Below are 63,615 nucleotides of genomic sequence, written 5' to 3'. Positions count from 1 at the left end.
CGTCCACAGTCTGCACCCTCCGCAAGAAACTATCAGGTGGCTGGTAGTCCTGCGTCGTCTAGTTTTGGACGTTATTCCAGCCATGAAGACCCTTTGGCGTTAACTCCGTCTAAGACAAATATTCCTGGGCCTCCTGTGACAGTGGCAGTGTTTCGCTCCACAAGTATCCCGACTTACACAGCCAGCAGTCACTCCGTGCAAAGTTTCGGTGGTGTCCATGCGGTAAGTCAACAGTGTTTGCCTGTAAACTGCCAAAGTAAACAGAGACACAGTAAACAACAGACGCATGCGCATTCAGCTCCGCGCAGCAGACACAGCCGACAGGGTTCTACTCACAGTACCGAGGGTGAGGAACGCAAAACGCGGCATCTGTCTCTCTATGACTTTGACCCTTCGACAAACGCTGAGGGCGTTTACAGGATCAGTTCACCAACCTCAAAATCACAGAGGACGGCTGGGTACAGTAACGGCAGCGGTTCAGTGAGTTCAACTTACTCGATTTCTTCAGGACATACAACCCCTGTTGTCATACCATCGACTCCAATTGTGCCAGGAACTGAGGAGAGCCCTGCGTTGGCCTTTGACTTCAGTGGTCAGTTGGCTTCCAAGGAAGAAGACCTCCTAAACATGTAAGTATTCTGACTTTGACTTTGAAGAAACGAATAGTAAATCTCTTTTTTAGGTGCGCAACGATGTGATTTGAAGCAGTCCAACCTTATCTGATAGGCAGAGCTGAATAACATATGCGCTACGCTAGGTTTTGGCGCAGTAAAACAGATTTTGAGTCGTCTGCTTCGTCGATTTTCTATTCTGTTGCTTTCGAGGCGTTGTTTTCCTTGCCACTTTTTTTTTTTTTTTTTTTTTGCAGAACAACTTCCAAAAATGTTGTACACCCCCCTAAATGGTTTCAAAGATTAATGTTCTCCTTAAAAGCTTTGGAAAGAGCGAAAAAGACCCTCGACGACAACAAAATACCTCGGTTTTAAAAGCCTGCTCCTTATAACTGTCGCAATTTTCGCGAAAATTTAAACCTTGCACGCTTGAGCCCCCGTTGTAGAACGCATACCTTTGACGTAACATTTCTTCATTCAGCTCTGTCGATGTGATTTGAAGCAATCACTCTTTACCTGATTGATGTGTGTAACACAGCGGTCAAACTTTGGCCATGCGCGATTGGATCACTTTTGGCCAACTGCGCACCAATTTCCGCGCTGAAATTTTTAAAGAATAGCATGAGAAACAACCGCTTTTTTGCAAAATAGGCGAAAAGGATTGAAGCTTTCATAGTAATCTGTAAAAAGGAAACAAAAGCAAGGAAAAGGAAACTGGAGACTTGCTCTAAAGCACAATTCTTTGTGTGTTAGTTTTGAGAGTTTAATGCTCTATCAAACATTGTCTGGTAGTTGTTGTTCTTGGTACCAGAGCAGTTGAGCAAATCGTCAGATAAAATATTTTTACTTCGAGCTCAAAACCAAGATGGCCGCTCCAGGAAAAGAAAGAATACCGAAGCCCTCGGTCCTCAACGGCAAAACCACAAAAGGGAGGGAAAACGAGTGATATTCGAACAAATCCTTCTTTAACAATTGTCACAAGATCTTTTACAACTTAAAAAATTGGAAGGTTTATTTTCTCGCTTATAAGGCTATTTGTCTTTTCCTAATAAATTGTTGATGTTATTTCTGGTATTTTGCAGAGATTATGAGCCTCGACGAGTGTTCATAGAAAAGAAGGACACACTTGGAATTTCCATCGCGGCTGGCTGTCAGGGGGGAGTGTTTGTATGTTCCGTTAATGAAGGAAGTGTGGCGGCCAGAGCAGGACTCAAATATGGTGATCAACTGCTGGAGGTTTGTGGCGTTTAGAAGCTCTATGTTGAGTATTTTTTTTTATAAATGAAAACACATTCCTAAGATCTCTTTTAAGTAGTAATTCTCCTTACATACAATTTTTATGATGTTATTTTGGAGAATTTGGTATTGGGTCAACTGAAAATCCCGAAATTGATATTTCTCTTTATTCTTATTATGAGTCCCCTTGATATGGTATTGATATTATAAGGAGAAATTCTGTCTTGGTCACTAAGGGGAGTAGAAGGATCAAACAGCTCAGTAACAACAAATCACGAGAATTGTCAAACTCAAGGGATTCATCTTCAGAGAAGTGTTTATAATATTCGAATTTTCTGTTTTGTCATCGTAGTACAATGGCGTAAATCTGAGGTGTGCAACTTACGAGCAAGCCGCCATGATTCTCAAACAATCCGGAAACAGTGTGACCATTCTGGCGCAGTTCAACCCTGAGAAATTCAAAGAAACTACAGAATCGTTATCCAGCCAATCAGAAGCGAGCACTACCTGTGGCACGCCCGTCAACAAAAAGAAACATTCTCGTGAAGGAAGCAGTAACACTCCACCAATCAGAAGAAACGGAGGAATTCTGCCAATAATTGACAACGAACCTCCTGGGGACCTTCGTTATGTATTCTTCACCAAGAGTCCCAGCTCACTTGGATTTAACATTGCCGGTGGCAACGCAATGGGGATCTTTGTATCTGAAATTCAAGCTGATGATGAAGCTATCAGTTCTTCAGGACTCAGTGTCGGAGATCATATTTTGGAAGTAAGAAAATCGATTTTGTATGATTTATTGAGTTTCCATCGGGCAAGGAAAAAAAAGGAGAAAAGGGGAAAATGGAACAGGTACTAACACGAAACATTGTTGTTTTTAAATTAAAACTTACTGGGTAAAAATGTACTGAATCAAGCTTGGGCGAATCAGAATAGGGCAGGGGTCATCTTAGCGAAAATGTAGAATCATAACTGTCACGCAACGGCTTTACGTGACAAGACTTATCAACGTCTGCCAAGAAGAGCACAGTGGTCAAACGTCAGGCATGCGCGCGGGGATTAATTCTGGCCGGCTGCGCGTCAATTTTTTGAGCAAAATGTCAAAGGAAATCATGGAGGACCAACACTGTTTCGTAAAACTAGCGGAAGAATATAGAAACTTTCATAGAAATCTGTGAAAGGAAACATCATTTGTATGTAGAGTGTGATTTTCTCTTTATGGTGTTTCGTTTTATCGTTTCCAATTATTTGTAATTTGATGTTTCTGTTTCAGTTTAATAACGTGGATTTAACTTCAGTAACGGCAGAACAAGCCATGCTAGAGCTGTGTAAACCATCTGAGACTGTTCAGATACTGGCCCAATATAACCCAGCGAGTGAGTAGTCAGTGTTATAGTGTCGTAGGAAAATAGAGCAATTTTTAAGGGAAGAAAGTAAGAGTGAAGAAAATAATCCGGGATTGCAATGGTTTTTATTTACTCTGCTCTCTGATTGGTTCATAAAACTTGCGCCAACCTTTCAACCAATCAGAAAGCGACTTGGTTACCCGCGTTTTCCCGCCCTTCAAGTAGTTGACGTGTAGTATATCTAAATTCCCATTGGTTCCTTCTGATAATTCCTTTTACTTCGCCCTGTGATTGGTTAACCTTCCCTTGTCAGTGACGCCCGGTGTTTTCTAACTGGATTTTATCGATGAATTTTTTTTCAGAATTCAATTCCCTTCGAGACCAACCAGGAGATTCTTTTTACGTCAGGTGAACTTTTAAATAATTGCTCTTTGACACTTCGGAGAACCAGAAATTTTTGCGATGAGCTTGATCTAACTTTACAAAGCAAAAAGTTGGAACTAGTGTAACGATCGTACAAGAGTTTCGTTCCAAGGCTTGAGCGCTAATCCACCAGACTTCAAGTTAGTCGCCTACTTGTGGTCGCCAACTGTCAATTCCCAGTCGCAATTTTGGACCCTGCTTGTAAATTTCGAAAGCGCAGCGATTGAGTAAGAAAGATAGACAAGATTCCTCAACGAGAAAGAAGAATTCTCTAAATTTGCCCCGCTCCCAAGGCATGGCTTCTTAGTTCAGTTGGTAGTATCGCCCAACTAGTATCTGGACGGCACGGGTTCAAATCCCGTCGATGCCTGAATTCGGGTTCTTCTCTGCAACTGCTGAAATTGCAGCTAACCCTACAAGGAGTGTAGCTTTTATTTTATTTTCATCCGCAGGTCAAATGAAATTTATTTCATTAAAAAAGAAATGATGAAAGATAGAAGAGTAGGTCAGCCAGTAAAAAGAATTAATCTTTTGATCGTGTCTTGTTAGGGCTCTGTTTGATCGTGCAACGAACACCAAAGGTGACCTGAACTTTAAGAAAGGAGACATTCTTTACGTCACCGATACAATGTACAATGGCCATATGGGGTGTTGGAGAGCTTGTCTTGTTAATGAAGAGGACGCTCAGAGAAGGGAGATTGGAATGGTTCCGAGCCGGATGAAGTAAGTTACACAGTAGCTAGAACATTTTTTTATTCATTATTAACAGCAAAGAAAATAACGTAAAATGAACCACTTAAGTAGCGTGGAAGTGGGGCAGGAAAACAAGTCATGGTCTCAAGGGAATGTTAACGTTAGGGCGCGCCTGCTAAGCGTTGGTCTCGCTTCGCACTTCGTTCTCCGTTATTTTTGCGCGCTTTGCAATTCATACTGCGCGCATCATTTAACGTTTGAAACTTCACCCTCTACACGTCAGGCTGTAGAGGGGTGAAGAGTGATTCTATTTTATTCTTGGTTTAAATTATTTATTTTTATTTTTTTTAGCATTGTGTGACTTCGAGTTTAACTCAGGGAAAATAAGTTTGAACTGCTTGATTCAGTGTCCCGTACGTTAATCGTTGCATCGTTACGTCTCCCACTATGTGGTAGGCCGTGAGAAAATTTATTTCCTATTTTATTTCAGAGCCGAGCAGGAGATTTTGTTGCGTAGGAGCCTGGCACTAGCTCATGGAGACGAGTATAAACTGAGTGGAAGAAGGAGCTTTTTCCGGCGAAGTAAGAAAGGAACTCATGGTTCATCTGTCAATCACTCCCGTGAGGGAAGTGACTCTGCTACAAGCATCACGACCAGTTGTACGGGTGAATAAAATTTTTATCTAATGCAACTTTTAGCATGAAAATCTTGAAATAAGCTGACACCACAGAAAGCGCAGAGCTATGTTATTGATAGCTCTCGTTTGACTGAGGAAGTTAGAGCTATTTTGCATGAAGTGTCGAAAGTAATCTGGGACTTTATTGGAGGTGGTTGAATTTGCCCTGTGATTGGCTCAGATAACTCGTGCCGCCCTCTCAACCAATCAGAATTAGCACTAAAACCAATCGCTAGTTGGTCACCAGCGTTTCCCCGCGCTTTAAGCAGTACATGTGTTTTCATTTTGAGCCCTCATTGGCTCCTTGTGATCATATCCTTTGTTCTGATTGGTTTTGGGAATTAATTTGCCATCGGTATTGGTTTTGGGTTTACAATACGCAAGCGAATAACGCTCTTCTAAATGGGGGTAATTTTTTTCCTTGTAATTTGTTTTTTTCAGATCTTGGTATAGCGTCTTACCAGACAGTGGAAAAACTAGACAGTAAGTGCAAACCAGTTTATAACATAACCAAAGTAAAGCGCGCGCTCTGATTGGTCAATTTAGCGTCCCCCATTTGCCCATGGGTGTACGCTGCTGACGTGAGCAAATCCAAAGACAATTTTTCCGCGCGCGCTTGTTTTTTCTGGTCGCGTAAGATTTGTTAAATAAAAGGATAATCTTTAGCTACAATGTATCAATGTTATGTTATAAAACAAATGGTAAACACCACAGCGTACACTATTGAGTTATGGATGCACTTGGGAGGTTTGCTAAGCACTCAAGAAGCTAGAGTCGCTCGAGCGACTCTTACGCTTCTTTCGTGCTTAGCAACCTCCCGCGTGCATCCATAACTCAATAGTGTACGCTGTGGTGTTTACCATTTGTTAAGTAGAACAGCAGCAAAGATTTTGCTATCCTGTAGAGTATTGAAGGGTGATGTTAGAGTTGTGTTTCAATGAAAATTTTGGGCGTGACAGCCACAGGAAAACTAACAACATAACCGGCAACACAGGACAGCCAGCTCGAGTTAAAAAACACAGATATTACACGATACGAAGACTCAAACGGGAATGGATAAGCCACGAAACCATAAAAAGGATGCGGCAAACGTAAAGTTCAGGTGTACACCTACTAAACTAGCTGCTCTTGATTCAGTTTATCGTGTTTTAACTACTGGAGAGCGTGTATCATTGTTATGAACTAAGTACTTTAAAAGGCCGCGTTTTACCGTTTTTCCGTTCGAATTACAGGTCATATCCCAAGAGCTGTGATTTTGTTCGGTCCGTTGGTTGATGCGTTGTACGAGAAACTCTGCGAAGAAGTCCCCTACAAGTTTGTCCAGTGCAAACCAGGTGAGGTTATTTTCCTTATAGAGTCAATATCTTATTTCTCCTCACTTGCTCTAATACATGAGTAAGTTAAAGTGCTACTGAAACGTAATTTTCATATCCGAGATTTTTGCAATATAATAGAGTTTGAACGTTATTTGCAAACGCTGTGTACTTTTTTTGGGCCAACGCATACCGGAAAGTACATTTTTAAGCATTCGAAGTTGACCGGCTGAGATCAAAATTGGCGGCCATCTTGGCGCGGCCAAAACAGCCCTGTGACGTCACTGGTTGTGTACCTCTGTGAAAGAAGGGTAAAAGCATGGAGTGTGGCTTGCATGTTGGGAGGCCGAAAAAGAGGATTTCGGGCAAAATGCCATCCTCGTCTTATTCATCGGCGGCCACATCGACATCTTGGCTATCTGCGAGAGGTTTGCCTGGATAGGGAGCAAAATTCCCGACTGATACCGAGAACGAATCTCTACCGGTTTATTTAGTTAATCGGCAACTGACGAGATCCACAAGATTAGGATCGAAACCGCGGTCTTGCCTGACCATCTACAGAAAATTTCGAAAGACATTATAACGGCAGATGGGCTACTAAACGCCCCGGGCCAAAGCAATGCCATTCAGAGAATGAAGAAAACATGGAAGCCTCATACGACACCGCCACTGAAGATGATCTACTCGGCAAGTCCGAGGATAACGAACAAATCCCTCTGTACCAAATGCCTAGCAGAACATGCCCAGAATCCCTACAATATAGGGCGAGGGCCAAAATAACAGCAGACGAGGATTTAAAAAATGAGATAAAGCAAATCCTTAACAACGCGGAGCAAGAAACAATAAAGGCGATCATGTGCCTCTATGAACGTGAAATCGGTCGTTTTAATACCGAAATAAAGAAAAGAAAACGAGCCAAAACGGCTGGAACACTGAACACTAAGAACTGTAGTACGATCGAATCAGCGCCAGGGGTTTCATTAATGTTTTCTGGAGGAGGGAAACTGGTTTCCACAGGCGGGCAAAACTCTTTGAACTGAACTTCTTTATAAGATAAACTTTCCTCAAGATGGTCAAATCAGGTGGGCAAAGCCGTCCTCACAACCGGAAAATTTGCCCGGTGCCTGGCCCTTAATGAAACCCCTGCAGCGCGCGTGGCGCAAGCTGAAAGCAATCCAGACAACTTAACGATCGAGACAGTAAAAAAAATAGCTGTACATCTACAAAGGCAAACGATTCGAAAAAGACGCAATCCCCGATGTGCGTGCTCAGTGCCACGCATAAAGCAAATTCTCATGAAAAACTGGCATTTAATAGAAACACAACCACTACTGAGCGAACTATACAAAAATCCGCCGCTCGTATCTTACAAAAGAGGGCGGTCGCTCAAAAGACATACTCGTGAGGGCTAAACTTTGAATAGGCTACTCTAAACTCACGCTCGGGAGTCGTGTAGGCCTGTCAACCCCATTTTACGGCACCATCTTCCTCTTCGCTACTGGAAACAACTTCGCTTCGTTCAGAAGAAGATTCACTTGACAAAATTTCAATGTCTGCCATCTCTTTCGCCCCCGAATACAAACCAACAGTGAGTGAAATAAACCAAGCTATCGGAGTGAACACAACCAGTGACGTCATCAATCCATTTCACTCGGTACCAGGGCCCGGACATGGTTTTGTGTAAAATTTTTGATTTGAACGGTTAAAAAAGATATCTTTCGCTTCTTTTTGGCCAAAGCAAATTATCTCATGATGATCAGCATATTCAAAACTACAGGTTAGAGCAAATATTTCAGATACGAAAATTTCGTTTCAGTAGCACTTTAAAAGCTTACAAGAATGCTAGACCTATCGCAGAAAGGATATGCTAACCACTCAGCCAATCAGGTGCAAAGGTAAAACTGCCTGCGTACGGTTGCACGCGTTTTCCCGCGCTTCACTCCGAGTTCCCTTTGGCTCATAATGATATTTTCCTTCCCTCTGATTAGCTGTTGTAATTAATTTGGTTTTCGTGTCACGGCACTCGACCAAAATGCGCTCAGGCCGTTTTGACCTGTGTTTGTAACTATTTTATTTTCTTCAGAAATCGTCAACTTGCCGGAGGAGAAAGTAGAAAAAGGAATAGCAGACGGCACGTTTGTTGATTACTCTTGGAAAGGTCATCAGTTGTCCTGTACCACAATGGCTTCCATCAAACAAGTCACCGACAAGGTAACAGAAAGTCAAATTGCTTAGTTTACCCGGGGTGGGTGGGCAAGTTATTCCATGGGTGGGGTGCAGCGGGTGCGGGGGTCTTAGACCAGCGTCCTGTTCAAATTTAGCAGCATACGAGGATGTATTTTTGTGCTAAAGTAGCATGATTATTTTTCAAACTAGAGGGGAGGGGTGTAATACGTCTCAATAGCTACACCCTCGCTTTTTGTTGTTGAATCTCTAACTTTAAACTTCCCCTTCCAACATTTTGTGGATAATCAAGCAGATGAGGAACGAGTGTAAGAACTAAGCAACGGTGTATCGATTTTTCTTTAATGTAGCGTCGCGGGTACTGCAATTTTCGCAAGAGGATTTCCACGCTATATTTCACCATATCCTCGGCTTGGCAAACCAAATCGAGTAAAAAGCGAGACATAATTTTTCAGCGGCGGTTTTTCAGATGTCACGCTGTGTTACGTAACGAAGACGATGGTGGCTACGAGCACGACGCAGGTCGTTGCGTGACATCCTAACTGTTACTCGCAGCCGTTCGTCAGATGTCACGAAACGTCTTACAATGACAAAGTTGGTCCTTGTGTGACATCTCCAATACGTCTGGCTAGGAGATTGATTGGCTGAGGCATCTCACTGACTTGTGATGAACCTGACTTTATTTCCCTTTTTTACCTCTCAGCACTGTTTATTAGATGTCAGTCCGTCAGCAGTAGAACGGCTTCATGCCTTACAAGTCTATCCCATCATTCTGTTCGTCAAATTCAAATCACACAAACATATCAGGTAATCTATGCTTCTTGCGCAGGTTTCCTCTAAATTCTACGACACTTCATCGAAATGCGCTCTAGTCTATTTTAAAGGCTGATAGTTTCTAAAGAAACTGTTTGGGGCTGCGTCGGTGGGGTAACGAAATAATTTGAATATATCAACAAAGTTGAAATGGTAAATTGGCCACCGTTACGATTATAAAAGCTGACGTTTCAAGCGTTAGCCCTTCGTCGGAGCGAATAGGGGAATTGTGGATTGTGTGTGCTTTTAAAGGCAGAAAAAGGAGCTTTTCTGCCTTTAAAAGCACACACAACCCACAACTCCCCTATTCGCTCCGACGAAAGGCTAACGCTCGAAACGTCAGCTTTTATAATCGTAACGCTAGTCTATTTTAACCGGATAGTATCGCTTTTTCGTCGCAAAAACGCGGCTTAAAATTTCGTGAGCTTTTAAAGGTTGGTACCTGTCATTTATAATAGGGGGTGGACTGATCCAATTATTTTTTCCCCTTGCATTTTTCTTTCTGTCCTCTAGCAGAAAAACTTTAGCCCCCAGGCATAGAATTGATATTGATCCCATTGCGATAAACATTTCTCTCTCTCTTTATAAACAGAGATCAGAAAGACGGTCGATACGTCAGAGAAAAGATGAGTCCTCGACACGCCAAGGAACTGTTCGAATCTTCTAACAAAATGGAACGAGAGTTGAAGCACTTATTTAATGGTGAGTACAGTAGGAGGCACATTTAATTTCGTTCCTTATAGGATAATAATTTTTGGACAGTGGCGAGGCGTGGCCGTTTTGAAAGCGAGTGTAACAGTCGATTGGGTTCGGTGTGAGCGTAAATAAGGACACACGTATTTCTTTTTAATAAAACATTTTCATTTTTCCAGGCATGTTGCATGTATCTTATTTTTTTTGTGTTGATTTTCCAGGTGTCGTACATGGAAGCAACCTTAGCAATGTTTGTTCCCAGATTCAAGAGATGGTGGATGAGCAACAGAAGAAGACAGTCTGGGTACCACTTTCCAGCGTCTAGTGTATCACATGATCTAGTTGTAACCATGGTTACAATTCCGTTTAAAAAAAAGAAAGGAAAAAAAAAGAAAAAAAGCGGACCAGTCTTCTTTCATTTTTTTTAGATCTAACTGCCTTGGTTTTTAAGATTTTTTAGTTTCCCTAGCATTGAGAATTAAAATTTGATCAGTTATTGGTCTGATAAGATTTTTAAAGTAACATGATAAAAGTATTAAAAATCATTTTTTGCTCATTAACTGAATTTGCGCCAACGATGCGAATTTGATTTCTCTGCTTGGATTTTCTTTACAAGTTGCTATCATTTTTGATCTCCCAGCAGGCTGGGAAGGAATCGTTGTAAATAAGCTTCCTGTAAATGCACTCAACAGTCCACTGATTGGCTCCAGCTTTTAATTCCTTCTTAATGGAAATGAGATATGCATGCTCTGCAAATTAGTTTTAAAAAGTTTGGGTGCCCAGTCAAAGGTTTTTTTTAATGTTTGAAGTTTAAATAGTAATTTATGATGTAAGCTTTGCTTGGTAGATCCCTAATTAAAAATATTTTTCATATTCCTGTCTATTTCTTATTGTCTTTTTGAGCTTAAGGAGAGTCCAAGACTGATTTCACGATACAGTCAAGTTGGTTTTGTCTAAATTTTCATGTACAACACAGGCATATCGGACCTTTGCCAAAGTCCTTTTGGGTAATTGGTTTTTGCACAGCTTTTAAATAAGTGGCCCCTTTGACAAGCCATTTTGTGAATACTTTTTCAATCCATTTAATGTACCCGCAACTCTCACGTATTATGCGTGAGTCTCACGCCCGCAGACCAAAGAGTTCGATCTCACGCATTGAGGGCAATTCCTCATGCCTGACTTGAAAATCCGGTTGACTTGTTCTTTAGCACACTAAAAACAAAAATTCAATCCAATATTTCCCTCAAATGTTCCAACAAACTGGGCTTAATGTCGCCTCAAATAGTTTTGGACGTATTCGAAAGGCATCGGAACATCTTCGGACATATTCGGTACTGTTCGGATATCTTCGGTAAATCGACGGAAGTTGCCGGAACATCTTCGGAAATTCCGGTCATGAGGAAACGAATATATCACGCATTTGACTCGCAAAAAGTTGGCAGGTATAATTTAAGTGCAGCCTTTTGTTTGCAATAACATAAAATGTATATGTGCACGATCCTTCGCAGTAAAGCACTATTTAAGCAATAGTAAAAATCAGACCTGAAAAAAATTCAGGCCTGTACGGGATTCGAACCACTGACCTCTGCGATACTAGTGCAGCGCTCTACCAATTGAGCTAACAAGCCAACTGGGAGCAGGCCATCAAATTAATTCGACATAAACCCGTAGATGATAAATCAAACAACAAATATATATGAAATACATATATATGAACTGCGGTTATGAAACGTAAATGTGCATGATCCTTCGCAGTAAAGCACTATTTAAGCAATAGTGAAAATCAGACCTGAAAAAAATTCAGGCCTGTACGGGATTCGAACCACTGACCTCTGCGATACTAGTGCAGCGCTCTACCAATTGAGCTAACAAGCCAACTGGGAGCAGGCCATCAAATTAATTCGACATAAACCCGTAGATGATAAATCAAACAACAAATATATATGAACTGCATATATATGAACTGCATATATATGAACTACATATATATGAAATACATATATATGAAATACATATATATGAAATACATATATATGAACTTTTTTTTTTTTTTTTTTCAGGTCTGATTTTCACTATTGCTTAAATAGTGCTTTACTGCGAAGGATCGTGCACATATACGTTTCATAACCGCAGTTCATATATATGTATTTCATATATATTTGTTGTTTGATTTATCATCTACGGGTTTATGTCGAATTAATTTGATGGCCTGCTCCCAGTTGGCTTGTTAGCTCAATTGGTAGAGCGCTGCACTAGTATCGCAGAGGTCAGTGGTTTGAATCCCGTACAGGCCTGAATTTTTTTCAGGTCTGATTTTCACTATTGCTTAAATAGTGCTTTACTGCGAAGGATCGTGCACATATACGTTTCATAACCGCAGTTCATATATATGTATTTCATATATATTTGTTGTTTAACATAAAATGTGATAGTATTCAGTCTAGAATTGCTGGTACACTACAAAAAAAGTTTCAACCACAAGTTCTATGATGTATTCCTTTTATTTATTGCTTTGACTCATACTCAGCCTTGGAATGAAAAGTTGAATTTACAGATTGCAAATTCCGATGGAGGAAAGTCACACCGTCTTAAGACTCATGGATTCAACTGATACTAATAAACAATTCACCTATTTGCCACGATGGATGCAAAAGCAGTCGAACAGCCCTTCACCTTCAACCAATTAAACCATTTTAAATTGAGACTCCCCCCTTGTCCAACTAACAACTCCCATAGACTTAGTGCTTACTGTCCAATTCATTGGAACACAAAACTACCGTATTTCTTCACCTATAAGCCGATCTCGGCTATAAGCCGAGACCCTGACTTTCAGGGTCTTTACGCTACACTCAAGCTGCCCAAAAAAAAAGGTAAAACCATCGGCTATAAGCCGAGAGCGAAATTATTGATTGTAACTGGCCATTTGAGCAAGCGAACCTCACGGAAAACATAAGAAATTGACTCACTAAACACAAAACCTAATGAATTACAATAAACACAAAAGAAAAAAAGCGAACCAATCAAGAGATATGAATATCAATTGATCCAACGAACTGTATAAATACTACCACGCGACAACAGATTAACCACAACAACAATAATAATCTCAGTTAAACGTTTCAAAGTATCAATCTATCGAGTATACCTTTCGTCGCTGTCACTTTTTATCATCATGCCTAAAGCACGCCGTTCCTCGTATAGTATGGCTTTCAAGATAAAAGTTATCGCGGAAGCTGAAGCGGTAGAAAACAACTCGGAAATCGCTCGAGAATATGGACTAAGCGAGTCCATGGTACGACGCTGGAGAAGAGACCAGGCGACTATTCTTTCCGGAGAGCTGAAGATGTCTGCAAAACGTGCGACGATGGGCCGTTTCACTCCGAAATATCCCGAACTAGACCAGCAAGTGATGGAGTGGTTTTCACAGCAAAGAGAACAAGGTTGGTATTTACTTTTCTGTCTAAAATTTTAAGAGTTTTTGAAGAGTTGAATGATATCGTCTTTCAGTGCGTGGGAAACAGAGACTTTGATTGGTCAGAAATATGTTGTTGTCATGACAATTTCATAACATGTCACGAAAAGAGTGCTGCAGTCACGAATCTACGGTTATCTCGCAGCAAAATAAGATTGTTATTTTATTTTTCGTAGGTATTGCGGTGAGTGGATTGATCCTTCGCCTTAAAGCTAAAGAGCTCTCCGATGATCCTGCTTTCAAAGCTTCCCGTGGATGGTACGAGAAATGGAAACGACGCCACTCGGTCAGCATGCGAACCAAAACAACTCTGGCCCAGCGATTGCCCGCCGATCTCGAAGAGAACATTGTGTGCTTTCATCGCTTCGTCATTGCAGCAAGAAGACGCGCCGACTACCCTTTATCCCGCATCTACAACATGGATGAGACACCCATGCGTTTTGAGCTGCCATCGAACCGAACACTGGAATTCAGTGGAAGCCGAACAGTGCCAGTAAAATCTTGCGGAGCGGAAAAGCGGAGCTTCACCGTCGTTCTTGCTGTTGCTGCCGATGGAGCAAAGGTGCCACCGAAAGTCATCTTCAAAGGCGTCCGTACACCGAGAGATCTGGTTGTGCCGCATCCTCTTCGTGTTTCCTTCCATAAGAAAGGGTGGATGGATGAACAGGGCATCCGAGAATGGATTCGACAGAGTTTGCCCCGTGCCGAGCGTTCCCTTTTGGTGTGGGACTCATTCCGAGCTCACTTGACCGATTCCGTGAAAGATGACCTGAAGCAGCGAAACATTGACGTCGCAGTTATCCCTGGTGGCCTAACCCCGGTTGTACAGCCCTTGGATAAGTGCCTAAACAAGCCATTTAAAGATAATGTGCGCCGAAAGTACTTGGCGTGGATGACATCTGGGCCATTTGAGTTTACCCCAGCTGGGAAGAAGAAGGCGCCAAGCAGAAATCTTGTCCTCAGGTGGATCAAGGAAGCATGGGCAGAGATACCCGAAGAGATGGTTGTCAAATCCTTCAAGACCTGCGGTATTTCCAATGCCTTGGACGGAACAGAGGACGACGTGGTCTACTCTGAGGAAACCCCAGAAGTAGATGATGAATACATAGAAGAGAACGAGTTCGACACAGACAGCGAAAACGAAACGGATGGCGAGTAAACCATTGGGTTGAAAGCCCTTGCACGTATCCGTCAAACGGCTCCTTTAGGAGCCACCAATTTCATAAAAGTGAATAACCAATATTCAGAAGTTATTTTTGTTGTGTTTTATTACTTCTGCTTCATTGCTAACTTGACTACAAGCCGGGGGGGTAAAGTTATTCAGCAACTGTATATTTTTAAAATGTAAAACCCTCGGCTATAAGCCGAACCCCGTTCTCCGTGAAAAATCTCCCAAAATTTTGGGTCGAAAACTGAAAAAATCGCTCGGCTTATAGGTGAAGAAATACGGTATGTCAAAAATAACCTTTATCTATGGCTGGCATTGTTATTTATATTTCACTCGACTATGGTACTTCTTCATTCTTATTTTGAATTAAATATCTTCAGTGCGGCTGTGTACATTGAGAACAGCTGAGGTGGAGGGGCCCCCAGGAACGTTGGGGTTCTCTTTTAAAATTGGTGGTCCAATCACACCAGCTTCTCTAGCTTGATGAACCTGGTTGAAAAAATAAAAGGTCAGTGTGTACAACAATAACCATAAAAACTTAATTGAAAGAAGGTGTGTGACCAATTCACCTCTTAGCTGGATTATTTGAAAGCAATCACCAGCCCTAACATTACGAATTAAATATCCCTTTCCAAAAAGTACGTTTTACTAACAATTTTCTGTAGAGTTTGGTGTATTTAGGTAATTGTAATTTCTATCATGAAATTGAAACCGCGCCCCTCTCCTTCCCCTGAGCCCTTTGGTACATAAATTGTGAAATTTGTAAATTTGATCCCTGAGTTGATGTCTCGGATATTTTCAATCTGGAAACTGCAGGGAGCTCATCTATTGAATTCCTATGCCTCACATGAGAGGAGATTTTACTGCCCTGCCCCCAATCACTGAAAAGTAGAAAAAAGCAAACCAACAGAAAAAAAAAAAAAAAAAGAAAGTTATTTACCAGTCCAGGTTGATCCATATCTGTGCCCCAGGTCTTGAGTATGGCTCTTGGTCTGTACCCCTGGGCCATACTCAAGACTGGGGCACAGTTTTTCCCCATAGGGATCTCCTGCCTAGTAAATAACATCCTTGCATTCTGCACACTTCTAGGATCTGTCGTCAGCAAAGTGGAAAGTCAAAAGCATCATGGGAGCAAATCACCATCTTTACAGGCTAAGGTAAAAGACCTGCCAAGTCCTGAGCAAAATCATTTTTTTTCATCTGTGTCCCTAAATGTGGGTTAATTTCCTAACTCTTATTTAAAAGTACTTCAACTAAGAAACAAGAATATATTAGGCAATTGTCCTCAAGCAAGTACCTCACATAAAAATCTTGCAATTCCATCAAAATACCCATAGCATTGCCACGTTTCATTGTGTGTTCCACGATCAAAGCATTCCATTTTCTTAAGACAGGATCCTGATGCCTGAAAAAGTACAAAAAAAAAAAATGAGTTAACTTTTTGTAATCTGTTCCACAAATGTATGAAAGTGATCCCTGCAGTAATAAACCCTTGTGTAGTGATGGAAATAAGGCCTGAAAAAAATCCAGACCTGTCTGGGATTTGAACCCATGACCTATGCAATACCAGTGCAGTGCTCTACCAACTGAGCTAACAAGCCAACTGGGAGCTGGTCATTATGTTGGTTCACATCAAACCCATCAAGGTGATATAAACCAATGAATTTTAAATATAAGAAAATCCTATACCTGTACTGCAGTTTTGTGAAATGTATGAAAGCGATCCTTGCAGTAATAAACCTTACTTATGTAGTAGTGGAAACAAAGTAGAAACATTTTGAAACTTTTTTCGGCTGCCTGCACCTCTTGAAATTTATTACATATTACATATTATTACATATTTACATTTATATAGCGCAGACTTCTATGTGGATATATTCAGTTGCGCTTAACAATATAGTAAGGTTGAGATCGGATGTCAGCATTTTTATCAGGCGCCTCTGGCAGCCGCTTCAGTCCATGTAGCGATCTCACCTCCCCACCCATCCCACCCCGGGGACGACATCCACTACACAGTAATCTCGTGCATGGGAAATTTACGTCTTCTACCCCTAACCCTTCAGGAGATGGGACCTACGGCTTTATGTCTTACACGAGAAGACAAAGCAATGTGAGTGAAGCGTCTTGCTTAAGGACAACATCATGCCCCAGCCAGGACTTGAGCCCAGGCCAATGGACTCAGAGTCCAGCGCACTGACCACTGGACTACTCACACCTCTGATAGAGACTGTTAAAGTGAGAGGAAGATCATGGTTGATCAAAACGAACCTTATAGAGGCTAGTCATCATTCTTGGAGGGATCAGTTGATCAGCCAATCCAGACAGAAAAAGGGTTGGAACTCTTGACTTGCGGATCTTCTTCAAAGAATCAAACTGCAAGACATAAGTATCAAACAGAGTAAATAAATATTAACTAAAGGTGGCAAATTTCTAAAAAAAAAAAAACTCTGGTGCCAAAGTAGTGGGGGTATTGTGAGAGAATTACTAGCTTTACCAATTAAGTTGACTCTTTAAGTGTTAGCCCTTGGCCTGAGCAAAAGACCCTGCACAAAGTATGTAGGCCATAAATTCAAGGGGGGGAAAGTAAGTTATGGACTGAGAAAACAAGGTTGGTTCTATTTTTATTTTATCTCTGGATTCAAATTGAAGGGGAAATTTCAATTCAAACAAACAAACTTTTGAATTTAGCAGGCACACAGTGAAATACAGCCTGCTAAATTGACCAGTCATAGCACACGTTTTAACTGCAAAAATTTACTACAGGCTGTTACTACTGGGTTAGAACCACTCATTGAATTACCTTGTTTCTAAAGCAGAAGTAAGGCAGTTTACCAAGCCCATTAACAAGCTGATTGGCCATGCTTGGAATACTCGTAAATGTGTTCTCCACAATCAAAGCAAATGCTTTATCCAGATAAAGTTCATTTGATGCCAGAGCAATTGCCACTGCCCCACCCAAGGAACGTCCAAATATAACAATTTTATTTGTGTCTATATCAGTCCGCGATAACAGATAAGAAAAAGCAGCTTCTGAGTCCAACTCAAACCCTGCAATAAAAAAAAAAAATTAATCCAACATTTACCTGTTAACTCTTTAACTCCTGTGAATGACCAAACCAGAATTTCTCCTGACAATATCAATGCAATACCAGGCAGACAAGTGATGAGAATAAAGATGAATATCACTTAAGGGATTACAAGTTGATTCAATATTCTCTGAGATAGCATGATAAAAATTATGTGGAAGAATAAGGAGAATTACTAATGAGATGTGGGAGTAAGGGGATAAAATAATTTTTGTGCTTGTAGAACAGCTACCAGTTAGGATCAATAATAATATACAAAAGAAGCCCACTAAAAAACTTTTTAAAAGAGTACTTTTCTTACATTACCTTTCTTAGCACTGATTAATGTCTTCATCTGACCATGTTTTATTTACACATTTGTTGTTTGAGGTGTGATTTCTATTCCCTTTCTTATATTTGTATCTTATGTTTGTATCGCCTCTTTTACTATATGAAAAAATGTAATTTAACATAAAGGGTATTGAATTAGCTTGCTATATTATGCCCTTCTCCATCCTCTTATCTTTCTTGTAAATTATTCAATTGGATTCTAATTTGTTAAAATGGGGGAAAAATAAGATACAAAAAAATCAAAAAAAAAATCAGTAATATTAAAGACTGTTGTAGAAAATCAACCCATGAAAGGAAATGACATACACATGTATCTTATAAAACTAAAACCTAAAAAGAATCAATTCTCCTTGTTACTGCAGAGGAAATGAATAACGAAAATTATGGATACTATGGATATTGATGTTATGGTGTAAAAGGCTAAACCTTTTCATTCCCACGATCTCAGTAGGAATTCTCCTTACTGTCTGTCATACAGTTCTTATGATGTAAGTTTGGAGAATTTGGTATTTGATTAACTAATCATCCCCTGCTTAACATCGTTCTTTATTCTCATCACTTGACTGCTTGATATTGTATTGATAATGTAAGGAGAAATTCTGTGTTGATCACTCAAAAGAGTTAAAGAGTTAAAGTGGGTAAGATTCTATAGCAAATGTAGTGTTGTGTCAGAGGGGGGTACAATGGGATAATTTGGTTTTCTACACTTGAGTGATAATTAACAATTATTCAGCGAGCACGCATTGGATATGAGATGATAGATAGCTGACGAGGCACATAGTGCCAAGTTGCTATAATCATCTAATATCCAACAAGCGTGAGTGGAATAATCGTTTTATTAAAAACATTAAATTAAATTGACTGTTGATCAGCGAAAGCTCAGATTTGTGAAACATTTTACTTTTTACAGCAGTGTAAGACTTCATTCAATTAATTTGTATATATTTCAACAATGCTGCTGAAGGACAACATGAAAAGATTAGTAAATATTCAATTTTATTAAATTTTTTAGCTCCTGTTTAATTTTAAGCTGACACATATGCTTACCATATTTTTAGATTACGGTATATTGGCTCATATACCATAATGGCTAAGCCAATAAAAAGTCTTGAATTGCATTATCCAATGATCCAGTTTTTAATTATGTGTATTGGCCACCATAAAGAGTTTCTAAAGATGACATTTCCAGCATTAGCCCTATATCAGATAATGCTCCAAACTTCACCTTTAGAAACTCTTTATGGTGGCCAAAATACATTATCAACTACCTTACCATGTTCACTGGGAGAGCCCTCACTCTTTCCATATCCTCTGTACTCCACCAATAATATATTGCAACCACAGTAGTTATGCCAGCTCCTTGCATTAATTAGTCTGTGGCCGACATTTCCTGCATTTCCATGAAAAAACAACACGGTGGGAACAGAGCTCTGAAACTGAGGTGTTTGTTTTATAAATATAGCGTTAATATTCACGCCATCTTGTGTCTTGATGAACAAATTTTCGAATGGCAAACCCAGGACAGCAGGGTTCTGGACATACACTCTTGATGTGACAGGTTGTTCCGGGAAGTAAAGCAAAGTGTCTTGATAATGGTACAGGGCGCCAAACACTGCTGCTGTTAACAACAAAAAGCTGACAACTCCTCCGTATAACCAATAAAGAAGAAGAAGCGTTAGCATGGCCGCACTGCATGCTCTCCAGAACCGAAGAATAAGGTGCAAAACAAGTTTGCCAATGTTCTCGATCGTTTTAAATCCAGTGTGTTCAATAGATTGCTTAGTTCTTGGCATCGTTGAATCAGCTTCAGACATCAGGAATAACCTTTCAATTGTGAAACGTAGGCTTCTTAATTCCAATCAACATACAAAGGAAATTATAAACTTCACACAAATCCGAGCGACACGAATTAATTTTTATACGGAAAACAGGTGAGTTTTAGGGAAGATAATATGTAGGATTTCCTCAGCCATACACATGGAACACCTGATCATTATGAATCTTGATATTCCCGGATTAGTCGAGACAAGAAAAAGAAAAACTTCTGACACTCCGAAACCGTAGAACTCGTCAAAGTCGCCATGTTCTTCTTCACTCATCTATGGAACCCAGGACATGTCGTGTACTACGAGAAAGATTGGAGACTAAGCGAGATCACCAGGTTACCAAGGTAACAACGAATAAATACAGTCAGCCGAACAGTTGTGAGTTGAACATTTCATGGACAATTTTCTTGTAGAAATTTGATTGGAAAACGAACGATATGAATTCCCATGAAGACGAAGAGGAGGAAGGACCATCTGTGGATTCTGAAAATGCAGAAGAACGGATAGCTGCGCGGAGAATCCGAATACAAAGACGTCTTGAAGCAGCAAGAAGGTATAAAAGCTGCTTTATGTCTGCAAAGGGTTGGGAATGTTTTGAACTTGCAGAACTTTTTGTTCTTTCTCTGAATATTAGGGAAGCAAGTGGAGAGGATGCTGCGAAGAAGAAGCCAGTTGATTCAGAGAAAGATGCACTTAAAAGTCGAAAACAAATGGAAGACAGCAGACAGGTTTACACTTTATAGCTAGTACTAGTGTAGTGTATTGAGAACAATTTGTTCTAAGTAAAAGTACTTGTTTTAATGTTAGTGATATTACTGTAAGATTACTGAATGATGTGAAAGTACTGTTATCAAGTAAGATTACTGTACCAGCTTATAAGATACTTGATCAATGAATAAAGACAGAATATAGTAAGCAATTGCATGAAGAGTGTGTCTCCACTAAATGAATACACAACAGCCAGACGTACTCTTACGCTTTTAAGATTGATTCGAAAGATTAACTGCACCAGTATTAAACAGAACCCCTTTTTCTGCTCATAGGTAACGAACTTAATGTCGATGTCGCTTTGATTGCAGAGGAGCAAATTATATTGTCTTTTTTTCAACTGTTCTTGTTGTTTTTATACAGCGCTTGGTCAAACTGAAATCTGATGGCACAGAACTGGTCACCAATGTTCATGTTGCAGCTGATGCGAGAGAGTCCACAAGGAGGCTTGAGGAAGAAGAACAACGAAGGCAAAGGTAAAAAATTTAAATAAATATTTTTCCATGAGTATTCTTTGCATGTATGTACATTCTCGTATCAGTATTCCCAAGTGTGTGGAGAAGTACATGTATTAATTATAAGTAATAGATTGTACTGAAGGACATTTTCTGTTTTAAGACGCGCTATTTATTTCTTTTTTCGTAGAAATGAGAAGCTTGAAGCAGAAGCCAAATCTGCTACTGAAAAATTTGATGAGGTAGAGTTGGCATTTTTTAATAATATCCAGATCACTAGAGCATTGAATACAATACAATACATATATCTTATTAACCAAGTGTGAGGGCCGTACTGGGAGAATATCAGCCTGAGGTCTTGACAGTACGGACCGAGTGCAGCTCGGTCCGTACAAAAAAGACAGAGGGCCGATATTCTTCCAGTACGGTCCCGAGCAAGCTTGGTTAATAAGAGATTTATTACACGACTGAAGTTCAAAGGGACACAAGTGCGCTATCATTCAGGACCATTCGGGACAGTGCCCGGTCCAATACTGAGAGAATATTGACCGGCAAGAGAGCATTTTGATTGGTTGATTTTAGTTATTGGCCCTCTGACTTCCCGAGTCGTGTAATAAAATACAATACAATGTTCTTTATTTCAAGAGGGTAAATACATGATTAACCCAGTCAAGAGTTTTCTAACACATGGCCCTCTGTAAACCCACCCATCCCACCCAGGGGAGGACATCCATCACACAGTAATCTCGTATGTAGGAAATTAACGTCTCCTACCCCAACCCTGCAGGAGACAGGACCTCCATTTATTCGTCCCTATCTGAGAAGACTAGAATATCTAACCATTTCTTGAATTGTATGTCTTACTTTTTGGAGTTGTCCCTCCTTAGATCACCAAGAAATGGGAGTATGCTCTTTCCAAAGAAATTCCTCAAGATTTGAATGCAGTGAGTGTTTTTTCATTTTTTTAATAAATAATATCGATTAACCTTTTTCCTACACAAGTGACTAGCATCTAATGTCTTCTGATACTAGTACCATTACCCCTGAATCACACATTAAGGGCACAAGAATAGGGAAAATGATCAGTAACTGAATAAAAGCAGATTGTGAAACAAATTCTCCTTGTCAGCACCTTAAGAAATGTAAAGAGAACAGTATGGAGAATATGCAGACTGATGTTAGGGTGGAAAGGGTTTGGAATTATCTCTATTTAACAATTGGTTCATGCTTTAGCGTGCACTATCGAGTTATGGAGCACACGGGAAGTTTGGAGAGCACGAAAGAAGCGTAAGAGTTGCCCGAGGCAATAGCCGAGGGCAACCCTAGCTTCTTGAGTGCCCTCCAAACTTCCCACGTGCTTCATAACTCGATAGTGCACAGCTGAAAGCATGAACCAATTGTTTTAGAACATAGCCGGTGGAATTGTGCATCAAATCCGACGCGAAAAACAGACAACAATATCAGTTGAAGCGAATCGTGACGGCACTGATGCCAAGTCTCCTTTTCCTCTGTTTTTCTCTTTCTCTGCCTCATTTAAGAACTCTAACCCAAGGGAAAAGGTCGAAACATTGTCTTCATTTTTGGACTAGTAGGCCGAGTTTCTGTTTGTATCCATTATTGTCACGAAATATATTATTTTTCCCCGCGCTAACAATGGCTGCTCGTGCGAAAAGAAAAATTTCTGGTGAGATCGGATTTGCTGACGTTATCAGCGTGCACTATCAGGATTTTGAGCACGCTCACATATAATGAATTTAATTGCGCGACCCTGCTAGCTATGTTCTGATGATTTGTATATGATGCATATAATAATTTTTCATATTATTTTCAATTCTAGATGTTGACAGAGCAAAAAGGTGCATGTGACAGTATGATAGATGAGAAGAATAAGCTCATCCATGACTTTCAACAGGTAGAATAAGTTTCTCTTTTGCTACTTTTCAAGGTGTTTCTTTTTTTATCATGTAACAACTGAAGATAACTGTATAGCAATCTGATAATGTTGATAACTTGATATACTTTCCAATAGGAGCTCAAAGCCAAAGATGACCAGTATGTAAAAGACTTGAAAAAAGCAGTGAGTTGCAATTTTTTTTTTAATTCATTTGAGGGCTAAATGATACAAAATTGAAGATGGCTGGTGAGCAGCCCCTCATTATAAGCACTCCAGGAGCCCATTTCTTGAAGGTCCTGATAATTTAACAGACCTGTAAAGCTGTCTTATTTCCATTCAAGATGGAGGTTACAAATATAGAACTATCTTCTAAAGAAACAAAATGGACTGGGTAGGGCACCAGAACCCGCTTCTCCATTCGCAAACTTTTGCTTTTAAAAGATGGCTTCGGGCCCATTTAGTTACCTGAACTTTTGAGAGATGGGCCTAGAACACAGGTTTCTCCACCTGCAGGAAGATTTGAGACAAGTTGGGGAGAGCTTTGTGGGGGTCTGGTACTAATTATAAGCACCAGGCCCCTTTGGGGACCTCTTGCTGCTCCACATTGCTCAAGGTTTCAGACTTTCCTGCGAGCAAAGAAATGATTGTGCTAAAGCGCTGATGATCAGGGCTTGTAGGCTAGAGATATTTTCTAGAGGTTTTCTCTGAGTGCTTTGTAAGTATTAACCTAATTTTATGTTGTGTGTTTTAAGGCTGAAGATGTTGATCTCATGGTGGATAGAATGGAAGAGCAGATGAAACAGTTAACAAAAGCGTACAGAGAAGAACTCACTCAGATTGAGGTTAGTTATATTTGCTCTCTGATTTTCCTCAACCCTTTATTCTCAATAATGACCAAAAAGGAATTTCCCCCAACGATGTCAATATCTTTTCATGTAGTAAGTTTATAAGAAGAAATAAAAATATCAGGTAAAGAGTGCTGGTTGATATAACATCTCAGTGCTGATATCAAAAGAATGTGTGGTAAACAGAGCAGAGAGTTGGCTCGACACTAACTTTTCAACTTACTAGCCATGTGGCTGGTGACATCTTAGATGTTACAACAATTTCAGTTTGTTTACTAGCCAAACTGGCCAGTGGAAATTGAAAACTGCCAGCAAAAACTGAATTTCTACTAGTTTGTGGTTAGTGGGCTATGGTTGGTGTTAAGCCCAGGGAATCATAGGGGTTAGCTTAAGAACGCATTGAACTCAGTGCTTTCAATAAAACCCGGCACCTGCCAGAGCTCCGGTGGGTATTCTGTTGTGAGTCGCCCGGTATATTTCACTGCACTCAAGTTGTGGTCACCACATTCAAGTCACACTCAAGTCGCTCTCTGGCGGGTGCTGTACAGAGTGAGGTATAGCCACCTATTTCAAATCTTATTGAGAGCACTGATTGAACCATGCATTTGTCATTTTTTTAGTTGGAAAAAGAATAGGAAAGAAAGGGAATTGAGTAATTCAAGATTACTGTTCAACATTTTAACATACTGTGATTTGGAGTATAATTGAATTAGGGTACTGGATCAATTACAGTGAATATATGAAAATCATACAGTCAAGTGAACTGCAGGTTAAGAAATGAAAAGTGATCTTTGCAGTAACGAACACTACTTGAGCAGTAGGGAAAATGGAAAAAGTTTAGGCCTGTACAGGATTTGAACCCACGACCTCTGCAAGGATAATTAAAAAAAAACTTTTCTCAGAGGAAGAATTTGAGTCCAAAAGGAAAACTATAGTATCTGGAAATGAAATTTTCATAGAACATTTTTCAGTAGCACGATGTCAACACTCAGATATATGATTAATACATGGTTATGAATTCATTTTCTATTTTTATTATTTTTTCTTGTGGCAGAAAGCTTTTGTGACTGAACGGGGTGAATTGATTGAGAGCAACAGAAAGAAATGGGAGTCATCCATGCAGCAGAGACACGACAAAGAGGTAGAATATCTCAACTTATTCAGGATTTTATGAAAATAAATTTACCCACTTCATGTAAAACCATTTGGACTGAAAAAATACAAAAGTCATTTTTAGTTGTAATTTTATGATTTTCAGTAAAGAGAGGTGCATCAGAAGTTTGGTGATCACACTTCGACGTTCACATTTTGATGTTAACATCGTGTTGTCATGGACAATTCGTTCCTTTTCTAGTGGTAATGTGTTGTTTGACTTCTTTTGGCAGGCTTTCGCATTTGACAGTTGGTGACACACAGCTCTTGAGATTCGGTTACCACTGGAAATGAGGAAGGTTGCCCATGACAACACAATTATTTTTTAGTCGAAAAACCCATCAGCAAACTTTTTGTGCACCTCACTCAAATGTTAATTGTAGTAACTTGACCTGATTGAATTATAGGTCGAGTACATGGATTCTCGACGAAAGAGAGTTGAAGACCATGAAAATCAGTTACAAACCTTGAGAGTCCAAGATGCAGAGGAATACAACATGGTGAAAATAAAACTGGAGACAGATGTACAAGTGGGTAGTCTAATTCATAGAAGGGCTTTTTTTTTTTTTACCAATTGGTTTGGTCAAGTTTACTCCCACACACCTGGGAAACAATTTTTTTTACTGAGTTCAGCTGATTTGATCAATTTTGGATAAGGTCTTGTTTAGTTTGTTACATAGAGGTAGTTTGTCTCTCTGGTGGTCAAGTCAGACCCTTTTTTATTTTTTAACACTTTTCAAATTAAGCTAGATTAGGTCAGAGCTTTTTGTAACTTTCAAAGTGCATGGAAGTCCAGTGCCCTACAGTTTGAGCTAGCTTGATAAAAGTTTATTCAGGCTACTGAAGGATAAGTTTGACAAGGTGATGGTTCATCAATCTGGTTTACAAATTTCTTCAAATGTAGATATTGGAGCAGCAGTTACAACAGATGAAGGCCACATACCAGTTAAACCAAGAGAAGCTGGAGTACAACTTTCAAGTGAGTCATTACTACACATAGGTAATCACATGATTTTGAGTGCAATTTGGAATAAATAAGCACGAGTAAATTTTTTTAAAGACTCACAAAATTGCATGAGCCCATAGGGCAAGTGCAATTTGTGGTCTTTGAAAAAATTTACAATTGCTTATATATTCCAAATTGCACAAGAAAATCACGTGATTATTTATTAATAATAAACGTGAAAAAATACAAGGTAGCTTCTCATAACTATGCAGAAGAAAAGCATGCACATCACGTGCAAAAATAATGTATTCAAACCCTGCAAGTGACATTGACCTTGACATTGACCTTGACATTGACATTGACACTGACCAATCATTCTGACCAAGCAGAATGTCTGGTTTGTTACTTTCTTTGCACTGAATGAACCTTCTTCTGCCCTGAATTACCTGAAAACTGCATTCATCTTAACCAATCAGAACTGAGTATTTTTTTCAATGTCTATTATTATGACAGAAATGATACTTGCGCTGTTAACCCTTGAGTCCCCTGAGTGACCGAGGCATATTCTCACCTTACAGTATCGCTGCAACATCAGGAGATGCTAAAATTAATCAATTACTTAATATTTTAAATAGGTGCTGAAGAAGCGCGACGAGGAGAACACTATCACAAAATCTCAACAGAAACGTAAAATCACCAGGTTTGTATTGTATCCAGGAACAGTGTAAACTTCACTTGCAAACTATAATATAATTTACTTACACTTTTATCTTGCTATTTCAGACTTCAAGATGTCCTTAACAATCTTAAACAGAAGCTAGCCAAGCAAGAAAAACAGTATAGGTGACAATTTAGCATAATCATTTTGAACGTGCTTCATTTGACTTACCATGTGGTGTTGCTCTAATTTTTACGCTTTGGTAATTACTGTTGGTTTAACAGAGAGGATAATCAAAGTTTAATAGATGATTACAAAAGAATTACAGAACAGTTTAGAGAACTACAAAAAAAGTCAAGGTAAGGAATCATGACAGAAGATCTTTTCTTTCAATCTGTTGCATTGAAAGGATTACCTTAAAAATCTGCGGATAAGCTGCACCTATTAATTTTCCAAAAATCGTCACTAGAAATTGGGGGTGCAGCTTATCTGCGGGAACATTTGAAAAAGGTGTCGTGAATGTCGACACCAGTATTTGTTAACGCGTCCGATCTATTGCCTGGTTACTAAGCTTCAAATGTTCTGCTCTTGTTGTAATGCAATATGAAAAAACTGTATCGAATGAAGAAATTCCTCTCAACAAATACCTGAAAATACAATACAATACAAACTTTATTGACACTCCCTAAAGAGGGTTTTTTGTTGACAATGATCTAAAAATTACAAAATTACAATACTAAAATGTATAATTATAGGAGAATTAAGGAAGCTAAAATGTTAATAAATGTTCACCAAAATTACAACTAAGAGCGATATCGATGAGAAAGGAAAGCAGCAAGTGGGTAGAAATGATGTTCATTATATTAAAGTGCTAAAACTGTGGGTAAGACTTTGAAGTATTTTCCGTTGCAATGTTAATAGTGAGTTTACATTCAATGAGCAGTGAAAGAAGAAGACTTCTCAAGACTCGACTTTGGATTTCTTTTGATTTCTTTCTAAAACTTTTTTTTTCCAAACTGTGAGCTGCTAAATTCAGGGTGTAGATTATTTGCGGCTGCGGCTTATCTCCGGGTTTTTACCGTATTTATCTTAGACCATGTACTTTACAACTTTTTTATGTAGCAAAATATCATTTTTTTCTCTAGGCATTTTCAAACAACAGATCAGAAGAAGTTCCAGGATGTGTGGGCAATGAATGAGGAGCAAGTTAGGGAACTGGTGCATAGCGTGCTGGAGGCAGATAGAATTATTCATGAACATCAACTGGGTCTGCCATGGGAGCCACCTAATCTGTAAGTACAGTCGCATGACTGTGACTGTCATGTCATCAATGCAAATGTCAAACCAGTTAGTCTGCATATGATTTGAGTTTTTGATCATTTGTCTGTTTGGGAGTGAGTGATCAAGACTTCCATTAGGTTGTCAAAACAGATGGACTACTATCTGGCAGGGAGTCACCTGTTGCTCATGGGTTCAAACCATTTATTGTCAATGCTATGCAAACACATCATACATAGGACTTAATCAAAAAATTCACACAACGAACAAAGGGAACAGAACAACCTAACATTACCAAAGGATTGAAACTGACCATTTAGGACCAACGTACACCACTTAAGTCTCATGGTCAAGAACATCATGGCTATAAAACTTACCAATCAGGTTACACAAATTGGACTTTGAATACTCGACTGACGACAACCCCTCACTGAACTCTGACCAGTCAGACTTCCACTCAAGTTGTAAAAACTTCAATCACCACTACTGTCAACAGTCCTTCGCAGGACCTAACTCTCACCCACATGATCAAAGTGGAATGTAACTATAATTTTTTTTTCTGTTTTAGAGATTTCATGGAGGCTGCTAAGACTGCAGAACAAACTAATGGAAGTAAAGAACACAAAATGTCTGCAACACAGATGGCTCATGAGATCATGTCTGGAGGTTAGCACTCGAAAGCAAAGATTACACTGAACACTTTGGCAGATCTCGATTTTAGTCTAGTCTCAGGAGTTATTTAGTTGCCGTTGGATTATTCAAAACTTTGAGTCATAAACTGAAAGGTTCAAAATCAGAGCCTCTCTAGCTATCTTGCCAACTTACTCTAAATGAATTACTTTAAACACCGGCGTATAAGCTGTACATGCAGATACACCGCAGACTGAGTTGGCAACTCAAAGTTTGGGAAAAAAGTTTTAGAAAAAGAAAACAAAAGAAATGGTGAGTGGAGTCTTGAGAAGTTAATTTATTTTGGTTGCTTCCTCAAACTTGCACCTGCATAAACTCACTGAATTTGAGATGAATAGTGATACCCTTTATGCAAACTTTTAGCACTTTTTCTAGATGTTTTCCAAGTTTGGAAGAAGAGGTGCAGCTTAGATGCCAGTGTTTGCAGTGTCTCCTAATTTCCTATAGATCATTACTCACATTACAACTAAATTTAAATTTAATACCTTAGAGAATTCAAAAATTTGATATAAATAGTTATGATTAGCTTTCCATAATTGTTGTTTTGTGCAATCAATTGTGTTTCAGTTGGGACAGATGATGGAGAGGATGATATTGAAAAGAATTCAGTTGGTGGCAAGCAAGATGGACAAACAGGAGGGAGAAAATTGTCTGCAAAAACCATCAAAGCTGTCTTGGAACTCATCTGTGATGAGGCTGTAAGTCAAGCACTTGGTTTTACAAACATATTTAACAATATTGTTTTTATTAGTGTAATTGGACATGTGCTTGCCAATTCAGTTGGAAATTCGTTTTGTTGAAGAAAACCATTCCCTAACGATTGTTTTGATTATTTGAATGTATAGAGATTAAAGCAGCTAGTCTCCACTAAAATTTCACAGGTCAATTTAATTCCATCAGCAAAAATGTCTTATCCTTCTTTTGAAAAGTGTTAGCCCAAACTTAGTACTTAGCATCTCTTGGAAATTGAATTTACTTCTATCGTGTTTGTCAATTCCTCAGTGACATTTACAAAGGCAGCCAGTTTAAAATTTATTATTCCTTCTTTAGTCACCTCAGATGAGGTGATTATGGCCGGCGGGATGATGCAATCCTCGAACGATCTGAGCGTGCGCTTCTCCTTTAATCTCCGGAATGATTAGGCTAATTACTTTTCAAATATAAATTTTATCATACTTGATGATATTTTTTAATATTTGATAATATATTTAAATTATTTATCTTTTGCTATTTTTGACACATCTTAGGGATTTCTTGTGGAGTCCAAACTTACCAAACTACTTGCTCCTCTTGAAAAAGATGAACAATCTTTGATGAAGCTGGATGCCATCTTTGCAGTAAGTGTTTGTCGGTGCTTAAAAAACAATTTGGAATTATATTGGTGTAGCTCAATTGCACTTTGTGACAAGCCTTTAAAAGTTACTCCACTCAGTTAAATGCAAAGCTAAAATCAACCACATATTGTGGTCACACACTTGCTGTGTAGTATGTTTCTTTGCAATTACTTTCATCAGAACATGAATTATTACTACCCATCAGTTATTCACATTTTATTGGGTTAGAACGACTTGTCACTTACTGCATTGGGCAAGGTGCACACTGTAATCAACAGTTTTGGGAGCTAAGGAATCGTGTGAATCGCGAACGAAAAGCGTGTCGGGCTAAGTACTTTTCAAGCGAAGGTGAAGTACTTGAAGGAGTGTAAGCCGTCCGTGTGGTGGGATGAAATCAAAAAGCTTAGCGGCTGTTCTCCGGCTTTCACGGAGAGATCTTACGTCACAAAGTCCCTGCAACGCCTGTATGGGCCCTCAGATGATATCTCTCTTGCCAACACCATCAATAACGCCTTTCTCTCGCCTATGCAGTGTTTCTCTCCGCTCCCTGCTGATTTTGTCATAATACCCTCTAACAGTGCAACCTAACAACCTGCGCTTGTTGTATCAAACGAGTCGGTTTATAAGAAATTGACGAAACTGAACAGAAGCAAAGCGCATGGTCCTGATGGCATCCCAGGGTGGGTGTTGAAAGAAAATGCAGATTTACTGGCAGCACCGACAGCAGATATTCTCAATTTATCTTATCGCGAAGGTCGTCTCCCTCATTCATGGAAAGAAGCGGATGTCGTGCCTGTGCCTTAAAGCAAAGACCTGTGCAGGACATAAACAAACACCTTCGACCCATCTCCTTGACTCCAATCTTGTCAAATATAGCGGAGGAGTACGTTGTCGACACTTATGTTAAGCCCGCTGTCCTCTCAAAGATCGACCCCCAGCAATTTGGTACGGTGCCTAAATCCAGCGCCACGCATGCATTAATTAGTATGATTCACTCTTGGGCGAAGTCAACGGATGGAAATGGATCGACTACGAGAGTTGTACTTTTTGACTTCCATTTGATCTGATTGACCATCATGTTCTGGCGCGGAAGCTTTCCTCCTACGATATTCCAAGGCCGATTTTGTGCTGGATCATGGACTTTTCAACGAACCGTAAGCAAAGGATAAAACTGAGCCGCGATTGCTTCTCGGAGTGGGAAGCTGTTCCTGCAGGGGTACCACAGGGGACGAAATTGGGCCCCTGGCTGTTCCTTATGATAAATAATCTTTCTGTAGCAGACACAATTATTTGGAAATACGTTGATGACACCACTCTTGTCGAATCAGTATTGAAGAATGAGTCTAGCTACATGCAATTACGTGTAAATGAACTCGTAAGACAGTCAGAAGTTGATGGTTTCCAATTCAGTGAGTCTAAATGTAAAGAACTGAGAATATCATTCTCCAGATCAGGTAGTCTGTTTGATCATATTACTATCAATGACAAGCAAATCGAAGTTGTTTCATCCGCAAGGTTGTTAGGAGTGATAGTCTCGGACAACCTCAGGTGGAACGCACATGTAGAATCTATATGCAAAAAGGCTGCGAAGCGTCTGTACTTCCTAAAACAGCTAAAGCGCGCTAAAGTTTCATCTGAGGATATGCTACTTTTCTATACAACATGTATACGCCCTGTATTTGAATATGCGTGCCCAGTTTTTCATCATTCTTTGCCGCAATATCTGTCCAATGAAATGGAAAGGTTGCAAAAACGCGCGTTGCGGATGATTCAACCTGACTTATCCTACGCTGAGGCTCTAGTAGCTCTTGACATTGCGTCACTATACGAGAGGAGGGAGATCTTGTGTGATGCTCTATTTGATCAGATTGTAAGGGACGAAAACCACAAGCTCCATGATCTGCTGCCTCCACGCAACGAGTCCACCTATCGCACCCGCAGCCAGAGATACTTCAAGCTACCGATTTGTAAGACAACTAGGTTCAAAAACACATTTATCATGGCGAACAGTTTTAATTATTAGTAGCTATCTTAATTATTTGTATTTTGGTTTTTGATACTTCTCTTATTGTATTTTATTGTAGATTACACTTTGCGGCTTTTATTTTAGTTATCTTAGAGTAAGAGATAATTTATTCCCATTGTAAAGTAAGTCGTATTTCAGCCGGCCCGGGGGCTGCAATGATTTTACTTCCTAATAAAGCTATCTATTTATCTAAAGCTATCTATCTATCCAACTATAATGTTTTTTTATCCTGTAAATTCATTTAAAGATAGGAAGCTTCTAGTCATGAAAAAGAGCAATTGCACAAGAATTCCTTTTTTCTCCCGTCTTGAAACTTGACTTGAAAGAATCAAAACTTGACTTGAGAGTCTGGAAACTCAACTTGAGCTTCGATCCTCAAAGTTTTCGAGAATCAAGGTTCAAGAATTAAGGACTGAGTTTTGAGGCACTATCAAATTACTTTGAGTGGTACTTAATGTCGGTGTTGATGTAACAGTTACTTCAGACCTGTTACCGGTAATTATCACTACCAATTTTTAACTATGTTCACTTGATTAATCTTTCTTTTTATTTTGTTTTGAAGGCACTGGGTGTAGATACAGAAGATGACATCTATCTGCTGTCAAACTACTTTCTTGGTCATGGAGAGGATGAACAAGCAACAGAAGGGAGTGAGAAAGGAATGAAGGATGGTGAAATGGCAAGAGAAAAAGCAACCATAGAAGAAACAGCTGGTGAAATGGATGAAAGGGGAAAGGAAGATGAGGACGGATCTGTAGTGTTGAGTGTGGACGAGAAGGCAAGCAATTCACCATCTGTCAAAGCGCATTTGTTAGGTAAGAGTTGTTTTGATCATCTCCTTTATCAGGGGCACATCAGTATACATAATTTCTCCATACTGGTCTCCACTTATTTCAGGAGAATTTGCTCAACAGTCAAGAGCTTTTTTAGATAGTGATCGTTTCCTTCATTCTCATGATCCTAGTGTGTGATTCAGGGGTGTTATTGAAAGGAGAAATTAGATGCTGGTCACTCTACACCTAGGGATCAAAGGGCTAACCAGGCATTTTGTGTCAAGTATTTATCTGTTTATCTCAAGTACAATCCTTGGCACAACATCTGAAATAGTCCTAGCTAAAATTCATTTTCCTTCATCCTGTAAAAATGAAATGATATTTGGTAAAAAAAAAAAAAAGTATTTGTTCCAACAGAAATGAAGAACCTTATTCACCCAAATGAAGTTGTGAAAGCTTTGAGACAATTTGTGCAAGACAACCGTAAACCACAGAAGTAAGTTAATCCAAGGAAAACTTTAAAGTAATGATAGAAGGCAATTAAACCTTAAATCCCTAGGAACTTAAGACTAGTCCTCCAAACAAATTGCCATCAATATCTTTTTGTTGGTGAGAATTTGCAGTTATCACTTTCAAAAATCCTCTTAATGATTATTTCCCTAATTCTCAGGCCAGTTGACTGATTACAAGGAGTTTACTTTTACATTATTATTTGGAGTACAAGAGGAGAGATATTTCATTATAAATCACATTTCAACCATGAATGATGATTGTATATTCTTTTAGGGAGGCGAAGCGACAAAGTCTTAAGCTGGGAACTGGAGTTGGAAAAGTCACCACGTAAATATACCTCCTTAAAATTTTTTTTTTTTTCAAGTTACAGTTGAAAATGCAGCTCAAGAATAAATACTATGGCTGTTATTTTACAGACTTGATGAAAGCTTCTGGCAAAATGCGGCTTCAGTTATAGATGTAAAGGAAGAGCGAGTTTGGACAGCTTTGTTAGATGGGTTTGAAAAGTACTTGGCAGTGTTGACCGAGAGGGCAGCTTTGATCCAAGAAACAGATGCACTTCAACAGCAGGTGAGCAAGAGATGGTGTGATAACAGATTTGGAAGAGATATTTTGTGCAATGTTTTGAGCAATATTTTGCACAGTTTTCTGTGATAGACAAAGGGAAAGGGAAAAGCAGATTGGTAATAATAAACCAAGAGGAGAAGAAACAAAAATATTAGTTATATTGATTATGTAAACCCTAAATTTTAAGAATGAACAAAGCAAATTGAAGAAATCCATGGACACAAATCCTGACCAGCATTTTAGAATGTAGCAGTATTCTACCGAAACTTGCAGAAAGAAAATTGTACCAGGGGTCATCAATGTTATGCTTCTCTGCTGAAAATTGAGCAAAAAGCATTTGGAATACCTGATGCCTTTTTCAGAGTAGATCAGGCGTAGATCTACAAAACATTTTGACTGATTTACTGCAAAACGAGCGCTGGAGGCATAAGCTCCTAGGGGGGGTCCGGTGGCATGCTCCCCCGGGAAATTTTTTCCATTTTAACTACCTAAAATGCCCTTTCCTGGCTTTTTGAGTCAGTCAGACAATATATTTCCCAGTTCCATTCTTCTTGAATGAAGCCTTGCAAATCAGCAAATTATTTCGTCAAAGTCAATGTCCATGTTGTTATGAATGTGCAGCAAGGCAAGTCTTGTCAATCTAGTCTGTGACGTCATGCTTCCTAAATATGTTTTCAGTTGCCTCAAAGCTGACACATTCCTTTTACACTTGCATGTGGTGACTGGTAAGATGGAAAATATTTTGAGGCACTCTGTGATATTAGGGTACATCGTATGGTCGATCTCCTTCAAAGCTGTAAAATTTTGCCGCCAGAACGTTTCTATGACCCTTTCTATTTCTGGTAATTGGCAAAAAAGAATAAATAAAAATAAATTTCAAAACTATTTTCGACATTCAACTTACAGCTTACTTTTATCAAAAATATATACATTTCTATTTTTTTTTTTGGATGAAAATTCTGACCGATTTCCGTGAAATGGTGGAAACCGGTATGGATCCGCGCCCGTAGATAGTGATATGCACTGGTTGCCAGCTTCTTTAGACAACCCTGTGTAAAGCATGTGACCTTTTCTTAGTTTCTGTACTCTTCAAAATTAATGTATTAAATTAAATTAGTGTGTGCCAAATAATGCACCATTTTCACCAAGTTACTTGATTTCACAAACTGGAATTACCAATATCACACAGCTGTGATTTTGGTGATGTGGTCAGGAAAGGTCTTGTATTAATAAATGTGTATCTGATATATTGATTTTTGTTTTCAGAATGCAGAGCTAAGGATGCTTCTCCATCAGTATGTGAACTCCAGAGTAAGCTAAATTTTTTTCTCAACTGATCTCAAAATCGTCTTTGGGAACTGCAATTGCGTCTCATTTTTTCTCGTCTGTTCTGAATCACAACGAGGTTTTGTGCCTTGTTGTATTTCCTAACGGGTGAGAAAATATGACCAAACAATGGTTATTAATATTGTTAGTAACTTCTAAAGAAAACCATGATTAGTCAGCAGTTACAATACATTTTGAAAAGATAACTCACAGGTTAAAGTTTGAAATAGTTAACAGCTCATAACTTAGAGAAAGAGGATTTTTCATCATGTCACTATTGTGGGACAAAGAAATAATATCACCACCTCTCAGGAATTTAGCCTCAAAAAGTTCCAATTCCACACTGAAGTTCTACCAGTGAGCTACAGAGACTCGAAATTCCATTTCAGTCCCCATTTCCATTCTCAATCCCATTCCCACTCCTGTTTCCATTCCTATACCCATTTCCACGGCCAGTCCTGTTTCCTTTCCTGTTCCCCACTCCTCTTCACATTCTCATTCATACTCCTGTTCCCAGTCCCACTCCTATTCTCGTTCCCAGTCCCATTGCATTCGCACTCCTGTTCCCATTCCCACTCCTGTTCCTGTTTCCATTCCCATTTCCATTCCCATTTCCACTATTTGGTGAGCTAAGTAATTACTAGGTTCATACACCTGTTTGCAGAAAGGTTGTCAGAAAAAAAGGACAAAGTGCATGCGACTCAAAATGGTATCTGGTAATCTATGAATTTTAATAAGTGGAACAAATAAATATGGATAAAACGATTAATGAACATGGGATGAATAGCAACCTGCATGTGAAAACGAGATGGACAAAACGACAGAATATTACGTTGTAAAAATTTTTACTTAATGCCACTTTCAATTTGCTCTAGTTGAGTTTACATTGTGTTTCGTGTTCATTAGGGTCACTGAGTTAATTCTTTTTTCGGTTTTTCATCAAGTTTAAAATTAAAAGTCTTTCTCGTAAACAAGAAAAAAATTCATGAACCCCGTTATGCCTCTTTCGAACAGTGCTGTTTTCCCTGAAATCCTTTGGTCAAGAAACTGAGACTTGAAAACTACCCACAATGCCTCTTGGAGTTGTCACATATGCTAGCCTTTTTCCCGCGCAACCTTTCTGCAAACAGCTGCATGTGACGTGTCCTGCATACTGCTTGGATCAACAATGTTGCATGAATAGATAGGAAAGATGTAATTTAATATTATGGTTGTCTCACTAGGTGAATCAAGAGCTTGAAATTCCACCCACCAGAATACTCCAGGCAGAACTATCCAAAGAACATGAATGAACTATACCTTACCTTAAGCTTGTAAATATCATTTGTAGAAGTGCGTCATATTTATTGAAATAAATAAAAATATCCAAATTTGATTTGTGCAATGATTATGAGGAAGTTGCACACAATCACAATTCAACTTTGTTTCCACAACTTTTAACTATATCTGCTAGAAACACATCTCTTATTTATTTTTAAATCCAAGCTAAAAACTCTTTTAAAAGATTTCTATTAAGTTTTTAAACTTTGATATTTCAATTACGTTATCGATTTACTTCGTGTGGGTAATGGTTTTTCCTCTCGTACATTTCCAAATTAATTGACACGGAACACATCTGTTAAATTTGGTTCTCTAGAATAAGACTGATATTAGACCCAAACTAACATTGATAACAAAAACGACCTACATTAAAAAAATATATGAGAGGGGAAATGACACTCTTACTCTAAAAAAAACTGTAAATATAGGCTAGACATCTTTAAATTTTTTCTTAGTTTTTTTTAGTAAGAGTGTTATTTCCCTTCTCACATTTTTTTAATGTAATTTACTTTTAAAAAGATAATTTCGATGCACGTTTTTTGAAACACATTTTATTTACTTATTATTATTATTTATAATATTTGATATCACGATAAGCTGGATCATGCATGCATTCTGATTGGTTCTTAATTATGATCTGTTGGAGGACAAGGTACATATCACCAATGATGTCACCCTTAACATTTTTCTTTATTATCATGTGAAACAAAGAGATTCCATGTTGCTGTGGGCCTGCACAGTAATCAATCACAGAAGACTTCAAAATGCGATAAGAATACCAGTGACACACTCAGCTGAGCCTCTGTGTCCCTTTTTTGTTCTTAACATATTTGATGTCATCTGTGATATATTACTGAACAGACCCATGCACACATGGAATCTATCTATTAAGAAAATGAGAGCTGGAATCCCTTCTAGAACCTCTTCATGATTACAATATTCAGGTATAATAATAATAATGATAATAATAATAATAATAATTCAAATTATGATCAAGAGAGAGAAACTCATGCAAAGATGTGCATGTTAAAAAATCAGTTAACTAAAGGTGTTAATTATTAACTGAAATATTTATCTGGATGTTTTGGGTCAACGTCCTTCCAGTCAGGAAATATCATAGGCAGTTTTCCCAACTTTGTGTCCAGCACTGGAATCACTTGCTGTGCTACAAATTGGTTTCCCTCTTTTGAAAAATGGAGGCCATCACTTAGAAACGACTCCCAGTTCTGAATATATAATGCAATACTTATTAGATCCTAAATTGTGGACTATGAGGACACCTGATAATTGGTGGGGGAGGACCAACACTCAAGGTCTTAAAACAAGTGAGAAGAATTTGCTACCTTACTATAAAGAATTGGTTAGATACTCTAGTCTTCTCAGATAGGGATGAATAAATAGAGGTCCCGTCTCCTGCAGGATTAGGGGTAGGAGACGTTAATTTTGCATGCATGAGATTACTGTGTGATGGATGTCCTCCCCTGGGGTGGTTGCAGGGTGGGAATTGTCCCTGAAAAGCCCCCATGGGGAGTGGTCAATTAACATATGTATATATGTATATACATATGTATATGTATGTATATATATATAGTAATAGTAATATAGTTTATATCTGACCACTTGCATACATATGAAGGTACATACATATACATATGTATATGTATGTATATATATATAGTAATAGTAATATAGTTTATATCTGACCACTTGCAACCCAGAGGCTGAATGACGGGTGCAGTGTAAGGTTGAGAACAGACATCAGCATATGGGAGGGGGGTGGAATATAACGCGCAAAGGTGACTTTTGATGCAAGATCTACTTCTCCCTTGGTTTTACAAAGGAACACCAGGCAATTTAGATGAAGTTTGAGCTTCAAGGCCTGGGATATAAAAGCTAGGTGCTAACTGATGACGGGAGGGGAGGGGGAAGGGGGCATTTTGTTAAGATATGGAAGCAGAGGTGGAATTTAGGGTGGGTGATAAAACAATATTCAGGTACCACAGTGAACGAGAGCTTTTAGGGAATTAATATTTACTTATTGACTGAGTGGGAAGGCCATATGGGAAAATATTTGGCTTGAGATCATGATGTCCAGACTGGGTGCACCAATGTGAGGGCAGTGTGGGCGGACGGCTTTTTCTGGACCTGCTTGAGTCAACCCATCCAGCCCTGCGCACATCAGCTTTCACTTTGGTTTTCTATGGGATTGCGTAAGTGGGGCTGAACAAGTCCTATGATAATACTTTTTAAGTTCATTAGCACCCTGATAACTTGTTGGGGGGTTGGGGAGGAGTCCAAGAGCTATTTTAATAAAGTCAGTGAAAGTGTGTTTCTTACTTTTTACCTGCACAAGTTGATAAAATCTACAGTTTAACATCCTGACTTACCGGCTGTCCATGGAATAACTTGTAAAGATCGACAACCTCCACTCCAAGCTTTTTTCCCACATCTACACATTTTTCAGCAAAACATTTTACCTGCCCATCGCAAAGGCTTACTGGTACATCTTGTGGAGACAATTAACAATCATTGTATTAATCATTCACGTGTAGTCAAAATCTCTGAGAAAGAAACCCCTAGGCTCAGAATCAACTAATTTCTATCAAGAACAAAAATAGTCCAAAAAATGACAGACTAATTTGAATAATAATAATTGTCTGGCAGTGGATATGTGATGAGAGGATTTCTATCTCCATTTCCAACTTTTGGTAAAATCATATAAAATTAAAAGAAAATTGTATATTTATTTAGTTATCATTTTTCCTCTCTGAGGAAATTTCTTTTACTCTTTGAACCCTACGAGAGACCAGCATCAAATTTCTCCTAACGACAGTGCTTACAATAGTACAGTTACTTACCAAGTTCTGCACAAAATTTCTTGTATTTATCATCCACTACTGCTGGTGGTGTCAATAAAACAAGTTGACTTGCTTCTATCCCATCATTCATAAATTGCATCAAGATGTCTGTTAAGTTCGTAGTATACTGTTCTACAGTAAGTCCCCGTGGATCCGTTTCATTGCAAACAGCATCATTAGAACCAAGTAGCACAATTGCCGCCACAATACTACCCTTGGGATTATTGTCACTCTGAAGGACTTGGGGCAGAATAAGCTTGTTATAAGCTGATGTGTAACCACTGAATCCACGATTAACAACATCACATTTCCTGTTGATAATAATAAACCAAGACTTAACAGACAAGAGACCAGCACGAACACGAAAGCTACGGCTACTTTGGTCACTGTGCACACATATACAAACCAGCATGATGTCTACTTCTCATTATCTTCTTCACCGAGTTATATAAGTCATCTTATACTGTATTAATTTGAATACTGCGAAATAAACTTGGAAACTTGGAAAGTTGAGATGAGATTTCAGTAAAATATAAATTAGGTTGATTATCAGTCGATCCAATACCAAATTCTCTGAACTAACATCATAAGAATTGTATGGCAGACAGTAAGGAGAATTACTAGCGAGATCTTGGGAGGTCAGTATCAGAGCAACTGCACACCCACCCCCCCAACCCAACATTAACCCTTAGTTGTTTATAGTTGACTGTTGTTAGGTTATGACAGGAGTGGGTGCACAGTTGTTTTGAAATGGACCTTGGTCCACAAGACTCTGCAGCAACAAAATGACATTTCAATTCTTTTCACTTATGAGATATCACTTAGCAAATGATCACAAAAGTTAGCTTTGTAATCCTCAGCTATGGGATCCAGTGTAGAGGCTGTAACGAAAAGTTATACCGTAAATCCTCTTATAAGCCCACTGGGAGGCTTATTTATTTCAGGTACTTTGGGGGGGTGGCTTATTAGAGGGGGTTGGCTTATAAGAGGGGGTGGCTTATAAGAGGGGTGTGGCTTATGAGAGGGGGGTGGCTTATAAGAGGGGTGTGGCTTATTAGAGGGGGGTGGCTTATTGGAGGGGGGTGGCTTATTAGAGGGGGGTGGCTTATAAGAGGGGGGTGGCTTATTAGAGGGGGGTGGCTTATTACAGGGGGGTGGCTTATTACAGGGGGGTGGCTTATTACACGGGGGTGGCTTATTAGAGGGGGGTGGCTTATTAGAGGGGGGTGGCTTATAAGAGGGGGGTGGCTTATTAGAGGGGGTTTGCTTATTAGAGGGGGGTGGCTTATAAAAGGGGGGTGGTTTATTAGAGAGGGGTGGCTTATTAGAGGGGGGTGATCATTTCCTTTACTGTTATAACCTTAGTGTGATTCAGGATTGATATTGTAAAGAGAAATTAGGTGCTTGTCAAACCATTGTTTGGTATGGTGGAATCTTCATATACCAATAATTCATAATTCTTGACACTATCTCTGAAACTCTCCCTGAAAAAAATTCTCAGGAGTGCTAGGAAGCCAATCGTTTAACCCCCCAGAAGTGATTAACTTGTAATTTCTCCCTTTATTATTCCATACATTACTCAGCAATCACATAATAAGAATACTCAAGTCTACCAAGTAGTAGTTGTTATCTTGGTCTAATACAGTAAAGACCTGCCTACAAGAAGTGTGGTTTTCCGCTGGCTGAGGGACGAAAGAAGCGGAAAACGTTTTTCTCACATGCAGCTGGGAGAATGAGTTCGAGTGTGTGGGAGGTCTCCAGGTCACATGGCATTTCAAGGTTCAGTTGTTTTGTTGCCTTCCGCAATTGCCTGACCTTCCCCACCCACCCACCCACCCTCCATATGTTTTTACGGATATAGGATTTCAAGTAGTGCCTTAGTTCCAGTTATTCGTGCATGTCAGTCTTCTGTATCTAGGCTTAGTTTCAGCTGTTTTGTTAGTGTTGTAACCCTAATGGTTCATCATGTTGATATAATAAAGGTTGGACTGCATGGTCGGCTTAGCATGGCTCCCAGTTGTGTGTGAAAACACCCATTTTCGGGGTTCAGGCTGAATGGGTTCTTATAAATTGGGTATTTTGGGTGAAGTCAGCCTGAAAGTGTTCTCAAATGTTCTTAATTTTTTACTTCTAAACAGATGTAAGGGATTTACAAACTACGATGAAATACATAACTTATAATTGTAATTATAAGACTTTTAATTCTAAATACAGTTGTTGTACATTTGCTATACACAGCAAGTGAAATTACTAGCATTTATACAGAGATCTTAATGCAATACCACAGTAAAGCTACAGACACTGTTTGTTCTATTAAACTGAAAAGGGAAGAGTTTTTATATATAAGAACAATTTTCAATTTTCAGGCTGAATGTGTTCTTATATATATACTCCTTTTTTACCAAATTGCAGCCTGGGTGATCTTAATCCACATGTTCTTGTATGCGGGTTTTTACTGTACCAAATTTACATGACTAATTCATGAGAATAAAGGCTGATAGTTTCTAATGAAACTGTTTGGGGCTGTGTCGGTGGGGGTAATGAAATAATTTCAATATATCAACAAAGTTGAAATGGTAAATTGGCCACCGTTACGATCATAAAAGCTGACGTTTCGAGTGTTAGCCCTTCGTCGGAGCTAATAGGGGAATTGCGGGTTGCGTGTGCTTTTAAAGGTAGCTTCCTTTTTCTCGAAACGTCAGCTTTTATAATCATAGCGGTGGCCAATTTACCATTTCAACTTTGTTGATATATTCAAATTATTTCATAAGAAAATGTGTAGCAGCTGACGGGGAGAATTAACAATTAGATCTTGAGAGTTATTGGGTTAGGGAGACTACTCCACCCCTTTTAGGCCTCTTGCATGACCACTACTGTTCTTGTCCTTAGGGGACTCTTTACATAGAGTTGGGGGGCCCCAGGAAGGTGAGGTAACCCAACTGGGTGGGGTACCTGCCTGTCAGTATAATCTCCTATTTTATCTTGATAATGTTTAGTACATGATGGGTGGGGTTACCCACCTAGACAGGTTGTATGATCTGCCAGGTTGGGTAACCCTGTCAGCTGGGGTCACAATTTGCTTTGTAAATGTCTTTAGCTGGGGCAGGTTGCCTAGGCAGTTCATGTTACATTTGCAAGCATGTCAACAAATCTCCACAGGATCCAAAGGTTGTAAGTTAGACTCCCGGTTAGCTCAATTGGTATAGCGCTGGACTGTTGTGCAGGAGGTCCAGAGATCGACTCCGGCCGGACCAACACTCAGGGTCTTTCAATAACTGAGAAGAAAGTGCTGCCTTTGTAATAATATCTGCAAATGGTTAGACTTTCTAGTCTTCTCGGATAGGGACGATAAATGGAGGTCCTGTCTCACAAGCCCTTATATGTGATAAAATTGTGGGACATTGAAGAACCCACACACTCTTCCAAAAGAGTGGGGCACGTAGTGCCCAGTGTTGTGGTCTATCTTTGTGTAGTGTCTAATCTAGGGTGAATTGGGGAGGGAAGGTGAGATCAATACATGGACCGAAGTGGCTGCATAGTGCGCCTGATGAATTCTGACGTCTGATGTTACCTTAACTGATTGTAAAGTGCAACTGATTATCTATATAGTAGTTTGCCCTATATAAATGTTAAATTATTGTTGTTGTTGTTGTTGTTGTATGTAAATGTAGGCTTTTTCTTACCGTCGTAGGGTCCCCTACCTCCATGTAAACATTCCCTTAATCAGCTAAGCCCTGGCATTTTACTGTAAAAACTGACCCTCTTGGAATCAAAACCTCCCTCTATTTCAAAAAGATGTTAAAACATCTTTCTTATCATTTTCATACAGGCAAACCTTTCCACATTACTGATCCTAGCAGTATGAAAGACCTATGTCATATATGAACTTACCCCACTGTAAAGCACTAGAGTGCAGAGGAATTTATTCCTCACGATGAATCAAAGCTGTTTTCATTGTCCACACTCCAGATAAAACTTATAATAATCTGTCTTTATAAACAAACCTTTGATAATGATCTGCTAGAGTTGCTCCCCATCCTCCTTCGCTAAAAGATTCCTGTTAGAAGTACAGTTTAATAAGTTTCATCTTAATATCTAAGATGCAAAGTTTTTGGTGAGACATTAATTTTTAATTAATGTTATTCAAAAATAACATCTGTGCCAAGAAAGTTTTCAAAAATTTATTATACCCATTTTAAAATCACTTGTGATCCTTGCAATCGGATTGGCTATCATTATTATTTTATACTCTAAATTGCATCTTTTTTCTGGCCAATGAGACAGCTTTACTTTACTACAACACAACAATCAATCAAACAAAATTCTTAAAAAAATGATCAAATTGCAGGAAAATGACTGAAAAATTTTGCAAGTTTTCACCAACTAGCTTAATATACTGGATCAATAAAATATTTGTACATACGAAAAAACCTTGTATTGAGTGACTGAATTTTGCTTCATGTCATGCAATTTTGGTCCGAAATCATACTTGTGATTTCAAATCAAACATGCACTGCATGCTTATTTTATTTTGAAGTCACACCTATGATTTCAGACCAAATTGCACAACACAATGTTCAACTGCCATTATAAATCTGTATCTGGGAAACAAAAGAAATTAAATGGTAGGGTTGTGGTGAAGGAGAGGGGACAGTGGCCTAAAAGTAGGAGCTTCCATGGAATTCCAAAGCCATATTGCCAAGGAAAGTTTATGTCAGTTTAGTATCTCATTAATGGGGTAGAGTGGCTACAGCTCAAGGCCAGTTTGTTCAAAGCTAGGTCAAGGTAACCCAAGGTTGTTGTGAAATCTAATTTGAAAGCTTTAAAGCTTTAGTACTATTCCTTTTGTCTACAATTTGATGGTTCGATACGTTAAAATGAATAGAGAAGATTATCCGAAAAGGCTTTTGAACAAAGGAATAAAGAAACCTGGATTAAAAGTTAACCCTGGGTTAGCACTAGTTGGACTTTGAACGACCAGACCTTCCCTATGGTTGAGAGGCCAACGACAGCAAACCCTTTATAACCATTCAACTGCTATAACATCCACACACTGTCCAGCTAGCAGGTGCTGAGAATAAGTGGTTTGCAACCAATCTCTAGAGACACAGGTAACAATGGTGAAACGAACAAATGCTGGTGGACAAACAAAAGGAGCTAATGAGATATCTTTTGTTGACGTCCACCAACATGGTGGCATGGTGCAAACCACCTATACTCAAACTTATCAGCTAGAAGTTTCTATCTTGATCTAACATCAAATGCTCATCACTAATTTAACAAGGAAATGCGTAGCTTCTAGAAGGGAGAATAACAATCTAATCTTGGAAGTTAACGGGTTTAATCACAAACTTTCGCCGATGTTTTCTTTTCTAAAGAAAGTATTTGCAAACTGAGTTATGGGATTGTATGGAAATTTTGTCTTTTCGATTAACAGTCCAATGCGCTCACCATTGTGGTAATGCGTCTTTTAGGAAAAGAAAATTGAATGTAACGCGATGGGTGCTAGCAGGTCGCTATCTCGTGACGTGGCGACAACGTTCTGCAGCGTTTATAAAGCCTGGCAGTAGAAGACTTTTGTGCACTTCCGTTAGACAGAAGGTCTGAAACTGATGGCCAATAATTTCAAACTTACCTGAGTTAAAGAGTCCCCGAAGAGTACAAGTTTTGGAAATAATTTCACCGCCATCTAAACCGAAAGAATGCGAAGAGAAACTGGGAACTAATTGAAGTTAAACTAGTAACCAGGCTTTCCTCGACTGTGACTGTGATCGTGTGACTTCGTACAGAAGTTCTTTGGGCAACTTCCCTACCCTAGCTCGCCTTGCCACCTCAATGAGTTATTGATGTGCTTCTGCGGCTACTCAAGGACGATTTGTTTTTATTACAATTTAATGGCATATTTACAGGAGAAGAGAAAGAAAAAGAAAAAACAAATGCCATAAGGTTGATTTGTAAAAGAGTAGCGTGACCCCATATTAAAACAAATCACCTCATAAAAATTACAGTAAGCTCGCGAAAAAATTGTCGAAATATTTACAATTTTGTTACAAATTTAATAACACTAGCTTTAAGCTTGTCAACATTGCATGCCGAACGGACCTCAAGAGCGCTTTTGATGCGCTTTTGATCATTTCATGTTAAAAAGCGCACTACAAATTAATAAATTATTATTAATTATCATGAGGCAAATTGTTCCATTCGTCCAAAATCCTATAAAAGTGACTATTTTTAAGTATGTTTGTCCTAGCATATTTCTGTTTTAACGATTTAGTATCAAAATGTCTCAGTAAGTAACGGTCCTCTAGGCTATAAAAATCTTGGGGTGTATATTTCTATGGACCTTACTTAGTCGACTCATTGCAACTATATAATAAAGAAAGCGAACCGTCGCCTCTATGCTCTTAGAAAACTGAAAGCTTGTTGGGTACAAGATGGGGAGTTGGTGGCTGTGTACTGCTCCCTGCTAAGACCTGTCTTAGAGTATCTATATTACATGGACCGGTTCCAAGATCGACCCTTGAGTACACCGTAAGCTACATGGCGCGGACCTGACACCTCACATCCATTTCTCACCCGCTGGGTCCTGTCCGTTAAATAGCTTCAAAACCATTCCAAGGCCTGCATAGATACGCCCATTTCTAGAAGTTTACGTAAAAAGGATCCCATGCTCGATGCTGTCAAAAGCCTTCGACAAGTCCAACAGAACCAATGCTGTGACTTGTTTCTGATCCATTGCATATCAGACATAAAAACAAGAAGTGTTTCTGTCGAGTACTTCTTCTTGTTTCCATTTGATGTTCAGTTAAACAGTTCCGACGTGTTGTATACTCTGTTAACTGATTGAGAGCTTTCCGTTCAAAGATCTTAGACAGAGCGGGAAGCAGAGATACTGGCTGGTTGTTATTGGCAACTTCATGATCTCCCTCCTTTAATATTGGTATTACTACGGATTCTTTCCAAGCAGATGGAAAAACCGATGTTAAAAGTGATGTATGTACGTATGTATGTAAATCTTTATTTAAACACGGAAAATTATCAGTTACATAATAAAAACTGAGATTAATCAACTCCTTTACATGATTGCCGTGTGGGAATCCTCTATATCGACTACGTTAACATTTCGCCAAAAATGGTTAATGGATGAAGCATTTTTTAAGTTTTTGGGCAATTTATTCCATAACATGGCCCCGCTGTAAGAGAAGCTTCGTTTCAAATAATTGGTGTTTGATTTGGACAAGGTCAGGACTGAAAGTATAACCGGTAGGGCATCTTTGATCACACTTAGTGTAACTTCTCCATTCCTGGTGCCCTATTTGAAGGAAAAGACACAGTGATCTTGCGTACTTCAAAGGTAGTGACTGCGCGGAATCGGAATTCCTCTAGTTGGAATATGGTCTTAGCTGAGGGGGCTTTATACGCTGGAAGAGCGTTAACTGAAGCAAGCCTCGCAGATTCAGCTGCAGCCCTCGCTCCCACAGAAGTAAAGAACTCGTTGGCTAGTTCTGTCACATCCCATGAATACACCGGTCTCGATCTCTCTTTCGTCGGGATACACGGTTTCGTTTCACCTTCCACATGGCACTGCTACTCTGATTATCATTTATCTCCTTTTGAACATAGTTCCTTTCAGCATCACATAGCCTTATTACGACACCAACGGTAATGTTCCCAGTCTATAGCAGCGCCCGACTCACAAGCAACTTTGTATACTTGATCTCTCTCATCCATCAACTTCTTGATCTCTTGATCTAGAAATAGACATGGCCGATTTCTGACTTTCCTTTTCCTGGCAGGCGCATGACGTTCCAGGATTTCCAAATATTTTCCATTAAAATATTTGTGGGAGCCATCCACTTGTTCAAGCTCAGGGCCTTGATAAGAATGGCGTCTTCATTCTCAAACTTGTGGAAAACGTTTTCTGTGACACCAAATTAAATCACGCAAGGTCTCTGAAATTCCGGTTTTAATGCTAACAACTTCACTCGCTTCTTGCGACAACAAAAAAAACAAAGAACGTCACCGAAACGTTCTGCACGCGGTAAACTAATCTGAATAAGGCGAGGCCGCCAAGTCACACTCGTCATGAGCCGTTACGCAAAGCAAACAAAACATTCTGAACAAACTTGCCCTTAACCACAACATTGCAAAGCCGATGGACGTTGGATCCAAATCATCAATGTTTGAATTTGTATCCATCGTTGAAGTTGAGGGTTGTCCTTTCGTCGGCGAGTCAAACAACGCCTCCCTGCTAGATGTGGGTTTTGCATGTGCCGGCGAGCGGACACGCAAGCTCTTTCTACCTGGACTTTTTCCTGCCGGTGTTGAGAACTTTCATTTCCACGAAACATTGCGGGAATCCTGACATTGAGAAGCGGCCTTATTAAACAATTCATAAAACTGGCAAAAACTGTTAGCTTTTCTTGCACAAGGAAGGCATATAATTTGAGATATGTGCGACTTATTTTCAAAGTGAAAACCGACTGTTCGAAGGCGATCGGCGAAGACACACTGAAATTCTTCCCTTTGACTCTGATTAAAAATGTTTACAAAACTCTTGAAGCCACTTTCAAATTTAATTCTTAAATCTACTCCACAAAACCGGCAAACTACGTCTTCTGGATTAACTTTCTCCCTCTCTTAGATTTTGATGCCAGATCCTCCTTGTCGTCTGACATTTCTCACTCACGTGGAGCAAGTTTTAGTTGTTGTTTTGACAGTTTGCATGGTTCACTATGCGCTCGCTAATGGTGCTTTCTGATTGGTTAATTTTAAGAAGCGCTGATTGACATCTGCAAGACGATATGAATATGAAAATAGGGGGCGTTTCGTTTGTTAGTGGGGGTCTGTGGCAAGCCCTCCCTCTCCCCTCCGCACTTTCCGCTCCCCACAATCCCCCCTCCTTTCCCCCAGGGCTTGTTTCGCAGGCTATTATATGGCTGTGTCTCACAAGGACTGGGAACTACCGAATTAACGAATTTGATTGGCTGAAATCAATATTGAAAGCGGTCTAGATTTTCCCATCTAGACCAGCATCTAGACCGGTCTAGAAAAAAAAGGTACAAAGAATATAAAAAATTGGCATATAAGACACAGCCATATAATAAACATCTTATTAACCGAGCTAGGTCGGTCTGTATGGGAGAATCTTGACCTCGGTCGCTGGTACAGACCTCACTGCGTTCGGTCTTTACTGGCGACCACGGTCAAGATTCTCCCATACAGACCTCCCGCTCGGTTAATAAGAAATAAATCTCAACTGCAGCGTTCGTAACAGAGGAATTTAGCCAAGATTCGGAAACCGCTAAAATTCTATACTCCTTTACAGCCACTAAATTCCTCACTTGTACTAGGTGGTTTCTGTCCTTGATCGATTGTGCATTGAGGTGAGCCACACTGACTTTTGACTTCTGAAAGGCTTGAGTACGTGGCGTGACCATTGCGTGATACTGCGTCACATCTGTTGCTGGACTGCAATTGCAGTTGGTACTATGTTAATGAGATTACTTGGATTACTTCGCTGAAAGAATTGAGAATTTGATGTGTTAAAACTCCATCTTGACAATGTCAATCCTCCTTTAATCCTTAAACAGGCTTTGGCTTCTGCCCCCTCGGTGGCCTCTTCTTGGTACCAACAAGTCCAGAAACTTCAAACGTGTCTAAAGATTGTATTGTATTGTAATCTTTATTTAGACACGATCAATTCATCAGCCTATAAAAATACATATCACATACGCTAAGATATTTAAAATTAAAACTACATACTATAACACTAAAGCTGTTTTCCGTGAATGCCGTGCGTTAGACTTTAAAAATGTCATTGATCTTACGTTTAAATAACCCCAGAGACTCTGTGTTCCTTATATCGCGTAGTAAACTGTTCCATAATGTGGCGCCATTGTAGCTAAAGCTTTTTCTGTAATAATTAGTGCGCGGTAGTGGAACATTAAGCTTATTTTCAGAGTCCCTGAGGTCATAAGCAGAGTCACGCCACGTAAACTTTGAATATAGATACCTTGGAGCTAGCCCGTGCAGACATCTAAACATCATGGTGGCTTTATGGATTTCCTGCTTTATGGATTTCACTTGAAATCTGCCATTACCGGTGAACCGCGACATAAGTTGATCCAAATTTTCCAACAATTCCGGATATTTAGTAGAAATTTCTGGAATAAGACATCCTATTAACTGCCGATGAACTTTATCCTCTGTATGGTGATAACGTTCGTTGAATAATCTCACGCAAATGGCTAAAAAAGACGATAATGTATTGGAACCCTAAAACTAAGCAGCCACACTGGGCGCTATTTACATGCAATCATCTTTGGTCCTGACTTGAGCTACGAGGACGCTCTCGCGCGTGCCGGGCTTCTGTCTCTAGAGGCCAGACGTCATCTGGCGTGCAAGAAATTTGTGGCGGACATTAGGCACATAAGCCCGCTTTATCCCCTAATTTCTAACAGGGTCATTTCGTCGCAAACCTCGTATTCGCTGAGGTCGGGACCATCATGTCATGTGCGACGTGGCCGAACTGACCGTTTCTCAGAGTTCGTATCAGTTAAATATGCTTCGTATATTAACAGTGTGTAGGTATGCGCATTCGTTTTCTGCTACATTGTTACTATACTATATTTATATCTTTATATTTATATAATTATACGTATACTTATATAAATACACGTATATTTGTATGTTTGTGAGTGTAGTGTCTAACCCTACCAGTAATTCAGAGAGATCTGCAAATGGTGGAAATAAACAAATATTGTTTTTGGTATTGTTAAAAGTCAGCATCTAAATGGCCATTGAGAGCCTTAAACAAGAAAGTAACATCGACAACGAAACGTCTTTGCCAAATTACTGGTATTTGGATTGCATCCGAATACCAATAATTTGGACAAAAGCAAGCCTTCGTTTCTTTAATGGCCATTAGTACATTCCCTGACTGAGCGCATGGCTATCGAGCTAAGGCGGGCGAAACTTGAGATCTCGACAACTCATTTGACACCCGTTTTACATTCGTGAAGCTTCCTACTCAAATCGAAAAAGGTGTTGGGACCGTAAAACTCGATTCGCCTATAGGGTCGACGTTTCATAAAAGAAAAGGAGAAATACTTTGTTAAAGAAAATATTTTAGGTGGGAAATGCATCTAGCCAAAAGTGTTTTAATCTATCCTTTTACTTTATTCCATTGCAAAGAACACAAATATTTAATCTCCATTACCACTTGGTTTAAGCCCAATTACTTTTAATCAGTTTAGTTTTAGTTTTTTTCCCTGATCTATTTCTGCGTTAGCTCCTCCACCATCTAATTTGTAAATCCAGTTCTTATTCTCTTCTGTTGATGCTGGCTTAGTTGGAATCTCCACGAGTCTTGTGTGCATGCGTGTTCCTACACCTCGACAGACAAGGATTTGCAACAGACACCAAATATGGGCATAGAAGTAAAGGGACCTACGAAAAAGATATGACATTTTAAGAGCGCTTATCTTTTGACTCTCAGTTTGTTTGTGATAAATTCTCACGTTGTATCTTAACGCTGCACGAATAGACTACAAGCAATCCTTCCTTTTCAGCAATTTCCTTCACGCGAATAATAAAACATCAGTTAAAAAAGGTTGACGTTATTGCGCGGCGCAGAATTCTGAGAGTGAGGATCACTTAAAGTACTTTCCTTGCGCGTCAATCTTAGAGTTCCGCGGGGCACGCTACTACCATTTTTTTAATGAGTATTTCTTACTCGCGCGACGGACCTCGCCGTAATAAAGGAACTGCTCGAAGTCTACCGCACGAAAGAAATAGCGTACAAAAATTCTAGCGGACAGCAGGCCAGCGATTTTTTAAGGCACGTACATTTTTTAGTTCATTTCGCTCATTTGCAGCCCTTTTCGCAATTCTTTTGTTTCCGTCTTTCATGTAATAGGCAAATGAGGACCAGAAGCGAGAAGATCGAATTAAAGTATGGCAAGGGAAAAACACAGCAACGCCACAAAAGGAAAAATTGGACAGAGATTCTCTGAAAAACTGTTCTTTTAAAAGGAAAGTTCGCTTATATAGAGGACTAAATTGTGATTTACCTACGATCATGTCGAAACGGCGCGGGTTTCTACAGGATACCAACCTTAAGAGTATCCTCATTTCCACAACCATTCCCACAGTAAACAAACTTTCACAGCATACCCACCTCCAATAGTCAATACTCAGGCGTAGTTCCAAAAGCTGAAACGGAATTCCTCCTTCCGCCATGCACAGGCCGGTCGCAATACACGTGATCACGTCATAAATAAAAGCTAGAGCACGTGTTTTCTGAAAATATGGCCTAATGACGCGACGACCCTAACGACATACAAAAACAGAGAGGAAGGAGTTAAACTACGACTTGGACATCTCAAACTCGACCTCAAGGACCCTGAAGTAGCAAGCTGTTGAGTTAACATTCTTTACTATCTTTGGCGCCTTTTCAAAGTTGTGGTTTACCAATCTTGTCTTTACGTTCTTTACCGATTGACCAACCTCATTCCCAGGGCTTTTTCCCTTACTTGGGCGTGGGGCGGGAAAAGACCTCGGCATCAGCTGATCAAATGATCTCAGAATACCTAAATAACTTGGGTGTACCAAATTATCTTATGGTAAACGAAACATTTAAGATGGCGGTCTCGTCGAGAGAACATTGTAAGGGAAAAGGTACTGGGTTACGAGGTTGCCAATTGACTAGAAGCAGAAAAGTAACGTGTTCTTTAAACATTCTATCCAGATTAAAAGAAATTACTTTAGTTACCATTCTTCCCGCTTCTAGCATGAGTCCAAATGTCAGGAACATCATGTAGTATCCCGGATAGAATCCATGCCAGATCGAGGACGTGATAAAAACAGCTAGTGTTCTGTGTTGGCTGACCCGTTCGTAAACCGTCCTGAAATATTGAATGTTACAAGAAAAATCCCATTGGATTCGTTCAATGTTACCTGTTAAGGTACCTGACGAGCAATATTTATGGTCGATAAACTGCACATCAGAAATGCGTAACATTAAATGAATGCCTAAGCATTTAAAATACCTAACATCTAACTTGTGGCTCCTTAGATTAGTTTACGTTTGTATGGTGTGAGGAGGGCCAAGTTTCTAAAAGCCTGAATTTTTTCACACTTCTCGTTCCAGTACCCCCATGTGCAGTCTACCTCACGTTAACTACTTTGTGGAACAAAATTGTGTAAAATGTCGAACCTTCTCAGCCAGAGTGCAGAGGAAATGTTCCAGTTGTCGAGCATCATTTTCATACTTGTAGCAAACTAAGAGAGAACAAAAACAGCAGATTTGGAGAAATTCATTCGTCGAAAGGACCGTGGCTTCATGGTGAGCGCGCTGGACTCTTTAACAAGTGGTCCGGTTCAAGACCCTGGCCGACTCAATTTGATTTGTTCTTGAGAAAGACACCATACTATCACAGTTCCTTCCCGGATCAGGTTTTCTAATGATACCAACGTACTTCCTTTCAAAGCTGGCAAAATTTGGAGGGGGGGGGGAGGGCTGGGTAGCCTGCGACTGACTGGCATACCTTCCAGGGGAGGAGTAGCAAAATTCTCATGCCTCTAGTCAGACGAGTTACTTAACTTGATCGCTCACCTAACTTATTTTGACTTGAATCTCATAATGAACTCCATGAATAAAATCTCGCATTCTGATTGGTTAACGAAGCGAGGTATTTAGCGTGGAATTGCGATTTGAAATCAAGGCTGAGTAATACTGTTTCGCATCTCTCGTTTCGTGCTCAACAATATCATTGCTGTTTTCTTTCTTTCGTATTTTTATTCGATTATGCGATTCAAGAAAAATCCATTACCTGACTCGTGAATTCCGCGGTAAATTACACTTGAAAACCGATATTTTACTCATCGCCTCGCGATCAGTGCGGTATCGGTTTTCGCGTGCAATTTAATGCAGAATTCCCTTGTCAGGTGATGAATTTTCCTATAAAATTTAAAGCAGTTTAACTACGTTGGTTGTATATTAAACTAACAAGACACTGTACCTCGATTTTAAGAATATTGGCGTTAGTTACTCGATTCCATCTGGCTTTTCCATTTTCGTCAAACCCATTAAAACCCAGGCCTCCCATGTTGTTCGCGGCTTCCGCTGAAATATTCAATTAACAGGAAATCACTAACCAGACTCTAAAATGTCTGTGTTTGCACCATACATTGACAGGCAAAGAAACCAGGAAAAAGACAAGGACGGAACCAATCAACAATGAATGGAGGGGAGGAACTGAAAGAAAGAGAAAAGGGAAAAGGAAGGAAGAAAACAAGATAAGACGGCGGAGAATGGTAACTGTTAACCCTTTACAACCTAACATCACTATGCAAGTTCTCCATACTTTTCCCTATACATTTCCTATGGTGCCGACAAGGAGAATTAGTCTAACAATCAATAGCTTCTCGAGCTCGTGATCATTTCCTTTATTCTTATGACCTAATTGGTTGATTCAGAGGTGATCATGTTGGGAGAAATGAGATGCTCGTCACCATTGGGGTCTCAGGGTTAAGTATGTCACTTACCTATTTTAAAAGCAAAGTAGTATCTAAGCTTAGCAACTGTGGCACTTATCCAGCCGTATAGCACTCTCCAGTAGAATGGTTCAGATGCAATAAACTTGGGATCTGATGTTTCAAAAAATATTTTTGACAGTAGCTATTGATTAAAATGATTTATAGCTGGCTACATTAACTGACTGGCTGACTGACTGACTGACTAGAGTCTGACCGAATGACTACTTTACCGACTAACTGACTGACGGATTGACTGTTTGATCGACTGAATGACTGACTGGCTGGCTAGCTGAGAGAATGCTTGGTTGACTGGCTGGCCAAATGTCTGACTAACTGACTGGAGTCTGACTGATTGACTACTTTTCCGACCAACTGACTGACGGATTGACTGTTTGATCGACTGAATGACTGACTGGCTGGCTAGCTGACTGAATGCTTGGCTGACTGGCTGGCCAAATGTCTGACTAACTGACTGACTGACTGACTGGAGTCTGACTGATTGACTACTTTTCCGACCAACTGACTGACGGATTGACTCTTTGATCGACTGAATGACTGACTGACTGGCTAGCTGACTGAATGCTTGGCTGACTGGCTGGCTAAATGTCTGACTAACTGATTGACTGACTGACTTACTGACTGAATGATTGACTGGATGACTGACTTAATGTCTGTCTGTCTGAATGACTGACGTACTAGATGACTGTCTGACTGAATGACCGACTGACTGACTGAGTGACTAAATGTCCGAATGACTAACTGACTGACCGACTGACTGAATGACCGACCGAATGACTGACTGACTTAATGTCTATCTGACTGACTGAATGATTAGCGTGTTGGATGACTGTCTGACTGACTGATGATTGACGTACTGAATGACTGACTGACTGGATGAATGGCTGACTCGGACTGAATGACTGGATGACTCACTTAAAGACAGACTGACTGACTGACTGACCACTTGACCCATGGGCTGACTTATTAACCAGCCTACCGACTCGCCGACCGATCTACTTACTGATTAGCTCATTAATTCACACACGCCCTTAAGAGACTGGACAACCTAACATGTTACTGACTAACCATCTACCTGCATTTCTAGATACCGGATAATCTGCCCCAGTCAGGAATAAAATGAACACACACATGAAACCGGACAACATTTTCTTTGATACATCCATCTGAAACAGGGAGACAACAAACGCAAAAAGGAATAAATGCACGTGCCTTCAGTCCTGTTATATTGTAAAAATCTCAATAACGAAAAAAGAAGCTAGAGTCCAAACTCAGTAGAAAATATGTATTAACTTGTTCAAATAACCAGAACATTCGGCTGAATAAAAACTCCAAACTGAGGGATAATATAATAAATTGGCGTGAATGAAAACTCAAAAACAACCAGCAAAATAACTCCATGAACAAAAAAAAAGGAACCAACCGAGATACGCGCGAAATGTCTACGTCAATTTTCAATGTCTAGATTAAAGTTCTTTGACGTGATTAGTTTATTTGTAAAATCACGCGCGCCACGCGTGAATACATAAATAATGCAAAGGGGGAGAGGAAGGGGAAAATTGAATTTGAAATTTAAAAACGGAGACTTTCTACATATAATTTATAATGACAGGAAAATTCTCTCACCAAAGGCGAGGGTTCTTTTTCACCAGGCTTCTATATTAAAAGGGGAAAAAAACAAAATTAGTTCGATCCCACACTTGTGACAACATTTACAAGGTGCCCTGCGCTTCTCAAAGGCACATTTTCTAGCGCTTTAACAGGTTTTTTTCCACAAGTGTTTACCAAAGTACCTTAGGTCTGATATCTGAGCCGTCGATAAAATCATTGAATTCCTTGAAAGTGCAGACCGGTCCTGCAAGAACGGTGCTGTAGTGAAACAGGTAACTAAAGTAGTCCAAAAGAGACGGGACTTTTCTAAAGTAAAAAAGAAACCACTGAGTTTAGTAATGAAAACGAGCAGCGCTGTGTGGGAAAAAATTCAAATGATGAGACTTCTGAGTAAGTCTGCGATTTCTAAGTACTATTCACTTTGTTTTCAGAGACAGTTTTCATAATGTATAACAGATAAATAAGATTTTGGAGAACTGGATTTGCAAGGACTTTTTACCCGGCGCCAGTTTACGATCTCAACGCTAAGTCGTGGGAGGCCTGGATACGAAACATATTGCTGGAGCAATGTTTAACCAAGTGTTATCATCCGGGACTGCGTTGGTTTTGATTCACTTTACTCGGTGATTGTTTCAGAACATTTGCCACTCCTTTCAATTCAATTGCCTCCTGGTCACTCACGTTTTTATACATTTTTTTTGTAGTTTACTTTGAGGTCCCCTCTCATTGTTATAATTTTTTTGCTCTGATTGGTTTTGATTTCTCAAGGTTTTGGTTTACAGACACTTACTCGAAACTGTACCCCAAATGAATTGCCTGAGTTTTCAGGAAAAAAATGACAGAAGAATAAAAGTCTCACTTGAGTTTTTCTCTTCTTTGCTCATCTGTTAGCTTACTCTCGTCTCTCGCAATTCCTGGTGACAAGGCAAGGGACAGTTAACGATTAGCGACAATGCAAGATTATCCATTGTCAAAGAAGAGGGGATCACATTCTGCCAGCTCCATCCCCCCTTCTCCTTAGCAACGACAATGCAATAGTAGGCTTGATTTCCAACACCCTCTTCAACAAAGTATGGGCTAAGGATTGGGGGGGGGGGGAGGAAGGGGGAAGGAGAGTGAAGCGCGGGTGTAAGCAAGAACCGGTAGTTAGCATTTCTGTCGTTTCCTCGGCTCCAATCATTTGATCTTCCTAAGGGAGGAATGCTGAAGAATTTCGAGAAGAATGGCTGGTAATGCAACGGTGTAAGAAAAATTTAAGAGTGGTTTAATCTCCAGGCAAAATTTGGTGGCTTACGGCTTTGTAGAGGTCACCTCTACCAGAACTACATGCCCTGATCTAACAAAGTCACAAATCATCTCTTATCAACTTACCATCGTGAAGATTAAATGCTATGTAAGTAACTTTCTGAACGATCAGCATTAGAGGCCTAAAATCAAACAAAGATATCGATATGTCAGCGCAAAACTCGTCACCAGGCTTCCCTTCTTACGCTCTCTAGCCCCTCGCTTCCGGCGTTGGGCCTATCTACGGGTGGCCTTCAGAACAAGTAATGCTAGATGGCTTCTCGACGCTGCTCAAAAGAGGGACAGCTTTGCGTAATAAGCCTCAATATCGACCTCATCGACCCGTGTAGAATGTGCTTGGATGATAAAAGTTGTTCTCTCAGACAAAGACGCGTACCCAAAAAGCAGTCTTGTCACACGCGCTCTCATCCGTTGCGTTGCGTGACAAGACCTCGCACGCTTTCTTTCGGCGAACACGTCTGCGTAGCAAGACGTAAAGGAGGACTCCTCGAAAAAGTAACGCCTAATCGCAAGTTGGACAAAAGCAAACAACGGCTGCGATGAAAACTTAACAAAGAGAGAGCATTTGGGATTTAAATCTTAAAGCGTTTCAAATGAATAAAGGCTGATAGTTTCGAAAGAAACTGTTTGGGGCTGCGTCGGTGGGAGCAACGAAATAATTTGGATATATCAACAAAAGTTGAAATGGTAAATTGGCCACCGTAATGATTACAAAAGCTGACGTCTCGAGCGTTAGCCCTTCGTCGGAGCGAATAGAGGAATTGTGGGTTGTATGTGCTTTTAAAGGCATAATTTATTCATGTTTTTCTCGTTGCCATGCTCCCACCAATAACGTAGCTCCATTTTCTGCCTTTAAAAGCACACACAACCCACAATTCCTCTATTCGCTCCGACGAAGGGCTAACGCTCGAAACGTCAGCTTTTGTAATTATTACGGTGGCCAGTTTACCATTGCAACTTTGTTGATATATCCAAATTATTGAAGCGTTTCAGTTTTGTTTTCAGCCTCATGACAGCAGATCATCGTCCCTCTTTAAGGCAAAGCTTAAAAGTTTGTAACTAATGGGCTATCTCATTGTTGAGTTATTTTAAAATTAATTAATATGGTAATATCAATTTTTTTCCTACGTAATTTTATTTTATTATTTGCAGGGTCCCACTAAAAAGCGCCAAGGCGAGTGGGCTCCCTGGATAAATATCATTATTATTATTATTATTATTATTATTATTATTATTATGATTTCAGTGCCTAAAATAATGAAAGGTACTCACTCACCCAGAGAAATCTACCGCATGTTCTCCATAGTTTGTTACTTGTCTATAAACATGTGCCACAGACAACGTCCCCAGTGCAGCGATAAATACGAATCTGACAGAGAAGAAAATAAGTAAAAAAGATAAAGAAAATTTTTATCATCACAATTAAGCAGTCTGGCTTGCCCTAAATGGTTAACGAGACAGTAACGTGGTCACTTTCCCCCTTCGCCGTCCCTCCCCTCCCAGGTGACAATTAGGACTTGAGCCCCGAAAAAAGGTGCGCAGTAAACTCGACTTCCGTCGTTATCTCAGATTTGGTCTTCGATCCTCTTTCTTCTCGGGCGGAGCGCGGGCCCGGCCTTTTCCCGAATAGTACTCGGTAATAGAACTTAGGTCCGTAATCGGAAGCACAGCGGTCATTCCTCGAGCATGCACAAGGGTATCAATTTTGGCCTGTGGTAAAATTTCTCAGAAAAACATAAGAAACGATCACTGTTACGCGTTGTATGGACAGTAATTTGAAACGTACAAAGAACAAAAAAGAAGGATTAGGAACACTCGAGATTTTTCGAGCATAAAGCTTAAGTATGCGCATGCCGTTGATTTGCCGATTTGTTTTGAGGTTTATTTAAAAAGTTGTATAGTTTTAAAACACCGTGACTTACTGGCTTGTGTAGTCGTTCTACGTCCGTCTGACAAGTTGGTTCAGACGTTCTGAAAGCACACCGTGATGTAGCCATTGTAACGTTTACACATGCCCAGGCGTTTGACCACTGTGTGTGGCACATAATCGGATAGTCGATAGAACTCGCAGGTCAATATCCGAAATATGATGATACTGGCGTCCAGATGAACGCCGGGATTGGCCAACCCACCACCAGTTCCCTTAGGGGGGGCAAGTTCATTCGGACACCACTGTTATTAGCAAAGTCACTCATTGTTAAACAGGACATACCTGTGAACCACCGCAGGATTCGCAAGCCAGGTAAATGTGTAACAAACAGCACTCAGTCCGAGTAGGATTAAAATTTCCCTGCAGATTGGACCAAAAAAAAACAAAAACCATTACTGCTGACTGGTTAAGATCTTGGCTGGACACGAGGAGGACACATCCCATGATGCAACAGTTTCAATTATTCCCCTCCCCTCTCCCCGATCGTATTATTCCAGGAATGATGTACAGGAAGAGTGAGGAACCCGAGCGTCAGCTCCTCGAAGATCGAGGTTCATTTGTTGAGGGGTGGGACGGGAAATGCATCTTAGTAACAGGCTCATGGGGATGTGTCGCTAGATGGGATTGCATTTTCAGGTCTGGATTGACTATTTCAATAGAGTTAACTGGAATGGGGTCGCACATTTTTGGAATTTGGGAATAAGTACGGGAAAATCGCGGCTACAACTTCCTTACCTTATTTCTTACTGCTGTTTTCAACTGATTAACAATCGGTTGGCATTAAATGCAATCTGTTCTTGACTAAGTTGGATCGTAAAAACTACATTTTCCCAAAAGCGATTAAGACGGAGTCTTAAATTGGTAACAGAAAATACTATAATGGGAAGGGTTCTGAGATGCCAGCAGCGCATGCCCAGTAGAAAATTGACCTCGGTGGAGCTTGTCTGCACAAAAGCGTCATAGAATATGCGTAATCACGAACGCAGACAGAATAATACCTTACATCTGCATTTCGGCATAATAAGTATAGAAAATGACCAAAAACCAATAAAAAATAAAGATCATTTCAATTGGTAATACTAGATAAAAAAAAAAAAAAAATACTCGGTGACGCTTTACAATTGTGTCTTGTAGCGTTTACGAATACCAAATCGCTGAACACGAGCCCAAGAAATCTTAATCGGACCTCGATTATCCGGATTTCGCAATTATCCGGAGTTTTTCTCTGGTCCCAATTTCGTCATGAATATTTATTAGTCATGATCAACAACCATAAACATATTTTTGTGTTAGAGTCCCTGATTATTTTAACGAGTTGTGCCTAAGTTATTTATTATCGATCCAACAGCATTAATGTATATGCATTCTCATAAGGTGGGAAAGGAAAGCGATCTGTGACAGGTTTTACCAGCTGTCCAAATAACGGTTCGTTATACTTTGTTCTCTACTTAGTACAGTTGGACAATAAGTGTAAATTATGGTTAAAATACTTGAATTTTCGCGTATTTTACTTTCGGTTTTAAAAATCGTTTTCAATTCTTTTATATTTTGATCACACAGCATCGCTATGCTATTGTTGAAATAATTATATCTTTATAGTTTTTTTTTAGATTGAATATATTTATTGAAAGAACGTTATCTAAAGCTGATGAATAATATCGAAAGTAAAACCTGTTATTGAGAAATGTTAAAAATTATTTAGATGTATGCAAGATTGAACAGCCCTCCAGGGAAATCAACTATTTGAATATTGCTATTGTTTACCTGCCTAATAATATATCTAATACTCGCCTCAGGTTACCTATTGCTAATGTAGTGAATGGTGAATAGTGAATGGTTTATTCGATACCTTAATAGCAGCATAGGCTGAATTGCTAAGGTTTACAATGTTATTAAGGTTGAGATTGGACGTCAGCATTATCAGGCGCCTCTGGCAGCCGCTTTAGTCCATGTAACGACCTCACCTTTTCCCCCCACACATCCCACCCCAGTGGAGGACATCCATCACACAGTTATCTCGTGCGTGGGAAATTAACGTCTCCTACTCCTAAACCTGCAGGAGACGGGACCTCCATTTATTCGTCCTTATCCGAGAAGACTAGAATATCTATCCATTTCTTGATATTATAGAAAGGTAGCAAATTCTCCTCAGTTATTTTAATACAATGAGTTATGGTCCGGCCGGGGCTCGAACCCTCGACCTCCCGCACAACACAATCCGGCGCTCAAACCAGTAGGCGGTGTACCTCACAACTACAAAATTTCAAGCGGTAGATTTCACAACTACAAATTCAACCGATTCAATTATATTTTTGCAAGAGTAATTATGATAAGGAAGAAAAAATAAGAAAAAGCATGCAAAATGTAGAAGATGAAACTGCAAAACCCGATAAATTTTAAACGCAAGATTCGTAGCGTGACCATTAATATGGAAGCAAGAAAATGAGCAGCGTGTCGGAGGTGTGAATCTAGCTTACCAACGGAAACAAAACCACGAGAGCGCCAAACCCCAGACAAGTCCCACAAGTCGCCTTGTGCTCACAGAAACGCGTGTGGGATGAAGAACGATCCGGAAAAGCACACCAAGAAGAAGACATAGCAACATACAAAACACGAAGTTAATCTGAGAATTAAAGAAAACACAAACATTCGTAAATTATGGCGGGTGATTGCTGGGCGATTTTCAGTGTTAAATCATTAGAGGTCGTTGTCTGTTCATCTTCGTTAGCAGATGTTGGATCACAATGTTCCAAGAATGGCCTTAACATACTGCATTAGGTCAATAATTCTTTTAAACGATCATATATTGACGACAGTCTTAATCGTGTCGTAGGTCGGCGAATGCTTGGAAGATTTTTTCTAAAACAAAAAAAAAAAACTGGACCCCAGAACAAATAAACACTCAGCAGAAACCTCGCCTCACAAAATATTATTGGACATGCATGACCTTAATCCTTTGCCGTACCTTGTCAATCGAAAAATTCGTCTTGCGGGACAACTCCAGCAGTGAAATATTGATTCCATACATATTCAAAAATAGTACCGCATCGACTCTGGGTACACTACCTTCCTCTGTCTTAATTCAAGAAAAAATAATTTCGTGACTTAACAGAAATAGGGTCCAGGATCCAAAAGTGATTTTCAAATGTTCCTTCGAAGTTTTGCTGTTTACTTGAACAACAATGTGCTAGCGCAATAGAGTCCTTAAGCGGTGACGTCACGTTTCCATGGTGCTAAAAATCTCAGTTCCAAACAAGCGCCCATTCGATTCAAAATGGCGACATTATCCATCGCTTCGCTTTTTTCTTTCTTCTCAGAAGAAAAGAAATCTATAAAAAAGTGGGAAAACCACTTTAAGTCAGATCACATTGAAGCATTTACTTACCAGCAGGGTGCTTTACGAGGAGAAGTACACGCAAGCATGAAACAAAAGGTTTATAAAGTGACGGTGAGTTGTTATTCTTTGCATCATCGATCTTTTACTAGTAGCATCTTGCCGAAAAAACCGTTTCTATTTGCCGAACTAAATGCCATTAATCTTGACATCTTGCAGATTTATTTGGATGAAGAACATGAAATAAAATCAACCGAGTGTGAATGTCCAAGAGGCGTGTTTAAATGCAGTCACGCAGCAGCCCTCTTTATTCACGGTATTCACAAACTGAGCCGAACCAACGTCGAATGCCAGTGGCGGAAACGAAAGTCAAATACATCGCTTTCAACTCAAGCGGTCACAGAAATGTTCCCCCCGCCTAAAAGGTATTCTGCTCTGTCGAGAAAGCCTACACAAGCTGACCGTTGCGCGTTGTACGAAGACCTGAAGGAATATGGGCGGTTTACGGGGCTCTGCTGGCTATTCAGTCCTGAGCCACCTATTGCTAACCAGCTTCCTTTTCCAACCATAGAAGAAATTATTTTCTCTGACGAGTTTCTTCAAGCCACTGGGCGTCAGCAGCAGCTGGACTGTTTGGTTCGCCTTTCCAGATTACAAGAAACGGACATTTTAAGGGTTAGCGAATTAACTGCTGGCCAGCGAGACAACCCGGCCTGGTTTTTGGCGAGAAGGGGCCGCCTTACAGCCAGTAACTTCGGCTCTGTCCTAAAGGCAAAGAGGATCACTCCTTCACTTATTAAACGTCTTCTCGGGGAGTACGACCTATCAAGGGTAAAGGCAGTGCAATGGGGAGTAAATAATGAAGAGGAAGCCGTCAAAGCATTCACCCTGAAAACAGGGTTGGCAGTGAAAGGAACTGGAATCTGGTTTCATTCATCTGGAATTCTTGGTGCATCTCCAGATGTTATCATTGATGAAGGAACTGTTCTTGAGGTGAAGTGTCCGTACACGGAACGGAACCTAACAGTAGCAGAGGCAGTGGAGTCAGCAACATTTTGCCGAGAAAAATGTAGAAGTGGACAGGGCTACGCCTTGAAAAAAGACCATGTTTATTGGCACCAGGTCTAGGGAGAAATGTACTTCTCACGTAGGAGGTTTTGTTATTTTGTGGTATGGACCACAAAGGATATAGCTATTGTAAAAATAGAAAGAGATGAAAAATGGGTGGCAAACATTCCTGTCTTGACCCAATTCTATTTTGATAATATATTCCCTAGAATAGTGGAAGGAGAATTGTAATTTGCCAATTATGGTCTAGCTCTCTTCCTTTACCCTTTGAATGCCAAATGTCAAGATTAAGTTTTAGACTGTTTTTGTTGCCCAAATGAACACGAGGGCGTGATTTTCTTTAGTAGTGAAATAAAAAAAGGCTTGTTAATGAACTATATGTTTTAAAAAATAATGATACTCGTCGGTTTTCAGTCCTCAAATTGACCTACCACTACTAGTTTGGTGTGAGGGAGTTGTGGTAACAGGCTATACATATATTTGCATTTTTATTAATAAACACAAGGATAACATGGTATTATTTAAAAGACATGG

General features: G+C 39.7%; 5 protein-coding genes, 1 non-coding gene and 2 pseudogenes across 9 annotated transcripts in view; 3 read left to right on the top strand and 5 right to left on the bottom strand.

Moving 5' to 3' along the window:
• LOC111326588 (disks large homolog 5) overlaps positions 1–10,862 on the top strand; it is a 20,895-nt gene extending 10,033 nt beyond the window's left edge. The window contains exons 9-21 of the mRNA XM_022930602.2: positions 1–629; positions 1,694–1,847; positions 2,200–2,619; positions 3,121–3,223; positions 3,556–3,601; positions 4,166–4,339; positions 4,800–4,975; positions 5,428–5,469; positions 6,219–6,320; positions 8,383–8,510; positions 9,187–9,290; positions 9,889–9,998; positions 10,211–10,862. The exon at positions 1–629 is cut by the window's left edge and continues 768 nt beyond it. Coding sequence (XP_022786337.2) covers positions 1–629; positions 1,694–1,847; positions 2,200–2,619; positions 3,121–3,223; positions 3,556–3,601; positions 4,166–4,339; positions 4,800–4,975; positions 5,428–5,469; positions 6,219–6,320; positions 8,383–8,510; positions 9,187–9,290; positions 9,889–9,998; positions 10,211–10,314 — 2,292 coding nt within the window. The 3' untranslated portion in view covers positions 10,315–10,862. The remainder of the gene's footprint in view (positions 630–1,693; positions 1,848–2,199; positions 2,620–3,120; positions 3,224–3,555; positions 3,602–4,165; positions 4,340–4,799; positions 4,976–5,427; positions 5,470–6,218; positions 6,321–8,382; positions 8,511–9,186; positions 9,291–9,888; positions 9,999–10,210) is intronic.
• Positions 10,863–12,471: 1,609 nt separating this feature from the next.
• Positions 12,472–20,150, bottom strand: LOC111326589 (protein ABHD13). 2 transcript variants are annotated; one of them, XR_015997063.1, is made up of 6 exons: positions 19,319–20,150; positions 17,430–17,677; positions 16,898–17,002; positions 15,927–16,034; positions 14,914–15,118; positions 12,472–12,765 (listed from the first exon to the last, which is right to left on the bottom strand). XR_015997063.1 is itself a non-coding variant. In XM_088750370.1 (5 exons), exons 1-5 carry the CDS (start codon positions 19,857–19,859, stop codon positions 14,996–14,998), a joined length of 1,125 nt encoding a protein of 374 aa, XP_088606496.1. In that variant the 5' UTR covers positions 19,860–20,150; the 3' UTR covers positions 14,912–14,995. The 2 variants fall into 2 exon arrangements, 1 of the variants encoding a protein (XP_088606496.1); XM_088750370.1 differs by lacking the exon at positions 12,472–12,765 and having other exon boundaries at positions 14,912–15,118.
• Positions 16,158–16,230, bottom strand: Trnat-ggu (transfer RNA threonine (anticodon GGU)). Its single transcript has one exon. It is a non-coding gene; the product is annotated as a tRNA-Thr (tRNA).
• Positions 20,151–20,161: 11 nt separating the features above from the next.
• On the top strand, positions 20,162–36,474 carry LOC111326590 (dynein regulatory complex protein 1). Its single transcript, XM_088750369.1, has 24 exons — positions 20,162–20,424; positions 20,506–20,599; positions 21,003–21,115; positions 21,285–21,336; positions 21,982–22,038; positions 22,932–23,006; positions 23,124–23,171; positions 23,741–23,830; positions 24,888–24,974; positions 25,393–25,515; positions 25,890–25,964; positions 26,567–26,631; positions 26,715–26,774; positions 26,874–26,948; positions 27,735–27,881; positions 28,436–28,533; positions 29,125–29,255; positions 29,805–29,894; positions 32,480–32,732; positions 33,108–33,186; positions 33,477–33,530; positions 33,620–33,773; positions 35,037–35,081; positions 36,320–36,474. Exons 1-24 carry the CDS (start codon positions 20,309–20,311, stop codon positions 36,386–36,388), a joined length of 2,250 nt encoding a protein of 749 aa, XP_088606495.1. The 5' UTR covers positions 20,162–20,308; the 3' UTR covers positions 36,389–36,474.
• LOC111326580 (isoamyl acetate-hydrolyzing esterase 1 homolog) lies at positions 36,420–45,002 on the bottom strand. Its single transcript, XM_088750371.1, has 5 exons — positions 44,910–45,002; positions 43,279–43,331; positions 39,275–39,585; positions 38,804–38,922; positions 36,420–37,642 (listed from the first exon to the last, which is right to left on the bottom strand). Exons 1-5 carry the CDS (start codon positions 44,961–44,963, stop codon positions 37,475–37,477), a joined length of 705 nt encoding a protein of 234 aa, XP_088606497.1. The 5' UTR covers positions 44,964–45,002; the 3' UTR covers positions 36,420–37,474.
• A 5,430-nt stretch (positions 45,003–50,432) lies between these two features.
• On the bottom strand, positions 50,433–61,900 carry LOC111326592 (lysophospholipid acyltransferase 6). Its single transcript, XM_022930607.2, has 15 exons — positions 61,645–61,900; positions 61,157–61,302; positions 58,962–59,039; positions 58,026–58,118; positions 56,816–56,871; positions 56,304–56,358; positions 55,627–55,750; positions 55,460–55,489; positions 54,909–54,999; positions 53,825–53,926; positions 53,299–53,402; positions 52,494–52,558; positions 52,050–52,182; positions 51,456–51,607; positions 50,433–50,725 (listed from the first exon to the last, which is right to left on the bottom strand). The coding sequence occupies exons 1-15, from the start codon at positions 61,705–61,707 to the stop codon at positions 50,524–50,526; spliced, it is 1,494 nt and encodes a 497-aa protein (XP_022786342.2). The 5' UTR covers positions 61,708–61,900; the 3' UTR covers positions 50,433–50,523.
• Positions 61,887–63,610, top strand: LOC148736663 (uncharacterized; annotated as a pseudogene). Its single transcript, XR_015996465.1, has 2 exons — positions 61,887–62,127; positions 62,233–63,610. The product of XR_015996465.1 is annotated as an uncharacterized LOC148736663 (transcript).
• LOC148736662 (uncharacterized) overlaps positions 63,557–63,615 on the bottom strand; it is a 2,506-nt pseudogene continuing 2,447 nt past the window's right edge. The window contains exon 2 of the transcript XR_015996464.1: positions 63,557–63,615. This exon is cut by the window's right edge and continues 1,685 nt beyond it. The product of XR_015996464.1 is annotated as an uncharacterized LOC148736662 (transcript).

The sequence above is a fragment of the Stylophora pistillata genome, chromosome 2 (genome assembly GCF_964205215.1).
Source record: "Stylophora pistillata chromosome 2, jaStyPist1.2, whole genome shotgun sequence".
Taxonomy (NCBI): Eukaryota; Metazoa; Cnidaria; class Anthozoa; order Scleractinia; family Pocilloporidae; genus Stylophora; species Stylophora pistillata.
Note: the sequence above shows the minus strand (reverse complement) of the source record. Positions and strands in the feature narration are given on the sequence as shown.

Bases quoted from the DNA above. Each gene is read 5' to 3' on its own strand.
- LOC111326590 (XM_088750369.1), top strand. From the start codon at position 20,309: ATGAATTCCCATGAAGACGAAGAGGAGGAAGGACCATCTGTGGATTCT. The intron at 21,116-21,284 runs GTAAAAAATTTA...CTTTTTTCGTAG, and splicing joins GAAGAACAACGAAGGCAAAG to AAATGAGAAGCTTGAAGCAG. The intron at 26,775-26,873 runs GTGACAATTTAG...TTGGTTTAACAG, and splicing joins AAGCAAGAAAAACAGTATAG to AGAGGATAATCAAAGTTTAA.
- LOC111326592 (XM_022930607.2), bottom strand. From the start codon at position 61,707: ATGTATGGAATCAATATTTCACTGCTGGAGTTGTCCCGCAAGACGAAT. The intron at 52,183-52,493 runs GTTCGACATTTT...TCAATATTTCAG, and splicing joins TCTGCACTCTGGCTGAGAAG to GACGGTTTACGAACGGGTCA. The intron at 50,726-51,455 runs GTGGGTATGCTG...TCTTTTTCGTAG, and splicing joins CTGAGTATTGACTATTGGAG to GTCCCTTTACTTCTATGCCC.
- LOC111326580 (XM_088750371.1), bottom strand. From the start codon at position 44,963: ATGGCGGTGAAATTATTTCCAAAACTTGTACTCTTCGGGGACTCTTTA. The intron at 43,332-44,909 runs GTAAGTTTGAAA...TACTTCTAACAG, and splicing joins TCGGGGACTCTTTAACTCAG to GAATCTTTTAGCGAAGGAGG. The intron at 37,643-38,803 runs GTAAGTCAGGAT...TTATATATTCAG, and splicing joins AGTTATTCCATGGACAGCCG to AACTGGGAGTCGTTTCTAAG.
- LOC111326589 (XM_088750370.1), bottom strand. From the start codon at position 19,859: ATGTCTGAAGCTGATTCAACGATGCCAAGAACTAAGCAATCTATTGAA. The intron at 16,035-16,897 runs GTTCGTTTTGAT...GTACTTTTTCAG, and splicing joins TGATGACTAGCCTCTATAAG to GCATCAGGATCCTGTCTTAA. The intron at 15,119-15,926 runs GTACTTGCTTGA...TTTTTCAACCAG, and splicing joins TTGCAAGATTTTTATGTGAG to GTTCATCAAGCTAGAGAAGC.